Source organism: Mixophyes fleayi, chromosome 7 (assembly GCF_038048845.1).
Source record: "Mixophyes fleayi isolate aMixFle1 chromosome 7, aMixFle1.hap1, whole genome shotgun sequence".
Taxonomy (NCBI): Eukaryota; Metazoa; Chordata; class Amphibia; order Anura; family Limnodynastidae; genus Mixophyes; species Mixophyes fleayi.
In genome coordinates this window covers 119939685-120000632 of record NC_134408.1, presented here as the reverse complement: position 1 = coordinate 120000632, position 60948 = coordinate 119939685, and the positions used below count along the sequence as shown (strand labels likewise).

Sequence of the window (60948 nt, the reverse complement as noted above, 5' to 3'; positions counted from 1 at the left end):
CATGAGACACTTCCTGGGATTACTGAAACCATAGAGATGATCGAGAGGCTTTTCTCTCCTGAATGCAGGGGCATCCACAGATCCCCAAGTGTTAAGAGCATGCATTTACACAATCTAACATAGGTTTTTTTATGCATGTTATTGTAATAAAAATAAATAGTTTCACTCTTATTGAGATTTAAAACAAAACAAAGCACAAACACCATGGTCGTTCCTCTTGGGATTGCCGATTTGAAGCCTTGGATAACACCTCAAACAAACTGGCTACCCAGATTCTCAATGTACCTAGATGCCTAGTAGCTCGCCATTGGAAAACAATAGATATCCTTCCCCTGCAGCGTGTTTACAACAAAATATGGAAAAGATCTCTGTTTATTTGAACAATAAAACCCACAAATTCACCCAGATATGGAGCCTATGGTATTATTTCAATACCTAAACCCACCAAAACTCCTCTGCTACTGGACTTTAAGGGCTAGATTTACTAAGCTGCGGGTTTGAAAAAGTGGGGATGTTGCCTATAGCAACAAATCAGATTCTAGCTTTCATTTATTTAGTACCTTCTACAAAATGACAGCTATATTCTGATTGGTTGCTATAGGCAACATCCCCACTTTTTCAAACCCGCAGCTTAGTAAATATAGCCCTAAGACCTTAACTGGTAACTACCGTATGTTCAATTTAATATCCACTTGCTGTAATAAGAAAGTATTTTTTTTTTTTTAATTGCTATGCTTATGTTTTCTGGACTAGTCGGTTCTTTGGGAGTTAGCCTCAGTTACAATCGATATGGAAGCACATCCATAGAATTCTTATTTGCATTTGCTATGTGCTTATACCAGAATATATATGATCAACTTAACTACATGTTTTCTACACTCTCCAACTGAGACAAATGTAAGTTTTCAGCTGTCTTGCTGTCCAACAAAAAGTGTTCAAAAAAATGCACTGTAAATTAATGCACATCAAAAAGCAGTTATGTACTGTCTCCTTTGGTACAATGTTTGTTATTTCCACAACTATTTACATGTGATTCCTTTGCATTAGAAATGGGCAACACAGTGGCCTAGTGGTTAGCACTTCTGCCTCACAGCACTGGGGGTCATGGGTTCGATTCCCGACCATGGCCTTATCTGTGTGGAGTTTGTATGTTCATCATCACCATCACCGTTTATTTATATAGCGCCACTGATTCCGCAGCACTGTACAGAGAACTCATTCACATCAGTCCCTGCCCCATTGGAGCTTACAGTCTAAATTCCCTAATATACAGACAGACAGAGAGATAGAGGGAGAGAAAGACTAGGGTAAATTTTGATAGCAGCCAATTAAACTACCAGTATGTTTTTGGAGTGTGGGAGGAAACCAGAGCACCTGGAGGAAACCCACGCAAACACGGGGAGAACATACAAACTCCACACAGGTAAGGCCATGGTTGGGACTTGAACTCATGACCCCAGTGCTGTGAGGCAGAAGTGCTAACCACTGAGCCACCGTGCTGTCCATATGTTCTCCCTGTGTTTGCGTGGGTTTCCTCCGAGTGCTCCGGTTTCCTCCCACACTCCAAAAACATACTGGTAGGTTAATTGGCTGCTATCAAAATTGACCCTAGTCTCTCCCTCTTTGTCTGTCTGTGTCTGTGTGTATGTGTCTATATTAGGGAATTTAGACTGTAAGCTCCAATGGGGCAGGGACTGATGTGAATGAGTTCTCTGTACAGCGCTGCGGAATTAGTGGCGCTATATAAATTGATGATGATGATGATGATCTTCAATGCAGAGTTTAATAAATGAGAATGAAACTTCAGATTTGTGGATCAAATATTCTGAAGTAACTTCATTCAGTTGCTATGAGCACAGAGTATTTTTAGGGGAAGAAAATATTTAGTGCTGAGATCGAACAGCTCCTTTGTTTTTTTTACAGTAAACTAAAAAACAGGATCATTTGACGTCTTCCCCACAGAAGCTTGACAGCATGTTACTAGGAGCAGTAACAAAGGCTCCTATTATTTTACACCGTTAATTATTCATTGACTTCGGTAATAGGAGTCAATTTAAGTGCACAAGACACTGGAAATATCATAGCATATGCCACAGGCACAATCCACAAGGATGCATCGACTTCCACTGAAAAATAGAACATTTTTTTAAATTTCTATCTAATTTTATTTTAAATTTGAACCTAGTTGGACTGCAGACTGCTGGATTGTAATATTTTTATTATGTTTTCTGCTGCTACAAAGAATTTTGTTAAACAAGTAGGTGATGGCGGAAGGCTGATACCAGTCCCCAGCCTTAGTGAAGCAGACAAATACCAGCCATTGGGTCTTGTTATCAAGAAGAAACGCTGTTTTCTTTCCCGAAAGTACAAATTCATCTCAACCCCATTTACACTGAAAGATATTCTTCACGGAGACAAGGAAATTTCGGCAGGTAATTCTTATTTGCGGTTAAGTAGAATATGACCTAAAATGCAACATGGAATTGGATGCTGCAATGTTACAATGTTTTGTCTTATACCTTTATAGGTTTCTACAGATTGCAGAATTTACATTAATACAAAAACTTTAGAACCAGGGAGTGCTTTTTAAAACATACTGCACTAAAAAATGTAACACTTAATGAGGCGAGTGCAGAAAGGCACATTTATTTAAAGGAAAAATACAATTTTTAAATATTATTTTTTTTTCCTTTTCAACTGTTATTTATGCGGTTTCCAATGTATTTTAAAATGTAATGGTAAATCTAATTAACTAAGCTTGCAAGGTGGCTGCAATTTAGCATAAACAAAGGACTCAATTTCCCTCTACATCATAGAGAGCCATGACTCAATCTTCTGTGTTATTATTTTTACTAATAATATTTAGGAGCAGCAATCATTCTCTTAGAGGACTATTTTTTAACAAAATATTTAAAAGCTGTTATGTCAGGCTTGTTTTGGATTTTTGTCTATTAAAGGAGAGTAATTAAAATATACTTATTCTTTTATTGTTTAGTATTATACAGTATACATGCTGTATTTGAATTGCAAAGCTGAACAAACTGGCTATTTTCCTATGATCCACTTTGAAAGAGGAAGGTACCATAATATAGCTGGATTAAGGGAGTCGTAATCATGGTGGGTCACATAGCATTGCTGTGACTGTTTATGCTCCAGTTACTTTTCCTGTAATTGCAATGGAACTCACTAGTGCTTCTCTGCCCACCTGCACCACCACCCCTTCTATCCTCACAGCCCATGATTTTGACACCTACTTCACAGACAAAATCAACATCACTTGACAAGATATTTCCTCATGCCGAATCCCGCACATCCCACCTACCTTCCCCTACACTCTCCATTCCACCTTTGGAGATGGTGATCCACTGTGCTACAAGTGATTGATGTTGGATTACCTGGGGCTTCACAGTCTAATAGGTAAGATCCCAGAAAAAAGGAAATGGACCCACATGTCATGGCCCCCAATTTTGGCTCAATAGACAGCAGATAACTCAGAAGACAGACATGGTCAAAGACTTGCTAGAGGTCGTGACAGGAAGCACATGTGAGTAGTAATATGAGCCAACGGTCAGGGTCAAGGCAAACATGGATAATACAAGACAGGCCTGATCAGTAACTGAGAAATCAGACAGAGAAACAGATGACAGGAAATAGAATGTTCAGAAGGAAGCTGGGTCAAAAACAATAGGATACAATCACAGAGACAGACTAGAGAAACTCCGTATATCTGGATCTGAGGAGGACTATAACAAACTAGTAACAGCAAATAGAGAACTGAATCTGTTGTCTGCTAAAGCTGAAAATTCCCTTAAGGAGCTAACTTAGACCTTCTATGAAAAGGGTGACTAGGGGGCCATGTTACTAGCATCCTGACTGAGGATAAAACTGTCACAGATTAACATTCTAGAAATTAAGTCTACTTCAGGCAAATGGATCGAGATCACAAGCAGATCATAGGTAAGTTCTTAAAATTCTATAATATCGCACACAACAGTAACTCCCTCTACTCCCTCCCCTGCTGCAGAAATGGACCAGAAATTCCTAGCTTAATGCCATTTAACCTGGTTGACATCAGATGCAGTAAAGGTGTTGGGTGCAGAAATTACAGAGAAGGGAATATCAAGTACCATTAAAACCTTGAAGGACAACAAGGCAAAACCTAGCGCCCAGTTCAAATTATGCCACATATTACCACCCTCAATTCATATTATACCATACAGTAGTGCCGCCAGTTCACATTATGTCACTGCAGAGCCGTAACTAGGGTGGTGCGGGCGGTGCTGTCGCCCAGGGCGCAAGCCCGAGGGGGGCGCAGCAGCCGCCCGCTACCTTCCCCTCTGGCACAGAGTAAAAAAAAAAAGAAAACATTTTTTAAAAAAAATAAAAAAAATTGTGTCCCCTCCCCCGACTCGCGGCACCCCCCCTCCCCCCGCGACTCGTGCGGGGGGGGGGGGGGGTGCCGCGAGTCGGGGGAGTGGGGGGTCGGATGCCGCGAGAGGGGGGAGGGGCTAGTGTGGTGGCTGGCTGACGTGCACTCGCAATGTGTTGAGTGCGGCGCAGAGTGAATTCCTGCAGGCTGATGAGGTGAGTGTTTTTGATTGTCTTTATTTTTAGAGTCTTTATTCTGTTCGGGGGATAGGGACAGGTACTGGAGGGGGAGGAATAAGTAAAGAAGACTTCACAGCGGGGAATAAGTGAACATGTGTACAGGGGAGGGAGGGGAGGTGTAGCTTCTTTTAGTTATCTCCAACCTCTGGGCTCTCTGCAATGGGCACAAACCTATCCAGAGATCAACTTTGTATTGTATTGCATGGCAAAAAAAGAAATAACTAAAAACACGCAAGAGAAGACAGAAGTATCAAACAAGATATTTAGCAAATGTTGCTTAGATATACAGTCCAATGAGTTAACATTTAAATCCACTTTCCATCAAACAATTTACTGAAACATCAGCTATCGTAAAAATTTGTGCTCTACATTTCAAATAAAATGGATGCAGAGTTATTTTACTTCAAGGCAATAGCAAGACATTTGTGAGTGAACATGGCTGCTGTGGGGGGAGGGGCTGAGTGAGTGAACATGGGGGGGGCTGAGTGAGTGAACATGGCTGTGGGGGGGGGGCTGAGTGAGTGAACATTGCTGTGGGGGGGGGCTGAGTGAGTGAACATGGCTGCTGGGGGGGGCTGAGTGAGTGAAGATGGCTGCTGGGGGGGAGTGGGTTGAGTGAGTGAACATGGCTGCTGGGGGGGGGGGCTGAGTGAGTGAACATGGCTGCTGGGGGGGGGGCTGAGTGAGTGAACATGGCTGCTGGGGGGGGCTGAGTGAGTGAAGATGGCTGCTGGGGGGGAGGGGGCTGAGTGAGTGAACATGGCTGCTGGGGGGGGCTGAGTGAGTGAAGATGGCTGCTGGGGGGGAGGGGGCTGAGTGAGTGAACATGGCTGCTGGGGGGGAGGGCTGAGTGAGTGAACATGGCTGCTGGGGGGGGGGGGGCTGAGTGAGTGAACATGGCTGCTGTGAGGGGGAGCTGAGTGAGTGAACATGGCGGCTGGGGGGGGGCTGAGTGAGTGACCATGGCTGCAGGGGGGGGGAGGGGGGGGGAGTGAAAGTTTGTTAATATAGTGTGTGTGGCTGCAGTATTTTAATTAGGCGTGTGAGGGAAAGGAGGATCTTAATATAGTGTGGAAGGTGGGCTATTTAATGGTGGAGTGAAGGTGGGGGCTAATTATTTAAGGTGAGGTGACAGAATATTTAATTTAATGCTGGGGTGGTTTGGGGCTATTATTTGAACATGGGGCTGATTTTGGGGAGGAGGGCTATTTATTAAATGTAAATATGAATTATTCATTGCCGGGGATGGTTGTGGAAAATGGTTATATTTATTAAATGTAAATGCTATTTATTGCTGGGACTGTTTGGAGGGAGGGAAATAAGTTTTGATTAAATGGGTATACTGTCAATTTAATGTTGGGGCTGGTTGGAGGGAAATAGGTCTACTTATTAAATCTGAATATTATTGTTGGGAATGGGGGGAGGCCTAATTATAAAGCGTGAGTGCTATTGATTTAACAACGGGGCTGGTTGGAGTTTTCTAAATCTCATGTACCCATTTTTTTCAAAATAGGGATCCAACATCACAGGATCAAGACAAGAAGGAACGGAGCTAAAGAAACCAGCTGCTACAAGTGATGAAAGTGACCAAGACAGGTAGGAGAGAGCAGGACAGTCTGACAACTGTCCTGAATCTGATGGGACAGCCCTGAATTTGGGTGGCTGTCTCGCTTATTCAGGATTTGGTCCGACTAAAAGGACAGTTGGGAGGTATGTCCCCGCTTCACCACGTACTGCTTGTGCAGGCAGAGCTGTGTGCAACTAACAGTAGTGCACACTGTATTGCCTGTTTATTTGTGTAAAATGATAACCATGCTACATCATAGGAGCCCCCCTGCCTTAAGTGCCCCGGGCCCCCCAAAGCCTTAATCCAGCTCTGTATGTGAGGGGCCACTGTGTGTGTATTATGTGTATGTGAGGGGCCACTGTGTGTGTGAAGGGGGAGGCCCAAACCAATATCTTCCCTAGGGCCCCATGAGGTGTAAATCTGGCTCTGATAGATATATATATCATGCATTTGCAAATATGTGTAACAGAATTCTTTCAGTAAAGTTCTAGCCACACCCCCACATTAGGTTGGCCACACCCACTTGGCAAATGTCCCTCCCACTTCGAAGGGGGGCGCCGGTGGCCTGTCTCGCCCAGGGCACCGAAATGTCTAGTTACGGCACTGTGTCACTGTGGTGCCCCAGTTTATATTATGCCACACAGTAGTGCCCCAAATTCATATTATGCTACTTAGTAGTGTCCCCAGTTCATATGCCGCATTGTTGTGCCCCCAATTCATATTATGCCACATAGTTGTGCCCCCAGTTCAACTTCAAACATATGTACTAGCTGCTTTCCTAGGTGCTACTTACCTCTGGAGTCAGAAAACACATCTTTCGCTAAAGCAGCTGAAGATGGCCCATCTTCTGCTTTAAAGAGGCAGCTGCAGGGCTCTCGGGTGCCACTGGTCCATGTGCCACGACTGGCACGAGTGTCTGTGGTTGCCGACCCCTGGACTAAACTACCACTCACAAAAATAACACTAGCTAGACAGAAATAATAGCAGACAGCAAACAGTAATAATAACAACAATGCAATAATAAGGGACAAGACTACAAATAAAGGACAAGTCTGAATACAACTTTTATTTTGAAATACTGCACAATCCAACATTTGCCATAGACCAAGAAATGATGGACCTCCTGCTCACTTATCCCCATCTTGATGTATTGATGGAGGACAAAAATCACTATCAATGAGTTTGTAACCATTTTGTGAGGATACAGGGCTTAGTGCAGTGGTTCCCAAACTGTGTGTCTAGGCTCCCTGGGGTGCATTGGCGATCTACCAAGGGTGCCTCGGCCAAGGGCCAGTGGTAAGCAAGGCGGGCGACTACTTGGTAATCATTTTGGCTTAGGGCTGCCTTGAAAAAATTATGGAGGCCCTAAGGGTGTCTTGAACGGAAAAAATTTGAAATCCACTGGCCTAGTGTATCGCTCTGTGCCGCACAGCTAGCCTGTCTGGTACCCATCAAAGGTTCGAAAATCACTCAGGCAAGTATCCGAAATACAATAAATAGGTTTATTTAACAAAATGGTGGCACCAAACAGCAATAATATTATTTAAATAATAACCTACAACAAATAGCCCTACAGTCTGGCATAGACAACATACTGGGTATAATGAAAACAACTCACTAGTATCCTAGTCACATTCAGGGGCTGCTACCTCTCCATCCAAGCCTCTCCCCGTCTTTCCTTTGAGGTTACCAGCAAGGCAGCAACCCGGGTCACTGTCACTGCTTTTGGCAAACACACAACTAACAAGACTTGGAGAGGTACATTAGAACAAAGGCAGTACTCCAGGAACACAGAGTCCCTTTGGTGTCAGGGCAGAGACCTAGATTTCAACGCCAGTCTCACTTCAGCTATCACTGGATAGTGAATGCCCCCTTTGCTGTTCTGGGGAGCTGTCTTTTAAAAGCAGAAATTACCTTCTCAGGAGTTTCAGGACCTGCCTGATTGGGCCTTTTCTGTGTTCACTTTTCCACAGATAGCAGATGATTTGCCCCTGATACAATTAGGGATGAGTATTGTTCTATGGCTATGCAGCAGAGTTTGCTTAAAAAGGAAAGATCACAATCCAGAGACATTACATTTAAATACACAATGTAGTCTTCTGTAATTAAACAAAGCGCTCTGTGGACCTTTTGGATCTTAACACATGAGAAGCCTGGTGTGACGTACATTCATATAGGAATGGTGGACAATAATCCTTTTGCCTATGCTAAAACAATGGACTAGTCTACATGTATACACAAAATAAGAAAACCATGTTGCCTCACATAATAACACTTAAAAATACAATATTACCTCCACTGTATCATACAGTTATATTATGAGGTAATTCAGCATATTACCCCCTGACTGAGCCTTTCTCTGTATTATAGTTATATTCTGAGGTAATTCAACATATTGCCCCCTGACTGAGCTCTTCTCTGTATTATATTCTGAGCAAATTCAGTATATTACCCCATCCCTGAACTCGTCTCTGTATTATACAGTTATATTGAGGTAATTTATCATACCACGCTCCCTGAGTTCTCCTCTGTATTATATAGTTATATTCTGGGTTAATTCAACATATTACCCCCTGACTGAACTCTCCTCTGTATTATATTCGGAGCAAATTCAGTATATTACCCCATCCCTGAGCTCTTCTCTGTTTTATACAGTTATGTCATCATCATCATCATCATCATTTATTTATATAGCACCAACATTTTCCGTAGCGCTTTACAATTGGGGACAAACATAGTATACTAATAAAGAAACTGGGTAAAACAGACAGAGGTGAGAAGGCCCTCACAAGCCTACAATCTATGGGACAATGGGAGTTAGACACACGAGGTTAAGGGCTAGATTTACTAAGCTGCGGGTTTGAAAAAGTGGGGATGTTGCCTATAGCAACCAATCAGATTCTAGCTTTCATTTATTTAGTACCTTCTACAAAAAGACAGCTAGAATCTGATTGGTTGCTATAGGCAACATCCCCACTTTTTCAAACCCGCAGCTAAGTAAATCTAGCCCTAAGTCTTCATTTGCAGTTGGCCCAGCCAGGCCGCAAAGGTAAAAGTGACTCATAAGCTAAAGTATCCTGTCACACAACAATGTTGGTTAAGGGGTAGTTGTATAACAGATTGTAATAGGGTAATATAGTAAGGTTAAGAGGGTGGTTGAGGAATATTATAAGCTTGTCTGAAGAGGTGGGTTTTCAGAGAACGCTTGAAAGCTTGTAGACCAGAGGAGAGTCTTATTGTGCGAGGGAGAGAATTCCATAGAGTGGGTGCAGCCCGAAAAAAGTTCTGTAACCGGGAATGGGAGGATGTAATGAGTGTGGATGAGAGACGCAGATCATGTGCAGAACGGAGTTGCCGAGTTGGGAGATATTTTGAGACAAGAGAGGAGATGTATGTTGGTGCAGCTTTGTTGATGGCCTTGTAGGTTAGTAAAAGTATTTTATATTGGATTCTGTAGAAAACAGGCAACCAGTGTAGAGACATACAGGGGGGTATTCAATTGTCCGCGGAAAAACTATTACCGTTGATACGGTAATCTCTCGCTGGATTTCAGCTCGCAGCTTGAAATCCAGCGAGTAAATTACTGTATTAACGTTTTTTCCGCGCAGGATTACCGTAATAACGGTAATCCTGCGCGGACCGCAGGATTTTCGCCAATCCTGCGGACAATTGAATATGCCCCACAGAGTGATTCAACAGAGGAATAACGATTATATTCTGAGGTAATTCAGCATACCACCCTCCCTGAGATCTACTCTGTATTATACAGTTATATTCTGAGGTAATTCAATATATTATCCCCTCCCTGAGCTTTCCTCTGTATTATACAGTAATATTCTGAGGTAATTCAATATATTATCCATTCCCTGAGCTCTCCTCTGTAGTAATGAGTTATATTCTGAGTTAATTCAGTATATTGCCCCCTGACTGAGCTCTCCTCTGTATTATACAGTTATATTCTGTGGTAATTCAGTATATTACCCCCAGACTGAACTCTCATCTGTATTATACAGTTATACAGTTATATTCTGAGGTAATTAAGTATATTACCCCCTGACTGAGCTCTCCTATGTATATTCTGAGGTAATTCAGTATATTACCCCTCCCTGAGCTCTGCTCTGTATTATACAGTTATATTCTGAGGTAATTCAGTATATTACCCCTCACTGGGGAGAAATTCTGAGGGAAGTTCTCCTTCATCTGTCCCATTACACTCCTCTGTCCGTCTCTTTTACCTGTCTCTGATTTCTGCTGTTTATTCTGTCTCATTTCACTCATATTCCCTCTGCCATACCATACTTTGGCCCTCGTGGCAGCAGGCCACAGCCCTGCACCCCAATTTGTTGGGGGAGCCCAGAACCTCCCTCCCAGGTCCCCGGCTGTCACTCTCCCACTTCTGTTGTGATCAGCTCATACCAGCCGGGAGTTGCTAAGCAACCATTCCCTGTGTCTTACATCTGGGTCCAGCAATCAGTCACTGATAGGTGTGAATAACAATGCTGGAGGGGGTATTACATATAGATCCTCATTAAGGGCCTGGTCAGAAAGGGTTTTTTTTCTGGTTTTGTGCTGTTTAGAAGCACAGAAATAAAATCTCAAATATTTTGAATCAGGGGAAAAAAGAAGACATCTATAGGAAAATCAGAAAACATTTAAAGTAAAGGCACAATGCTTGTGGTCAGGCCCCTCTATATGTAGGGTCCACAGGGGCAGGCTGGGCTGGGGGGCAGGTCCCATAGTGGGCTACCTTGGGCTGGGTCACTGGGCCACCTGCATTGCTTTTCCTTTAAAATGTTCCTAATAAGCTGCTGAGTCAGGTCTTGCCCCCCGGGCTAAAATTTGCCAGCCCTCCCCTGAGGGTCCACAAGTAAATCCACTTACAAGCTTATGCAGCACATATTTTACAGGACAATATAGAAATAGTTGTGAATTACTTAATAATCTCAGAGTGCAATAAAGTAACTTTTCTTTCACTTCATTTGTTTGAAACATGGTATGGAGGCACACTCCAATTTTTTTTAAATTAAAGGCCAGTTGGCGCCTGTATCCTCCCACCAAAAACATTTCACCTGTAAATCAAAAAAGGCAACATTAAAAAGCAACCACTTTGATTCTGATTGCAATTTTTCTAGTGTAATTTAGAAAATAAAAGGAAACTATAGACGAAAACTGATGATAAAGCAGTAATTTTCACACCATTAAATACTACGCACTAACAAAATCTCATTTGTATAGGAGAAATACCCAAATTTAAATGTTGGAGCCATCACATCACCATACCCCTCAAGTCTCTCATCATAGCACTCTGCATAATCCCGATGCCTGGCATGATCAATCTTTAGACAACACTCTCCGCTCAATTTAGTACACACTGGTCCCATTTCAAGCTCTGTGGTACTGCCAGGTATTGTCCTGTTAGTTGGAGATATGCACCTCAGGTAATTATGACATAATTCCTTTATTACACAGTCAGCACATACACACAATGATTTATACTGAGGATGGTGTAAGTGCTAGGCTGTGCATGCATGGGAATGAAGGTGTAGAGAGTTGGGGATACTTAAGTTTAAAATACAGTGGGCCATATTCAATTAGGATTCGCGGCCGCTATTATGCACCTTACGGGTCCCGGTACAGCAACATCGCACCCCACAGAGGTGCGCATGGAAATCTGCGATGTTGCGGTACCGTAATGACACTTTATACGCACGGCAGCGCGTAATTGCGACCGCGAATCCTAATTGAATATGCCCCTGTATATGAACCAAGGCACAAAATGATGATATGTATAAGAGGCAACTCCAGCTGGTGTGAGTGTACTATAAATCCTGCTGTGCCACAAAAAGGCAAGCTGGGACATATAACTTCAAACCAGCTGAGGGGTTATGGGTTGTCTACTTATCTATAAACAACTGCGATCTACTCCATCAGAAAAGCATGGATTTGTCAACACGCAGCCCTCACACCTTGGACAGTATTAAAGCCGCGCAGAAAAGGCATTTTAAAAATAAAATGGCTACTCCAAGCTCGTTATTATGTAATAGAGATCTTGGGCTAGATTTACTAAAGGATGATTTGATGAAAGCGCCACTTTTCGGCTGTTTTTACGGCGGTTTTACTTAAGTCCAAACCGCCATTTAAATGGCCAGACGTGACATTTTATAAAACTACCACTTTACAAATTGCTATGCCGACTTCAGCAATGATGAACATACAAACAGTCGGAATTACTAAACTGGGGTTTGCAAAACTGCCATCCAAACAGCCAAAACAAAAGAGGTGGTTGTGATAGGCGAGATTGCTCAAACTGCATTCAGAACATAAGCAGAAGCACCATTGACATATATTTTGTAGGCAATCATTATTTATTGATTAAGGGACAAAATGATATATTACTATATTATGTGGGGTATATGAATATATAATTATATTAACTGGACAATACTATTTGATTGTTAATGGTGGTTATAATTATTTATGATGCACAATGTGGCATTACATAGTGTCCCCATAATATAACAATATAATTATTTTGCCCCCATAATATAATGAAAATTAAAATTTGCCCCCATAACTTGATTATAAATTAATTTTGCCCTTTCCTGAATAAATAATGATTGGCCACAAAATTTAGATGTAAATAGTGCTTCCTCTTATGCTCTGAATGGCAAGATAGCTCAAACAGCATATTTGAGCTATCAAGCCAATCAGAAACAGGTATTAAAAAAACCTGTTTTTGTCATGGCAGTTTTAACCAAACCGCCGACAGTTTACATGTTTGCAATCTGCCACCCATCACCAGGCATTTTGCGTTGTAGCCTCAAACTGCCCTATAGTAAATGCGGCGGTTTGGAGCACTAAACCGCCTGCTATGTGTGGCGGTTTAAAAACCACCACCAAACATGATTCTTAGTAAATCTATCCCATTGACTTGTGCCAGGACTGGACAAAGAAGAGGCAGAAAGATACTGTATGTACATATCTTTCTACAAGGTACTGTGGGCTTTACAGGACTGTTTTCCTTATCTTCCTCTTCCACATGCTGTGCTTAAATGAAATCTAATCTAATGGAATGAATCTATTGGCAAGTAACCTTTGGTTGGTTAATAGTGCAGATATCTTATAATACAGTGAGACTAGCAGTCAATGGAAGTTCATTGTAGCAGCTTCAATGACTGGTGCATTGTCTAAACCCTGGCACCTTGAAAGGCTACACCAGAGGAGTTTTGTACTACACTGAATAGGGCTAATAGGCTGCACATTTTGTTTATAGCAACTAAACTGTATTACTAAGTTGCACATTGGTGCTTATAGGCTGTATATATATATATATATATATATATATATATATATATATATATATTGCTATAGTGTAGTGATGTCATGTATTGCTGGGCTGTATAATGGCATAAGTAGTAGTATCTATTGCTATAGTGTAGTCAGCGCCATAACTAGAGCAGTGCAATGTGTGCCTACTATCACCCCCACCAAATTGGAGAGGGGTCACCAGTGATCTCTCTAGTCCAGGGTACTAAATTGTCTAGTTACGGCTATGGTTATAGCCATCATTTTGTCTGTCTTTTTCACTCTTGTCCCTCATTTACACCTTACAAGGTCCTAACATGTAACAAAAACTTTAGGACTGTTTGACATGGTCACTCAGTGTACAGAACTTATTAAAGGTTCTTTGTTTTTACCAACGGATGCCTATCATGCCCATATACACTGCAATTTTGACAGCCAAATAAGCTTACGTGTTCCAAGTGTACAAATTGGCCGCAAATCACTGGATGTGTGGGCACAAAATGACTACGAATCTCGATCAGCATCTGACTGAGAATATTCAAGTGTTAATAGAGTCTGGCTAAAGATGACCACAACTGCACAGTATGTATATCATCCTCTGACCGCATGAGGATGCTATAGAAGGCTCTACGAGAGGACATCTCTGATTATTTGAAACTAAGAGGCTCAAAAAACTGACATGGTGCATGTTATGTGTAATGTAATTAAATAGATGTTAGTAAGCTATATCTTTTGTGACCACTAGATTTTTGTATTGATGATTTCTGGAACATATCATAAGCATGATATCTGGGTATTCCAGTAGTCCTGGGGTGCACTTGACTGTTTTACAATATCTGTATATAGATGACCTTGAAGAGGATAAGGGTTAAAACCAGCCTGAAGCCAGTAGGTGCAATGGAAGTCCAACATATTACAAATTAGAGCATATAACATTTACACAGCTGTAGTAAACATAATCAGTCAGAGTATTAGAACAGTCACAGGGCCGGACCGACTTGTAGTTAATCAGCATTGGATGATTTAACAACACAACATTTTGCAGAACTTTTTACCACATGTGGGGCATTCTCAAAACTGAAGATCATTTTGTTTGTCCTCACTATGGTGCATCTACCCTGTTGTATGCCATTGTGTCATAGGCAAAAAAGGCATATTTTTCAATCATTACCAAAAGTAATGTCACCACTAAAAATACTAAAGGTTGATCCAAGTTTAGACCCTTGGGTTACATCACTAGTAACTTCACCCTCTTCTGAATACCATCCATTTACTACAACTTTCTGTCAACTATCCTTCAACCAGTATTGTATCCAGTCAACCACATGTGAACCCAATCCCAAACATTCCAACTTATTTACCAGCCATTGATGTGGAATAGTGTCAAAGGTCTTTCTCTAGATAAGTTATATCTACGGTTCCTCCTTGATCTAGTACCTTAGTAACCCATTCAAAAAACTCAATTAGATTGTTTAATATGATCTCCCCTGAATAATTCCATATTGCTTGGGATAAGTAAACAATATACAAATAATAAACAATATATTTTTTTCAGCAATGTTTCCAATCATTTCTCCACTACTGATGTCAGGTTAACTGGTTATTGCCAACCTCTTCTCTTCTTCCACTTTTGTGGATCTCTTCTACACATGATCTTTTTCCAGTCCTCTGGGACTTCTCCTTTTAATAGTGACTGGTTGAATAATTGAAATAATAGTGTAACCAGCAGCCATTTAAATTCTTTTGACATTCTTGGATGTACTTCATCTCATTATTGACTTGTCTACTTACTGTTTTAAGAGTTTCTTCAGGATCATCTCCATAAATGGACTCTTCTTTTTGTCAATATTCTTGCTACTTAAGTCTGGTCCCTTCACTTCTCTGTCTACCGTAATACTTATTCAGATTATCTGCAATACATTTTAGCTTGCTCTTTACCCTTGAAAGGTATCAGCAAACACCTCTGTCCAATGGATAACAATCACTTGATTTTGCAATTTTTACAGGTGTAAGTTCTTACCAGCTGCTGAACTATGAAGATAAGTCAGATGTATCTTTTCACAGAAGGCATGGGAATCAGATCATGAATGATGTTGGGATAAATATTTATGGGTCTGATTCTGTCGCTGTTAAAGCGTCCTTTGGGATTGTGACCAAACACGAAGTTGAAGTCCCAACTTTGCTTAAGGAACTTATTTCCAGGTAAATTATCATGCGATGTGTAGACACCCTTTTCATAGATATTGAGAATCTGAGTCCTGTCTGAGTAAACTTTGTCGTCAATATATATTACAGTTGTTTTTTAGCATCAGTATTAGCAATTAATATTTTATGTATAAAGTGCTTACATATTCCACATTAAGCTATAGCCTTTTGGAATCCTTTATCAGTTTCTCTGGATAGCTCTCTCTACTCTAAAACATCTGGTGTATAAGAATGTATGAGTTACACATGTTGCACTCCTAGAATATCCTTAGGTCTTAATGCCCAAAAGTATTCTGAAAACTATGGGCCTGATTCATTAAAGATCTTAACTTGAGAAACTTCTTATTTCAGTCTCCTGGACAAAACCATGTTACAATGCAAGGGGTGCAAATTAGTATTCTGTTTTGCACATAAGTTAAATACTGACTGTTTTTTCATGTAGCACACAAATATCAACTTTAAATTTCAGTGTACAAATAAGCTATCAAGTATTTGTGTGCTACATGAAAAACAGGCAGTATTTGACTTATGTGCAAAACAGAATACTAATTTGCACCCCTTGCATTGTAACATTGTTTTTTCCAGGAGACTGAAATAAGAAGTTTCTCAAGTTAAGATCCTTAATGAATCAGGCCCTATGTTCGTAAGTTCTTTGTGACTTCTTATCGCCCTAAATAATTTAGATTGTGTTTTCGATTGAAGGAGAGAGCCGACCTATCATCCTTGCATCAGCAGTAGTTTTTTTTAAGCTAACCAGCAACCCCAATGACACCATTGTCCAGCGATCAGCATTTAAGAGTTGGCAAATTATTTAATTCATAGACTGTCTACATAATTGTTCCTTATTGACCATTTTCACATATGAATAGTGAATGTTAAACTCAATAATTATTGAGTCTAGTAATGTGGCACAGGTTTCGGTGTAGCTCTGAAACCAGGCTGCCAGTGACATCCTCTGCTTCCAGTGCTGTGGCAGTGCTTTTTGATTCAGGTCTCAGCCAATCGATAGTCACTTACCAGCGCATTAAGAAATTTCCAGTTTTCTCTACTTGGGTTTAAAAGTAGCTGCATTTGTGCACCTACTCTGTACATAGCAAGTTACGCCCCAATCAGCCTAACTATTAAAATTGGCAACTGCAAACATTTATACCCCTGCAGACTCTACTGTTTGAGACTGCAAATTCATCCAGACGCATTTGAGCAAAAGTAGCCAAATGATGTAAAAAAAGAGCATTTGCACAAAAGATTTACCTTTTTGCACGCAAGTTAGTCTTTATATGTTTAGCAGAGAAGTGACAGGAAATATATAGTAGGATGGAATATTGTTAAAGTGACATCTGCTGGGGAAACTAAAGTAATGCAGAGATGGCTCAGTACAAATAATGAATTGCATTTACATGCACAGCATTAGCTGTGTATATCTCTATTTATGTGTTTTCAAAATTATTTTGGATTCAAGCACTGTAGTGTTTTTATGTTGATGTTATACAAATCTATGTGCCCTCCGATTTAAGGTACTTAATGGATTGTCATCATGTTAAAGAAAGTTTATATGTTTCCCTATGTTCCTCAATAGGTGCTGAATGAGAAACTCTATGAGATGAATTTGCCTCTCTCTGAAGCTTGTTCCAGCAGTTTACACAGAGCTGCATACAAACTTTGCCATAGAAAAACCATGTCCCACAAGGCATTGTACTCTGGGACGTTTATAAACAACATAATGGCAGACCTCTGCTTCTTGTGCCTACTTTTGCCAATATGTCTTCATGGTACTTTGAACTATCCTGTGGGCAGCATGGTGGCGTAGTGGTTAGCACATCTGCCTTACAGGGGGTCATGAGTTCAATTCCCGACCATGACCTTATCTGTGTGGAGTTTGTATGTTCTCCCCGTGTTTGCGTGGGTTTCCTCCGGGTGCTCCGGTTTCCTCCCACACTCCAAAAACATACTGGTAGGTTAATTGGCTGCTAACAAATTGACCCTAGTCTATGTGTGTGTGTGTGTGTGTGTTAGGGAATTTAGACTGTAAGCTCTAATGGGGCAGGGACTGATGTGAGTGAGTTCTCTATACAGCGCTGCGGAATTAGTGGCGCTATATAAATAAATGATGATGATCCTTGAAAATCAACTGTGCATAGCTTTTCTGATGTTTCTTAACATGAAAGTCATCACTTTAAAGTCCAACCTTCTACCACTTTAGAACCATCCACTTCCTAAACTAAAAGTTTCCATTTTTCTCCTAAAATAGTGATCAGTTTAGCTTCATTTATGCATTAAAGTAATCTACGAGAAGAAAGAGACATATGGGCTGTCTTTGTTACAGGCATAACTTTAAGTACCTAAATATTTTATACAAGTTAACCCGTGCATGATACTCATGCATTCTAGTCAAATCAAGCTACTTAAGGTGTTAAAAAGGTTCTTGTCATACATTTGGGCCATAGCCCAGGCCTCAACCACCAACCACTCCCCACTGTCACCCCCGGCAACCACCAACCACTCCCAACTGTCACTTCTCCTTCAAGAAATATATATATATATATATTTTAAATCTTTATAAACACTTTTAACAATTAACAAATTAAATTAACAAATTAAAAACATCTTAGTATACCAAATTTCAGCCCTTTCTGAATTTTTTTTTCCACACACACTAAGAATATAGTAGGTCAGTGTATAACTCCGCCCAGCAGGTGGCGCTGCAGCTTGGTTTTATTTTTTCCACACACACACAGACAGACTAACACACGCCACTAGACATTTATATTATAGATTATATTGCTTGAAGTGCGCCTAGAAATACACTTTTCTGCAATAGGGAAACCTAAAGTAACAAAATGCATCTAACTGAAAGTATAGGATGAGGTCCAACCTACGCACCTCAGAGGTGATGGGAAACGCAAGTCTTCGGAAAAGACAAAGGCTATCTACGTGGCCGGGAATACCCGCCAACATGCAACTTCACTCTCTATCTTATTTAAATAACCTCGTCCTGAAAAACAAAATCTAATTTGTACACATGGGTGCATAGGTAGACACACTCATGCGCCTAACCTGCACTCAGCAAGGAATGCCCCCTAGTCTGCTTAAATATTCCCATTAAATGGGGCAAGCTTCTACAACCCAGCAGGTATATTGCCCACAAATCCATGTGCTTACCTTTTTGGGTAAAAATAGACTTGTGTCGTTACAAGACACTGTACTTTTGCCCACGAACTCCCTAACTACAGGGAAGGTTGGCCAACCTCCCTGATCCTCACTATGCTTCCTGTACTACAAGAAAATGACTCTCAAGTGTTGTTATACATTTGTAATACAGTATTTTCCTCCTTTGTTTCCTCTAGATAAATGACCTCTCAGCTTGTTCTATATATAGAATATAACAATTACATTCAGTGATGTGTTTAGCAGTATGAAGATCTCTACTACAAGATAAAGGGCACTGCTCTTACAGCTTATAATTGTAGTTATTACTCAATCTTCTCCCCAGTGTTTCCTTAGGATAACTCATACTTGCCAACTCTCCCAGATTGTCCGGGAGACTCCCGCATTTTGCAAGAGTCTCCCGGACGAGTGTGGCAATCTCCCTGATAGGAAGGGGGAAAAATTTAGTTTAAACGCCGCGATTCACCCGGAATCGCGGCGTTTAGCCCCGCCCCCACTGTAAAATGACGCGATTTGCGTCATTCCGTCACGGGGGCAGGGCCAAAATGACGCAATTTCGCAGCCCCGCCCCCTGCACGCCCACGTCCCAGCCGGCATCTCCCGGAAAAGGAAAAAAAAATGTTGGCAAGTATGGGATAACTGGCTAGTGAGATTGTCCTGCACACAGAATATAATAGTAAGATTCAGGTTTAGATCTATACTGTATACACGATATTCCCTTTTTTTTTATACTGAGGTATTTACCAGGAATAAGTGCTCTATAAGAAAATTGCTGCCGCTCTCCTGTGTGTGTGTGTGTGTGTGTGTGTATGTCTGTCTGTGTCATAGTTGCCTACTCCCGGAATATTGGGAGACCTCCCGGGAAGAGTAGACTAACTTCCCGGATCCCTGCAGTGCCTCCCGAACTGCCTGCTTGTGCACATGTTAATGCACGTGTTAATGCGGGTTAGCACAGGTGCGCTAGCCAGTATGTACATATATCAGTGAGTAAATGTTCATTGCTGTTTTATATATTTATTTTATTAATTTTATTTTTTGGACATTATTAGAAGTTCAAAATGTATGTGTTAAAGTTTGAGATATTATTTTATAAAGAATATTGGGCCTATTTATCACGCCTTATCACCATGATAAAAAATGTATCGCAATGATAGTGCTTTTTTTTTTTGCTCTATTTATTCACCCAGTTCTCAGAAACGATTGGGCCACCATGCTTCTTCAAGGGAGACCTTATTATTTATCAAGCAATGTGACAGTAATTTCACCGCTGTGCTGCTTAGTCATATCCACCATTGCCATAACTTTTAAAGCATAAAAAAAATATCTTTAGTTCACCCCTCCTACACTATACAGCATCTCATGGAGTACAACCCTTACACAAACCTTCTGTGGTGGCATGCTGCACGCAGTACTTTAAAGTCCACCTGGTTTCGCAGGGCACGCCCTTTAGTAGCACAAGATATGCCCCAAGGCTTCACTTGTGGCCCACCAGCCGGCTGCTCCTGCACAGTGCAGGACGGTCACGCTGCGCACCCAGTAGAGGAAGGAGTGCACTGTGTTCACCCTCCCCTTTGTAGGCAGGAGGGCCGCACCTGCTGTCATGTTGCCCCATACTGGTATAAATTAGTGGTGGACAACAGGTGACCATTGGCCCGTCATCCGACTGCTCCCGATCTCACTTATTTTATGTTTGTTATAAAGCAGAAAATAAGACAGAACAGGAGCAGCAACTTCTGTGTCATATGACTTCCTATGCACAATGCAGGGAGGTCACGCAGCATTTCAGAGGTGGAGGAGGGAGGGCAGTGTACTCTCCCTCCTTTCTCTGCAGTCTCCCTCTGTAAGAGTAAGTTGGCAAAGTGTGAGAGGCATGTTTGGGAGGTCTGATAGGAGGTTTGAGGGCATGTAGTAAGGATTAATGGGCATGTTGGGATGTCTGAGTGGCATATGGTGGATTTTTGGAGCAAATGAGGGACATGTTTGGAGTATTTTGGGATGAGTGATATAGGATTGCCCTTTTTGGACCGTTTTTTAATTCTTGAAATTAAGGGCAATGTGTGGGCTCTTTTGAAGGTAGGAAGGGCGCACATGCGGCCCTTCAAGTATATTGGGTTGCCCATTACTGGTATAAATAAAGAGTTCTGTGCTTTCTATTTGTTTTTATATATGTTCACTCTTTGTTATTATTTGCTGCTGAACTATCTCCTGTTCTATATCTATCAGTTCATTGTGCAACCTCAATGTATACAGTTAGCTTGGAGTTACAGCTGACTAAAGAATTTGCATGAACCCTTTTCTATTTTTGGCTCAGTGCAATATCTAACAGTATTCCCATAACAGATTTGGTAAAATACCTTGGTATATGAAAATTGTTTAATGAGTTAAATAATCTCTTTCCTATCTCAGTCAAACAGTTTACTCTTCTCATTCTTAGAACTATTGACTTGGATCATTGTTTGGTTCGTCAATCGAGAGAAAATGGAAAGGAAGTACTATGTGTGGTCATGGAGAGCATTCGGACAACCCGTCAGTGTTCTTTATCTGTCCATGCTGGTATGCGGGGAGAAGCCATGAGAGTAAGTCTATAGCTCTGATTCTCTTACACTTCTTTTCTCTCTCACTTCTCATTATGGCTTTAATCACTTAGCCATTGTGACTTTCACGGCAGTCCGGGGATCATGCTATTATTCTGCATTTGATCCTGGAATGGCACAATTTTGTGCTACCTTCTGTGGCACTGGACAGAGATAGATATATTATGATAACATCATTCACATTTTATATGTCCCTGCCCCAGCGGAGATTACAGTCTAAATCCTCCACCACACACTAGGGTCAATTTCATCCAAAGATAGTGAATCTACCAGTATATTTTGGGCTGTTGGAGGAAACCCATATAGGCACAAAAATAAATAAGAATACAATGCAGGCCTTTGTTCCTGAACTATGGAGATAGACCTTGCATAATGTACATATTTGCAGGTAAATGTAACAAGTTTACGACGGGTTTGAAAAGTGGAGATGTTGCCTATAGCAACCAATCAGATTCTAGCTATCATTTTGTAGAATGTACTAAATAAGTGATAGCTAGAATCTGGTTGCTATAGGCAACATCTCCACTTTTCAAACCCGCTGGAAACTCTCAGCTTGATACATTTATCCCTTACTATCTGTGCACTCGGGAGAACTGGTTGGTTACATTTTGGTGTAAATACTAGTGATCTCACAAATTGTGAAAACGTAATGAAAAAGAGAATTTTTCCCTGTTTGTCCATTTTTCCTGTTTGTCCATTTTCCCTGTACAATGCTGATAAAATAAGAATACATTCAATCGACTTTTAGGTCAAAATGAAGCTCTACTATTGTAGTTATGAATATAAACACTACAAATGCACTCTTTTACAGATTTACGCATAATGTTCAGAACATAAGCGTATGTGCATAAGTTACACTGACGTATTTGCTTACACCCCACGATAGCATCACATTTTCCATATAAAATCTAATTAAATCTATGAACAAATTTAAATTAAATGCAATTAAATTAAATACAAACATATTTTGTTCTTCACTTTGAATCTATGGCAATCTTCTTTGCTGTAGTAGAACAAATAGAAATGGAAAGTAAGTTAAATGAATAGATGGCCACTACTTTGTATAATATAGCCAATATGCTAATGAATTAAGTAGTGTCAGCTGGAGGGATCGGTACGCAATTAGCCAATCAGAAGCGGCTAGCTAGCATTCATCGCCATCGTTGAGTATTATCACCAGCCCTCCAGCACCCGCAAGAGATACACTTCCTATGCGGTTGTGTCCATGTCTAATTGTGTCGCAGTTAAGTGAACACCCCCTTACTGTACTCAGACTTCACTTTCCAGCCTAAGCCCACCCCCATTCCAACTTTCCAGACATAAGGAGACGCAAGTCAACAAAACGCAAAAAAGTATATAGTGATGTATGAGTACATATAATTGGTGTGCATTTCAACTGCACAAAAAACAGATGTACCTCCAACTTTGAGGACCAAAATGTACTTGTGTAGACAAAGAAATGAAATGTAATTCACGTGAAATGGGTACATTGCCAGAAACTGAAAATTGTCCCGGTCCCCTGAACGGGGAAAACCATCCAATCATTAAGTGGTTAAAGAAGATGGATCACAGAAAAACAACAAATATCTTTTTTTGTCCTATTTAATAGTGCTTGCAAGTGACTTTGATTAGAAATATAATTCTGTTCTTTTAGTTATAAGCTTGTAGGCTTGATTTTTATTATATTTCAGTCGTTTACCTTCCCTCTTACTGACCTTATTATGAATTTGCATTATGCGTGCCTACACAACTATAAGCCTTCACCAGGCTGAGAAGTAGGTGGAGTAGGCCCAAATGGAAGTGAGAACACTATTTTCAAGATATCTTAAACCCTGGGATCATAGGGTTAGAAACTGGATGCATTTATAATGATAGCAATAAAATAAACTACTTTATAGGCTTCCCCTTTAATACCTCTGTCAAAACGCACCCACAGTCTAATAAAGATAGCACACCCAGCAATGTCAATGCTGTCCTTTTTGCTGAGCAGTGTCCGGGATTGCTGCAGGTCTATCTGAAAAAATGGCCTCTTTTATTTCTCCAGAAATGTGTCCTAATATTTAATGTTTTATTATTATTTCTATTCATCTTAGTTTCATATAATCGATGACCAAAATCATAAAGGACGTGACAAAGCTATTGTATTTCCAGCACACACAACCATAGCGTTTAGTATTTTCGATCTGTACATTCACCTGGATGGCCACTTTGGTAAGTTTTATTTTATTTGCTTTAAAATGACTGTGAATTACACCTATATATTTAGGATCACATTGTATGATACAACTAATGTATGTAATTTGACAGGTAAAAAGAGATATTGGAAGGTGCTGTATGATACTCTAGTGCAACAACACCCTGTGGAATGCCTGTATAGATGCACTTTCTCAATATTTTCCAATTTATATTATTTTAGGCTTATACTATGCCATCCCACATATTATTACTATTGTCCTATTTATTAGTAATATGCGATAGGTTTTCTATCGTTGCTTATGCCAGCGATAGAAAATCTCCCATCGCTTTAATTCATCAATAAAACCTTCACCAAGACAGCTGAGTGATACTGGCCTGCAGCGGTAAGCGTTAGCTCACCAATTCGCTGGTCCAGTATAAAGAGATTGCGCATGCATGACTCGGCTTGTCGGATAACGCATGCTCAGTGGAACTGAAAGCCTAAACTTCGTTTCCATTTCCGCTTTCAATAAACTGAGAAAAAAAAATTAAAAATAGGAAATAAACGTTTTAATAACATTAATTTCTGAATAAATAATTCTTGGAAGACTAGATTTGATTGGGAGAAGCCCTATGTCTGGTGAAAAAAACTGTTTTGCCAGAGGTAGGGCTTTTCTCTAATTAATATGAGAATTTAAACAGTAATAGTCAGGAGCAGAACACAGGAGAGCCGCGGGCTTGATATATAGGGGTGTCAAAATGGGCTCCATCCTTCTCTGGATGGCTGTGGTGGCATTCTGAAGTAAAATCAGTCACTAATTGGCTGTGTGTCTGTCAATAAGCATTCGGGTTTCACTGAATCACACAAATTATAGGCAATTGAATACATAGGAGGAAGAAAGGATGGGGAAGAGCCAGGATAGTTAAGTACATGGAAGAGCTGAGGGAGATGGGTAGTGCATGGATGGGGGGAAGAGGGCTGGGAAGAGCATTGGGTAGTATAAGGGGAGCGTGTTTAGTAAAAAATGGTTTGTATAAATCTCCTTCTTTTATGAAGTAAAATATTTCTAAGTATGTATATAAAACTATGCTTTGTGGCTAAATAAGTGTGTTTATGTTTTAATAATAATAATTAGAACCTTAAGTATTGTAGATGAAGGAAACAGGTTGGCCTAAAATGAGTGGACCTTACTTTTTTAAGCATGTTTGGGTGGCTTCAGAATGAAAAAGGTTGAGAACCCTTATTCTAGAGCATTGCAGGTTTTCTAGATAAAGACAAAGCAATCTTAACAAGCTGCATGCTTATTTTCCAGAGCTATGTGTTTCATCTGCTTCAAAGGGAGGGTTTGAGAAACAACCCAGTAGATCATTCTCATTAAACGCTCTACGGAACAACTTGTACCGATCAGGCATCTTATTCACTGGTAAGACATAAAATAAAGTCACTTAAACCTCTCTTGAGTGATGTGTCAGTTATAATTTATTCAGATATCAACTGGTAATGTTTTACAAAACTTATTTTAAACAAAGGCAGAAAGGAGAATCAGTACATGGTGAAATGGAGCTTTGTGACTGTTGTATGAAATTTTACAAACCTCCAATGAAAATATTGGATGTATGAGTCCTATCCATCACTTTTCAAGCCCTCCCTCTCCATGTGGCCCCAAGTCGTCTCTGTAGCGCTGTCTTATTCTACTTTGATATTTGTTTTCTCACTTTCCTCCATATATCTCTTTTTTATTTTATCCTGATTGGTCTGTTACCCCTCCACATTCTATCATTACCTGCTCTCTGTTATGTCACGTTTCATTCTGTCTCCATGTTTCTAGCCCCCCAGTTTTTCTCACTTTGTCCTCATGGGTGCTTAATTGTCCGCCAAGTGCATTGCAAAGTGCACACCCACTTCCCAGTCTTTGGAAACACCACCATAAAAGGGGTTGCACCTACATTTGCAGACACACCAGAAATGTGCATGGTAGAAAGTTAATTTCTAGTCCAGTCTACTACCACTGTAGGATCACTGTTTTCATTCATTTAAGCTTGTATGGAACCCTACTTGAATGTTTCTATCATATGACCTCTGTCCTTAATCTCCTCAAAGCTGTATATGTTCAATTCTTGAAGTCTGCCCTGATAAGCCCCCTGCACATATTATTAGTGTATACACACTGAGATAACTGACCAGAAAACATTTGTAATAGGCGCCCTAGTTTAATGCACCTAAAACTTTACAAACTTAACAAGCAGACATATTGCAGGATGAGTGCGCTGTAACAGCGACAGAGGTGGCAGAGTAAAGTTATGTTAATACTAACATAACATATAATACTAACTATCTAGTCTGATATAACAATATGTATATTAAGGTAACATAAAGTGGATTTGAATGCTTTACATTAATTAGCTTGTTTGTTTTTTGGACAGGAAAAAGAACAATGGATATCATTGCTAATTCAGACTCGTACATCGATGACATATTCTCTGATTACTATGACAAAGCTGCCAGCATGACTGACATCTCCACCACTTACATGCGGGAAGGTGCACACACTCGTGTTAACCTCCTCAATAATAACATTCCCAAGGGACCATGTGCTCTGTGTGGGATGGGCAATTCCAAACGAGAAACGGTGTATGGCTGCTTTGAGTGTTCTTTCAATGGACAAAAATATGTAAGGCTCCATGCTGTACCGTGCTTTGACCTCTGGCATAAAAGACTGAAGTAAGAGTTGCACATGACACATTTGTGCCTCTTGGTTATATCTCAGGAGTAACTGTGCCACAGTCCTCATCACATATGTGCAAGACGGACTCCGTCATAAATGTCCCAACTGTGCAAGTTGTTCCAACATCACGCTAGGTAATGGCTAATATTTCAGACGGCCAATAAACTGACAGTGTCAAACGTATTTATAAATCACACAAAAATAGTAATACGCATATCAATCTATAGATGCAAAGCAACTAAAATGCTTAAAATGTAAAGAAATTTACTTTAAACACGCTGACCACTATTGCTGTATAAAAGGAATTTGCTCTGATTATTGATACACAGGAATGTGTCACACAGCGGTGGATCGTAAGCAGCAAATATACCCACTACATTGAGATAATTGTAACTAATGGCCATATCCAGAATCCAAGTTGCAGATAACATTTCATGTATGTAATTCACATAATGAACCTGATTTAGGGCTAGATTTACTAAACTGTGGGTTTGAAAAAGTGGAGATGTTGCCTATAGCAACCAATAAGATTCTAGTTGTCATTTATTTAGTACATTCTACAAAATGACAGCTAGAATCTGATATGTTGCTATAGGCAACACCCAATTTTTAAAACCTCTTGTTTAGTAAATATACCCCTTAAGAGTTAAAAATAAAATGACGAGTTTTGTGTACATACGAAAAATACATCCATACACTTTTATGTTATGTTTTTGCAGCTGTATTTTGATTAGGAAATGTGAAACTTTAAATCTAGTGTATTGATACATCTGGAGCAAAAAATGAGGCCGCCATCATCAGTCCTATAAGACATGCAAAGATACACCTCCTAAAAGTCATATCTTAAAGTAAATCAAAGTAGGATATATCACTAAGCTACTTGGTTGGCTTGTGTCTTCTTACTATACTGATCTTACCCATGAAGACCTCTGACCTGCCTCTCCAAGCACAAGTGGGTTCAAGTACGAGATTACTCAGATCAAATTACATTTTTCACGTGGCACAAATGGACTTATGTCCAACTCTAAATCAGACCCACTATATACTTTCATATTCAATTGTTTCCATATTTTCTTACCCTAATGTATGTGCCTTCTTTGGATGCCTCCTATTGTCGGTGGTATGACAGTGATGTACACTGACACTATCTAGTAATTCTGTATATAAAACTTGTGGCCAATTACATTCCTACGATATCTATGTACTGCTGCTGAAGTGCACTGCATAGGCATAACTGTGATAGTGATTTGTGCATGTGGATTTCTGTTAAAACCAAGCATAATGTTAACATGTTTTATTGGGGGGTGGGGGGAGCTTTGTTACTTTATAAATTACTCTATATTACTCTAAAGCAAAAATCTTCAGCTAATTCCAAGTGGCAAAGCAATGAGATCTATCACTTAAAACCCCCTCAATTATGCACTCTGTGATCCCCTGTAAAGGAAGTCTAGAATTGCCCCATTTGTTTCTTATGCTCATTGACGTTGTTTAAAAAATTAATGCTAAGACTGAAATGGTAATACCCCATTTCACTCCAACAGCCTTGATACCTAGATACTTAGGCTGTGATATTAATATTTTTGGTGTGAATTATTTTGGTGCTGTTTTGAAATTTTTATTTCCATTAAATAGACATTTAAGAATAAATGAAGTGATTCTGTTAATCTTCAGGTGTTATAGCTGCAGCTTTACAATTGGGAACATGTATATATGTGTAGGGTAAACTTGACTAAATACAATGTGCAATAAGTCTATAAAGAGTAGCGAAATGCATTTATTACTATCTAGACATTAACAAGCAAAATATTTGCAAATAAAATACCACAAAACAGAAACCCTAGCTAGTTCTCCAATGCATTAATACCTGTCTCTATTTTTGGAAAGAGGCTGAAAGGGAGCATCTAATACAAGCTTTCAATGGATAGAGCTACAGATCCAAACTTAAGCCGTTGAGAGGACGTGAAACAGTAACAGTAGGAACAATAAACTGCTTCATGGCAGAGGCCTGATGCAAGAAGTGTGTTCTTGCATATATGTATGTAAAATTTCTTTAATGATGAATGCAGAATTAGCCCTGCTCATGTGTACAGTATGTAAGTATTTACAGTGAGGGAAAAACACATTGGGCTAGATTTACTAAGCTGCGGGTTTGAAAAAGTGGGGATGTTGCCTATAACAACCAATCAGATTCTAGCTGTCATTTATTTAGTACCTTCTACAAAATGATAGCTAGAATCTGATTGGTTGCTATAGGCAACATCCCCACTTTTTAAAACCCGCAGCTTAGTAAATCTAGCCCATTGTTTCTTGGCTTTTAAAAAATATATGTGCCGTGCTCAGTACTACCGATGTAAACATTCAGGTTAGGATTGTGGAAAGGAAAAGCTGCCTCTGCATCCAAATGGCAATGACTCTGCTTTTTGTAAGATAGACTTTAATAAAAACTTACACAGACATCTTCCACATCAGAATCTCACTGGACATCATTACTTGTCATAGACAAACTGGCCTGTCCCTGACTTTGACGGTCTTGTTCCTTGTCTGTTGGTCCTGCCTGTGTCATCTGCTGCCTAGCTGAGCAAACTTGGGTCTCACTGCAAAATCCATCACATCCTTGCAGTGATCCCAGTGCACCCATTTAGGTGCTAAGCCTCAGGCAAGTCAGCTACTTTAGCATAGTGGATCCATATCCACAGTCAACAACCGAAACCGCAGTTTGTGACAGTGGCCTTTCTGTATGTTCCTCGTATTGAATGAGTAGTTGGCATTGTTTTCTCCAGGATCCTATAGTTTTGAACTAATGAAGAATGCATCTTATCACATACAAGCAATAAAAATATTTATCTTGCGCCAGCACTACCTAGAAAAAAAATCCCCCAGCAACACTGTTGTGAGCCAGTAAAAAAATCTGCCTTTCTACTTGTACATAAAAATGCAGAATTCCGTTACACACATTTGCAAATGCTTGATAAGCCAACCGCTACTTCACGGCTGTTAATAGGGTGATCCTACCTCTAAACAATGAGAGTCCCTATATACTGGGTCATACATTCATGGGTTTTTAAATTGAGAGCTAACTTACCAAGAAGTACCCCAAAAGCCTCCTAATGGCAAGAGAGGACCAGCAGTCTTCATCAGCTACTGACACCAGAAATTGTTTAAGCAACTACCATTCCTGTATTGATGTTTGAGAGGCATATTCTGGTATCAGTAGCTGATGGGGAGTGCTGGTGTTCCATTGTCACTTGGAGGCTTTTGAGGTACCTGGCAAGTTAGCTCTCAATTTAAAATCACATGAATGTATGACCCAGTGTGTGTGCGCATATGTATATATATATATATATATATATACACACAAGTTAACCCGTGCATGATACTCATGCATTCTAGTCAAATAGAGCTACTTAAGGTGTTAAAAAGGTTCTTGTCATGCATTTGGGCCTAGCCCAGGCCTCCTCAGGGGAAGAGCGTTACTTCCCGACGCAAGCGCCCTTTTTAACGTGGTTTTGTCCACATGTCACCACCTCATCATTTTTCTCCATCACCTCATCCTTCATCTTCATCGCCACATCCTTAATCAAGCTACTTAAGGTGTTAAAAAATCCCCACTGTCACCCCCGGCAACCACCAACCACTCCCAACTGTCACTTCTCCTTCAAGAAATATATAGGTCAGTGTATAACTCTGCCCAGCAGGTGGCGCTGCAGCTTGTTTTGTTTTTTTCCTCACACACGCCACTAGGCATTTATATAGTAGATATATATATATATATATATATATATATATATATATATATATATATATAGTGTAACTTAAGCCAATTGACTCAGACTTCCTGCAGTTTGAGGACTGCAGAGAAAATTTGATCAGTAGCGCAGTGGGCTGCAGTCAGTATATGGATATGGGCAGCACGGTGGCTTAGTGGTTAGCACTTCTCCCTCACAGCACTGGGGTCATGAGTTCAATTCCCAAACAGGGCCTTATGTGTGTGGAGTTTGTATGTTCTCCCTGTGTTTGTTTGGGTTTTTTCTGGGTGCTCCAGTTTCCTCCCACACTCCAAAAACATACTTGTAGATTAAATAAGCCCTAGTGTGTTTGTGTGCGTCTGACTGATGTAAATGAATAATAATCTCTCTGTTCAGCCCTGCGTAATTGGTGGCACTTTACAAATAAACAAAATTAATAATGGTAATATGGACTGTTCACACTCTGGTTAATACTAATGAATATTTGTATCTGCCCAGAAGTTAGCTAACTTGATCAGTGAATACAAAAAGGTGATTTTTGAAGAAACTACATGTGTAACATATATATTGTCTGTTCAGATATCTGTGTAACATGTAGCTCTGTGTAGGTGACAGGTCCACTTTAATTTTTTTTTTTTTTTATGGAATAGATTTTGTGTATGATAAATACACATGCAGGCACATATAAATGTGCTATAGCAATTACAAAAATTTCAGTGGCTATGGCTCATTAATGTATAGTCAATTTGTTTATTATTTAATGCACCTCTTTGGATAAAATCCTAGTGGCCAAATGGTTATACGGATTATTTTTTCAACTGTGCAAGATGTACAATATTAGACAGTAACAGCGCATAATAAAACAATAACATTATCTACAATTACTAAAAACTAATTATGTAAGCATGAGAGCATGTACAATTTCTCAGAAAAACTGCTGAAAAATGCAAGAAAATGTGTTACCCTGATATTTTCAATTATCATTTCTATAATAGTTTAGCTTTCTTATGTTAAAATACTCAAAATAACAAGACATTAAAAACATGTTATTAAGACTCATTTTATTAAGTTTCATTTATCCCCTTCACAGCAGGACATAAAATAATTAAGAGGTGACATTTTGTTTTTGTAATGAAAGATCATGTACTAAAGCTGGGTACACACTACAGAATTTTCCACCAACTTTTTAAACCGATCGATTGTCCGATCGTCCAATCTAATCTAAATGAGACACAATGGAATCAAGTTTCAAGGTAAACCCACCAAATATTTCTGTGCTGCATTAAAAAGCAGCCAGTATTCATCTTATGTGCAAAATAATAAACTAATTTGCACTCCTTGCATTGTAACATGGTTTGTCCAGGATCCAATTTACTCCTATTTTGCCTTACTCTACTTAATGACTCAGACCCATAGAGTGCATTCCTCATAGGGATCAATAGATTACTTCTTAGGGGTCTAAGTAGCGCTCACCTCCTAGTGAACTTAGTGCAGGGAAACAGACCACATGTGGATGTCAAACCACCTGTAAGAATGAGTGATGAACATGACACTAGGGGGTAGGTTTATCAAAGCTCCTAAAAAGCAAAAGTGGAGGTGTTGCCCATAGCAACCAATCAGATTCCAGCTCTCATTTATCTAGTACATTCTAGAAAATGATAGCTAGAATCTCATTCTTTGCTTCCATTTTAGAAGCTTTTATAAATCTAACCCTAAGTATCTCATTTACTAAAGTGAATGTCATTTTATGCATCATTTTTCATTTTTTACATTTAGTTCATATAACTTTTTTTTTTACTGCTCAGTATAATTACTTAACTGATGCATATTGCATGTTTAATCCATGTTGCATTATAACAGATACAATAATTTTCTTGGTCATTTAAATACGTTGTACATACACAGCGGTCATGGGGCACTGACCTCATTTCTATCATAACTATAGTACACTGAGCACTTTAAATGCGGTAGAAATTAGATCATTACACCGTTACCGTAGTCCATTAAAACCCTTTTCAAAATCATAGTGTGAAGAAGCCACTATTAAGGGTATTGATCAGACTAAAATTTAGAATAAAGAAAAGATTTGTGGCAATTACAACATCACTGTGAACAAATAGGGAAATAATTTACTATAATTCATCATGCCTAAAGACGTTGTATTCATTCGTGGATATGAAGCCGTCGTCGTTGTGGTCATTTTTCTGAAAGATGTCAGCTAAAATCAAGCCGTGCATCGAGGGGTCCCTCTGCTTCCCGTCCCTCTTAAACTCTTCTGTTAAATAATGGCTCATCTGCGTAAAGAAAGAAATGAAACAGAAACGTAACCAGATCGGTGCGTCAAACTAAACGTGAATGGACCATGAAAAACTGTATATGACATACAATATCAAAAACAAACATACCATTTACTTTGGACAGAAAACAGCATTATGTACTCCATGGTGTCCTAAATATTAAAGGCTTTAGGTTTTTAATGACACCATACAAAAAAATGTTTCTAAGTAATTTTAATAAAATATTGTGGTTCTTGAAAAAGCAGATTATTTTACTTTCCTCCTTTGTTTTCTTATTGCAGCTGTTTAATGATTTTAAACAGTAAGAGATGTTGCATTTTATGCTTAATTGAATAGAGTGAGATCCAGGTGTCTTAGAAGTATGAATTAATATGATTTCATACCTCATGTCATAGCTGATTCATTGCATAGGCTCTGACAGGTTGCACCCCTAATCTAGTGAGGCTCTCACAGGTTGCACCCCTAATCTAGTGAGTTGGAAACACCTAAAATGATGTTTGTAGAGCATAGCAGGGTCATGCGGTATGTCATGTTATCACACCACCGACCAACCGCTGCAGATCTTATACCATATCAATGTCTACATATTGTGAGTCATTTTCTTTAAATCGCCTTACTTTAAAGTGGAAGTCTGCTTAAGTATCATTTGAGGTACTGGGCAGTTGGTGTAAAGATACGTGGCAACAGTGTCGGACTGGGACATAAAGGGCCCACCGGGGGAGGGCAGTGGTAGGGGCCCACTACAATGATGTGTGGCCAACTGCAAGAGGGGACAGACTGCCGACAGTGCTCACCTGACAAGCTGGCAAACTCGCTGAGATTGATGCTGTAATGAAAATGGCACAGAAATATCCAATGTATGTTTAGTGGCTGCTGCCGACAAAATACTCAGCCGGATAACTCCGCCCCACCAATGAAGAGGGCGGGGCTATCAGGCACAGGGCCCCCGGTGAATAGTCCGGTCCCCCGGCAGGCCAGTCCGACACTGCGTGGCAATGATGATTAATGTGCAGTACTATTTAGCTGCTTCTAAATGGAAGTCTGTTCTCAAAGAAATCTCACAAAGAGGCCAGAGGAGGGAGCGAACAGGAATACAGTTGTTGTCATTTGCTACTACTGCTCCAGCTTCAGATGATTGGACACACCGGTATCATCACAAATAAGCTGCTTTTGACACTCATCAGTTTGGAAGAGGGTCCATGTACTGAGAATCATTAATTAACATTTGCAAATGTGTGCAACTGAGGTTTCTGCATTTTCATGTACAAATAGAAATAGCAACACCTTTGCTCGTTATAGCAGTGTGCTTGTCAGTGGTATAAAGGTAAATGTACACTGTACTAAGGATAGTTCCATGAATATGTAGGCCATATATTGTACAGGTCCCAGATATCTGGTGATGTCAAATCTCTTTACAGTATAAATTATTATGTACATAGGGGATAATGCACCCTATGCTATTAAACATATGGATATGAGAAACTGCAGGCCAAGGTGACTTGTCATAAAGAATAATGGACTGACTAATGTGACAGAGAAGGATATAACATACTGCTTTAATTTGAAAAGCAAAAACGTACACATTTACACACACACTGAAACATACAGTAACACATACATTAATACTAATAATGACATTCACACTGACGTTAACACAGGAGCGGTGACCTTGATTTGACACTGACAGACCAAAACAGACACCGTCATAGTGACAGAGAGAGGCTTACATTAATATTCACACTGCCACACTAAGATTGTCATAAACAGACCGGCACTGAAATTTTTATTAACACATTAACACAGACTGACATTTATATTGAAACTGCTGCTGACACAGGCAAACTGACAACGGCACCACTGGCTGATTTTGATGTTAAAACTGAGACACTGACAATAAACCATGAAGATGGACCTTAACATTATCATTGGCATCGTTGACACAGACAGACCGACCTCGACGATGACACTGACACTAATACGAACAGATGTTTTACTAACTCGGTAACACTGACACAGAGAGACGGACATGGAAATTCACACTGACATACTGAGATTGACACAAACTGAAAAACATTACTAACATTGCATTTAGGTGCAACATTTCCACTGAACCACAGCAACTATTCAGCAATAGAGGAAGTCAGACAATGTAAGCAAGTGTCTGATTGGTTGTTATGGTTACTTTAGTGCAAAATTTGCACCTGAATATAGTGTTAGGTAATAAACTCTGTTGGCATTTAAATGACACATTAACACTGGCATTGACACACTGACACAGAAAGTCTGACAACAGGGCTCATGTACAAATGTTTCATGTAGGTGCAAAATTTGCACTTACCCCAATTAACAACTAGCTTTTATTTGTCTAGTGCAACGGGGACAACAAAACCAAGTGGTAGATTAGTTGTGGAGGTTTATTGCAAATTCAGTACCAGTAAGTGAGTACTACTGACACACCAATCACTCATACTCTGTACCACCTACCCTGACATAACATATATAAATTCTGGTTAGGGTGGAAATTCTGTTAAGTAAATATCCTTAGACAAGCTTAGAGATTATCCTTAGAAAAAAACATTACTTTCAATAGAGCAATTTTGTTACATCCTGTAAAATGTTGACTTCACAGAGAGGGGATCTTTCAGTAGAAAGGTACTTATGGGTCTATTTACTAAAATACGGCTATAAGACTGATATTTTATTGCCAAAATCTATCATCAACATCTCACTGAAGCAGCTGAGTGATACTGGCCCTGAGTGGTAAGGGTTAACATTTCTCTTGGCTTGGCCAGTCTCAGGAGATATGGGAGTACTTGTCATGGCTAGCAAAGTGGAACTTTGGGCTTTCAGTTCCACTTAGTTTAAAAATAAATAAATCTTTGTAAGAAAAAATATTAAGATATGTAAAAAAAATCATTTAAATATATTAACCAGTGAAAAATGTCTATAAATTTTTGTTAAATGGACTGTAGTTATAGCCTTCGAGACCCAGTAAATCTTACTGCCAGGAAGAAAATACTTACTGCTTTTTGCCCTTTAATAAATAGACCAGTTAATGCCTAGGAAAGCTGACTTTTTCTAACTTTTCACTAAAAGGCTTTTCACTGTTTTATAAATAGCTTGTGGAAGGTAAGTATTTCATGCAAAGTGAAATGAAAATATAACACTGATTATTCAGAGCTTTCTCTGAATAATCACCTCTCCTGAGGTGTTTTTTTCATGCCTGTGATCGGCAAATTAGATTGTAAGCTCAACTGAGGCAGACTTATGTTTCTAAATAAAATGATCTGACTGTAAAGCACTGTAGACTATATTGTCTCTCTCTATATATAAAGAATCATAATATTAGCATAAAACATTTTTGAATATGTTATTTTACATATAAATAATAATAAATATTGAATTACCTCTTCTCTGGAGAGTTGTCTATCATTGTCCAAATCTATTTGTTGAAATGCTTCAATGCTGCGTGGCCCTTTACTCACTCCGTATAGCTCAATTTCAAAGATCAGGGTGGCATTGGGTGGAATTTTGTCTTGTGAAGGAAAATTGAAATGTTTTTATTAAAATTAATTTATTGCAAAGGCATAACCACAATTAGATGCTTTGAAGGTTTTCCCACACAAAATTTGTGTGGGAAAAAAAAGGTGCTTACAAAACAAAATAATTATATATATATATATATATATATATATATATATATATATATATATATATATATATATATATATATTTATTGATTACAAACCTGCTGTAAAAAGATATTGATTGAATAAATTAATTAATTATTCTCAAGGAATTTCAAAGCAGCTGGAGTAACAGTTTGCCCACTAGAATTACTTAATTTAATAGCACAGAACTGTTGAACCACTGGCTCTCTAAACCAGTGGTGGGCCACAGGCGGGCTCCCAGCCAGCTGCTCTTAATCTTATTTTCTGCTTTGTTGTTAATCAAAGAATAAGGGGCCTATTTACTATTAATCGCACCTTTGTCCTATTAACTATCATCTGTCATTGCATTGATGACAGATGAATTAATTAACGGGACAATTTACTATTAAAGTCATGTCGGACAGCACATCCAATAGGAGGCTGTCCCAGCAATGACTTTTTACTACAAACAACTTTGTGTTCTAACCTGGAGTCCTTACTGAGTATGCGTGACCTAGGGTCGCGCATGAGCAGAGGTCATGCGCAGGGGAGAGCAGGAAGGCTATCGGTGAGGGATCCTGAAGATCCCCTTCCTGCTATGCTCTTCCCATAGGATTGAATGGCTTGCTCCATCTTCAGATAGTGTTAGCCATCGGGGTCAAGCTACGAAAAGCTAAGCTATAAATTGATAAGTTTGGACAACCCTGCAGTCCTCATTGAGTATTATGGGGACTGCTGGACTGTGTGGTAATTTGCTTAATGCAGGTAAAATCTCTGACTTTTGTTAAATGGTCACTTTACTTAAAAATGATTAAACCATGTGGAAAACGCTGTTTCCACATGGTTCAGAGCTTGATAAAAAGGCCCCTAAGACTGAAAAGGAACAGCCAAATTCCACGTCACATGACCTTCTCTGCACAATGCAGGGAAATCACGCTGCATGCAATCCCACTGCATGCAGAAGAGGAAGGGGGAGTGCAATATGCTCTCTCTCCTTCCTCTGGCAACTCCAGCTGTAAAAGTAAGTAGAAAAGGTGTGACAAGGCATGTGTGGGAAGGTCTGATGGGCATGTGCTGAGAGGTCACATGGGCATGTACGGGGAGGTCACTTGGGCATTTGGGGGTTGCTTTGAAGAGCATTTTTGGAAGAATGAGGGGCATGTGGGGAGGCCAGAGTAACATGCTAGGGGAATGTGGGGAAGTCTGGGTGTTATGTGGGGGAGTTTTGGAGTAGACGTGGGATCTGAGGGCTTGTGGGGGTCTCGGTGCATGTGGGTGCGTTTTATAGTAAATGTGGGTATGAGGGCATGTTTGATCTCTTTTGCAGCAGAAGGTCTGAGTGGCATGTGGTAAAATGTTAGCGCAAGTAAGGGCATTTCGGGATGTGGGTGTGTCCAATTCGTTTCCATCTTGTTTTTCCATTCTTGAAATTATGGGTAATGTGCAGCCTTTTTGGAGCACATCACATGTGGACTTTGAAGTATATCAGGTTGAAGGAAAGAAAGGTGCACTTCCACTCTGTCCTCCATATTTGACTCTGGGTGGAGGGGCATCTGTTGGGGGTGTGGCCTAGAGAGGCAGTAGGGGCAGAATGAAGGAGCGTGGTTTGTTAATGTTGAGCTGCTGCCTACCATTCCCCTTTTCCCAAAATTCACTTTCACATCTCACAGAGCTCTGTATTTTATAACTTAATACTACTTATGGCACCACTCCAAAACAACTCAGCACTTGTGGTACATAGAGGCCCATAGAGCTAGTACATACAGCCCTTTACATTTAAATGTAATGCCCCCTTACGGCGATGTACTTATTGGAAACTGTAGAACCGCCTGTTGCACATTGCCTGCACTACGTTTGCCAGAAGGTACCTTAACTTCTCAGAGGTTAAAAGACGAAAATTAAAAAATACATGCAAATACATGACTACATCATTAACTGCTGCTTCCTCCCATCTGCATGCGTGATATACAACAATACATACAATCATTGTGTTACCATATGGAGCAGCAGAAGATATGTGGGTGTTGTTTGACACACCTGCCATTAAGAGTTGCAAATATCAAAGGCTAAAAATATGTTTTACTGTCATGTTAGACAGAGAGCCAGAATTGCCTAAACACATATGTCAGTTGTTTTCATGCTGTGTCTTAGCAGTAAGTAGAGCAGTTTCAGACTGTAGACCATGAGAGAGGCAACGTTTAGAAGCCGGAGAGAGTAACACACACAGTGTTAGAGCAGCAGGACTGCAGACGCCCTACATAACATAGTAAACAAACATGGAGAGACACTTACACATTTACATGCATTTCCTTTTACAAGGTTAGCCAGCCAGCTCTCCCAGCATGCAGTGCTACTTTTGAGAGTAGGATAAAGGTGAATACTGTAGAGGAAGAACAGGCATATTTTCAAGCATGCCATGAACTGATACACAAAATACACATGCTAAAGTAACATGGGTGATGTACAGTACTAATATAGAGAATATTTGGAGGTTGTCTAGGACACATGAAGTATTTATCACTGTAAGTGAATTTAATTTCATAGTTTTACAAATCAAGCCCTTGAAGAGAAAATACATAATTACATTACATTAATTATTTTTCCATGATCGTAATGGGGGTCATTTAGAGTTGGCTGTACTTTTTTTTGTGTACGATATGAATTTACGGGCAGCACGATGGCTTAGTGGTTAGTACTTCTGCCTCACAGCACTGGGGTCATGAGTTCAATTCCTGACCATGGCCTTATCTGTGTGGAGTTTGTATGTTCTCCCCGTGTTTGCGTGGGTTTCCTCCGGGTGCTCCGGTTTCCTCCCACACTCCAAAAACATACTGATAGGTTAATTGGCTGCTATTAAAATTGCCCTTAGTCTCTCTCAGTCTTTGTGTGTATGTTAGAGGATTTAGATTGTAAGCTCCAATGGGGCAGGGACTAATGTGAATGAGTTCTCTGTACAGTGCTGCGGAATTAGTGGCTCTATATAAATAAATAGATGATGATGATGATGATGAATTTCTGTATTGCACCAAAAATGCTTGCATATTAGGTTTTCAGTCTATCACTGACTTTTGAAACAAGGGCGGGCAAGGACACGCAAGCAGAGGCAGATTACACTAACAGCGTGACCACTTAACTGCAACACAATTACAGGTGGATGCATGCACATATACACATTAATATTATAAAATTAATTTATTTCACTTTTTGCTTATATTTAATTGCATTTTATATTGAAACTGTGACTTTCATATTTATTAATAACATTGTCAAGACACTATTCTCCCTTTTGTATACGACACTTAATTTTGTTATTAGATTGTGCAAAAATAGGATAATGGAACTATGGCACTGACTAGTAACATTGTCAAGCCACATTTCCACAGTACCTTTACAGTATCATGGTGTGTACACATACATACTTGTAATAACTGACGTACTCCTGCCACAAGTGCTACTGTTTCTGAGCTGGATACTTTTGACCTTGAGATGCATCCAATTCGCATAAAAAAATATAAACATGTTTTTAATGTACATCTTTTAGAGCGATCAACTCGGCATTAGCCCATTGTGCTTACCCTAAGAATGCATCATAGCGCCCCAATGTACTCTGAAAAGATGTAATTTATCAACATGAGTGGGTGATGCCACTGCTTGTCAAAGTAAAATTACGTTTTCCCATAGGGCAGTGCCTCCAGTGGACAAACTATCATGTAACATAGTAAAATGCTTTCTTGGTTTTACTAAACAGTAAGTTTTGAAACACATCTCCCAGCTGTGGCATTACCTCTATCTTGCTTAGAAAGCTCTACAAAATGTACATTGTCAATATTACATGATAACCCACGCTCATAATTACCCTATGTGAAGCAGTTAAGTAACAGTCCCTCTACTGGCACTTTTATCATCATCACCATTTATTTATATAGCGCCACTAATTCCACAGCGCTGTACAGAGAACTCACTCACATCAGTCCCTGCCCCATTGGAGCTTAAAGTCTAAATTCGCTAGCACACACACACAGAATGAGAGAGACAGACAGACTAGGGTCAATTTTTGTTAGCAGCCAATTAACCTACCAGTATGCTTTTTTGGAGTGTGGTAGGAAACCGGAGCACCGGAGGAAACCCACGCAAACACGGGGAGAACATACAAACTCCTCACAGATAAGGCCATAGTCGGGAATTGAACTTATGACCCCAGTGCTGTAAGGCAGAAGTGCTAACCTCTACGCCACAGTAATGTTTTATAATCACTGCTGATCCCTACTGTATATACAGAATTAGAGGACTCAATGTTCAGAGGACTGGTGCAGTTCAGAACATTGATACAGCTACACGTGGTTGCTGTCTTCCATGCACATTTCCTGTCAGTGATTATTTAGGGAACGGTGGATGTACATATTTTCATAATAAAACAATAATAATACAAATAAAAACAACATCATACAAACAACAGTTCTGCTATTTTCTCATATGGTTTGCTGCATCAGAAACAACAAAAAAATACTTTCTGTTTTAAATAAGGTAAATAGATGATTAGATTTACCATAGCCTTTATCTCCATAGGCTAATGAGGGAGGAATGATCACTTTCCTTTTCTCTCCGGGGCACATGTCCATCAAGGCTATATCAAGCCCCTTGATCACTTGTCCAACTCCAACAACAAACCACTTGGGATGGCCATCGCTTTCAGAACGACTGCATGCAGGATAACAAAGATCAGTAGAGAGAGGGCAGAGAAATAATAACATAGCCTATGTGACTGCAAATAAGGATTAGGAAAGAATAACCATACTAAAAAGTATTATATATTGTATACTCCAAAAATTCAGATTCACGTAATGATTCAGTTTTCTTGGTCTACATTAAGGTCTTACTCTGGACCATAAAATGCGTGTGTTTTCATCCTCAGTGGATTAACCTCTTCTATATGTTTTATGATAAGTTATTGTTTTAATTACAGGCACTAATTTATGTAACATTAGGGAGTAGGGGGTTTTCATTACCTTTTTATATACTGTTCCTCAAAAGTTTGGACTATTGGATAGTGCATAACCTCCGAAGAAACCTGATGGTTCTGTACCTGAACTCCTTTCTTCATCTTAGATCACCATAACAGTTAATTGTATGGAAGCATATGTTGTGTATATATTTACATACGTGATGTTCCAGAAATGCTTATTTCCTGAGATGCTAAGCATTAGAAATCACTGGCCCATTTAATGAAGACACCTTCTCTGTACGAGGATTTACAGCAGAGGTGCCCAAACTTAGTCCTAAAGAGCTACCAACAGTTCATGTTCTTGTTCTTTAATCATGTACAGGCGAGTTAATCTATTTACCTGAGTCAGCAATTATCCCACTTGTTTGTAAGACAGAAACCCTGAAAAAAATTACCTGTTGGTAGCCATTGAGGACACCTGATTTACAAGATTTTTTCGAATATGGTCATCAATCTCGGCTAAGATTGATGAAATAATAAAATACATTTTAAAAAATTAAATGTATTATTTATATAACTCAATAATGTTTTTTGAATAATGTGTAAAACATTCTAACAATCAGGTATTAAAAGGATGCAAACATAGGGAGAGAGGGATGAATAAAAGGGGAATAGGGGAATATTTGAGGGGAAATACAATACATTATTGAATGACACAATAACCTAATGGAGGAGACAAAGAAATGTGTTATTTATCGAACATGTAGGGTCCTTATACCCAAATGAATGTATAGTGTTCCTTGAATTATTTTTGACGGGGGACATGTAAAGAGTTTGCAAGTTATTGCACTTGTAAGTCTGCATTACAATTATTATCAAGTTGAACACAGCTTGAAATTAGGATAGTCCTAATGTCACGTAGCAAAGTTCATACAATTTGGAAAACTAATGAAAATACAAAATTTAGATCTATGGGGCATTTCATGTCCTCAAATTAACACATTAAATAAACCTGAAACATGTACATACTTTTACTAATTTTTTCATGTTTTGATCGCAACCCCATTAAATTAAACTAATGAAAAAATGATACATTAAAAAATATTGCAAAACCATATATAGTAAGAACAAAGTCATTATGTCCACTGGTTCTGCTGTCAAAGAGCTGCATGCAGCTTTTGACAGGGGAATCGCTCTGTTGAGGGGAACAGCATTCCCCACTCAATGTTACTCTGACTAAACATTTTCTCTCTTTCATCTGTGGGTGGAGCCAAATAATTCACTTGAGCCCCGTCCCCACATGCCCACCTCCCCTAGGATCGCCTGGAGGTCAACTTGCCAGAGTTGGCAAGTATGGCATACGCCTGCACAATTTACCTTCAGATCTGTGATCTTCATCTCATAACCATCTGCTAAAAATACATTGTTCCATTGTTGATTGTGATTTTTATAAAACCAAATCAACAGATGCAATGTGTTTTGATATGATAAAACAAGATCGTGGCAGCGTACACACGCTTGCAATATCTGATCGTGAAATCTGCATTATAATTGCATTGGTGTGTATGAATTTTATTTATAAATAGGAAGCAGTCTTAGGGCTAGATTTACTAAGCTGCGGGTTTGAAAAAGTGGGGATGTTGCCTATAGCAACCAATCAGATTCTAGCTTTCATTTATTTAGTGCCTTCTACAAAATGACAGCTAGAATCTGATTGGTTGCTATAGGCAACATCCCCACTTTTTCAAACCCGCAGCTTAGTAAATCTAGCCCTTAAAGTCCTTTTTACTGCATAACTGATATTATTATGAGCCAATACATTTCAGATTTTAAACTCTAACGAGCCGTACTCTCTATCATCTCTACCAATTTTTAAATACCTGCTCGTAAACACCACTTTATAAGTAAATGACAATAGTAAGAAACACAAAAGACTGCATTCATTATCTTAAATTTAATTTAATCAAAGGAACAAATGAATCTGTACTGTTAAAACATGAATGTTTGAACATTTTACCATTTTTGTTGCTGTTTGCCACTTACCTGCAAAAAAATTTGGAGAGATCCTTGGCTAAGTACCCATCATAATGTGCATTTACCAAATCCCCTCTTTTGCTCTTCTGTGTGCAAACACTTGGGAGGTGTAGCACTTCTATTTTCACTTTTTCTTCTCCACTTTCTGCATTTTCACACTGAATGTGCACAGTGAGGAGGCTAAAAGCCTGCAGAAAGAATATAAACTTAGGACAGGAAGGCATTGTTACCTTGTGTCTCTCTCTCTGCCAGGAAACAAAAGTAGCCCAAACCCTTGATCTTTTCACTCCCGTTACTATACACGTGGCACTACTCTGCAGAAACAAAAAAAACCACACCAACTAACTGTGTCTTCCAAGGCAGAAAGCTGGGTCAGCTTCTATCCCTGAAGTATGTAAAATGCCATTTGATTGGCTCTCTGAATAACGTAGCTCAGCCTCTCATCCAATAATGCCTTTTTTTTTTCTTCCTGGAAGAAAAAGTGAAGATGCAGAACTGCAGCTACAGACTTCAAGCACTGACTCAAGTTACAGACCTGAGGCATCTGCCTTTCTTCCCAGGTGGAATGCAGTATCATTAACCCCTTTCCTGCCAAACTGATTTAAAGACACTCATGTTTAACAAAGATGTTGAACAGAAAGCTGTGTAAGCTTCTAGTCACTGTGCTCATAAAAGAGTGGAATTAGCTTTCTTTTATTGGTGACATAGCTGTGGCTCTCAATGTTTATGAAAGATGATCTAATTTGCTAGTTCACCATCTAAATCACTGCAACACAGCAGTAATGAAAGGACATGGGGGTATATTTACTAAACGGCAGGTTTGAAAAAGTGGAGATGTTGCCTATAGCAACCAATCAGATTCTAGCTGTCATTTTGTAGAGTGCACTAAATAAACGACGGCTAGAATCTGATTGGTTGCTATAGGCAACATCTTCAGTTTTTCAAACCTGCAGTTTAGTAAATCTAGCCCTTGGATTTTTTTTAAACACTAGACTAGATAGAACTAGCTTAGAGGAATTGTGGCTCCCGACTTTTCTTTAACCACAACTAGCTGCATGCTTTGTTATAACATACTGACCCTTGTAGTTTGACACCCATGGGCAGTATAGTGTGGTAGCTCGCTGTGCTCTGCATGTCCATCTAGGGGCTTTATTATTATAAACCTGCGTGGACATCAGAGGAATAGTAAACACTGATACATTTTACCCATACTTCCTAAAGATTGGCAATCATGCCTTGGCCATACCTAGAACGCATCTATGTAACTTGTCCCTTTCTCAAGAGACCCTCCCCTAACTGTGGATGACAGCACGTTATCCCATTGTTTAATCTAGAAACCCCTTTGGTCTAAACAACTACAGGCCTATCTCCATTCTCCAAGTACTATCAAAACATTGTGAATACCCAGCTGAAATCCTTCACAGATAATATTAACCTTCTAAACCCAAAGCAATCTAGTTTCAGAACTGAACATAGTACAATTAAGATCGCTGGCCAAGGGGACTGATGAAAAGATAACTGGCAGCGAAGCACAAGAGAACAAAAAGTTTTTCTGCACTGTTTTTCTAGACCTAAGTAAGGCCTTCATCACTCTCAATGACAGCCTTCTTCGTTCTAACAGGCACGGACAGAACAAGCCAGAAAGTGAACTTTGTCCCTCGAATCTGTTAAAACAAGGTGTCACACAGAGACCCGTCCTGCATTCACTCCTATTTTACATTGATATCAACAATCAGGCATGAATGAGACGACAATACATTTGTTTGCAGGTGACACGGTGACCTACCTAAGCTGCAGTGACTGCCTGTAGCGACTTGTCAGCTGACTTCAACATATCGGACATTGCAGTAAGTTCTTGGCCACGCGTTCTGCAATTTCAGCCCAGTTTGGCCAGTATTTTTGCTCCGTATCCATTGCTATGCATTATTTTTTCCCATGTGCAGCTGTGATTGTAGCCTTAGTGCTCTGTATATGTACAACCAATTTCTGTTGTGCTATTTCTCCAAGGATTTCTCTATTTAAATTTATAATGTAACTCGAGAAATCACTAGTATGGACGAGCCCTAACAGAGGGGTCCGGGAGATTAGACTCCTTTATTGTGATAGTTGTGCACATTACATTATATTTTGGATGTAATGAGTGCTTATAACTCATCCAGCTCATGCCTTCAGCCTACAAACTTTTCTGCTATGCATACCAGTGCTGCTTACAAAGTGGCAGACAAGACTGCATGAGCTCAGCTTTAGGCAAAGTCCTAGCATTCCTATAGCATACAGATGCTGGTGGGAAGACCAGCACTTGTATATGGCCATCTTGCAGCTGTCAGCTACCCATTGCCACCTACAGTACCCCACCAGCATTGAACTACTGAAGACAAAACCCATGGGAGCCAGATGTAAGTACCAACCCTAAAATAAAGCCTTACTAGTATATGTCAAACCTATCTGATTGTAGATAAGTGATCATGACTGTCATCAGGAAGGAATCATTGTTCCCATGTACTGTATTGTCAGTACATAAATTGAATGACACTGCAAGAAGTCTTTCATAACCTAAAATGGACAGATTAGAACAATAGCTTTCAGTCTGCTACAATGCATATGCATTAAGAGGGAAACCAGTATGCTAGCACTTGATTAAAATTATATTTTTTCACACAATAAAAACGAAGAATTCAAAATTAAGAACATTTGGTATTCGTATCATATTTTGTCCAACATATGTACGCATATTTCACCTGAAATATACACATAAATAAAACTAAAATCATGATCTTTTGTTCTACTTAAATACAAAAACATAGTTCCAGTTTGGCAGACCATTCAATTCATCTCAGAAAGTACAACATTTTGTGGAACACAAGAAATTAAAACATAAACTTTTTGGTATGGTTTAGCCAAGTGACAAAAACTGCTCTTTTAAGTTATGTATGAAGCTCTGAATAAATGCAATATACCAGTCGTCCAGTCACCATGCCTTGTGGTTATGATCACAACTTCGAGCTGTGAAAACTATTTTGAAACACTTATGATACCTATGGCGAAAGGCTTATGGTAAGCCGCGTGTAAATACTGTCATTGATGCATTCTATTATCAGAGGAAGTTTTTGGCTGCACAACTCTTCACTTATCTAACAAGTTGTTTGCCAAGGGAAGCAAATTAAATTGCACGATTGTCAACTCTTAAACTGGCCACATGCTAGAAATGCTGATACTGCTACATGTGTAACCTGAAAATCTGCACCATCCCCTTAAATAAACACATCAAAATTGATTTGATCAGTGTGACATATGCCAATGAATTTGGTTAATGAGAACTATCAGCTGTGTGTGTCATTCAATCAAGCCAAGGGCTGAATGGTGGAATCGTGTCTAATTTAACCACCCAAATGTGTTGTTAAATATGAATGTGATCCTGCTAGCTGGTGATCAAGTCAAGTTTTGGGATTGGCCTGAGTGTGTTAAGCATTCTAATACCTAATGTAAACATTTTTACTAGTAACATAGCTCCCAAAATTTCAAAAGACCAATGAGCGACATTTGAAGAGTCACTCCAACTAAAATGTTTAATCTTACCTATTCTACTCCTCTTTTTAGACTACCCAATTAAAAAAAATCAGACAATATCCATACTTACCTTGCAAGTAATGTTTCACTGAATGCTAATACCAAAAACTCTGCACTTTGGCTGCACCCTGACTCATAGCACACTCACTTGTCAGACATCACTCACCTTGAAAGTGTTCGATAATTGAAACAGTTAAAATATGCTTATCTAGAAATAACCATAGTTACCAAGATGCAGCATGAGACTGGTACTACATTGTTGTAACTGTAAAAGGATCCTGCATAAGGCTGTGTACACACTACAGGTTTTTCAGATGATTATCAGGCCAAACACCCGTGAACCAACCGGTTGGCCAGGTATTGCAGTAGTGTGTATACTTAGACGATGACAGTCGATCGAAAGCACCAGTTGTTGGTTCATTTGGTTGGTTGGTAAAAAAAATAATCTCACTCCAATCATGTTCCGACCAGTGAGTATGCACTCATGATCACAATCTCAATAGAATTTACAGAGTCATGATATTTTCAGCCGATGCCAGAAATGAGCATCATCTGCTGTCCCGGTGATTAAATGTAGAGTGCTGTAGGTGGAATAATACACCCGTTCGTTCTGAGACTGAATATTTTGTTTCAGAGTAACAAAATTTATAATGATATTGTGTAAAATTCAAAGTTTATTTTGGTGGTTAACGAATGACTGAATTAACATTTCTCTGACATTCTCTAAACGACTATAGGACCAGATGAAGAGCACAGATCTGAAGGTAAATCATAAATAGTGGGTACGCATGAATCGCCCAGCCCATCGAACCTTCAGTCGTAGGTACAATAGTTAAAGATAACAGATAAGGCCGTGGTTGGGAATTGAACTCATGACTTCAGTGCTGTGAGGCAGAAGTGCTAACCACTTAGCCACCGTGCTGCCCAATGTATCCACATTATCCTAACATACTGTATATTAGACACAAGATTGCACCAAAGGGATGGATGAGCCCCCTGGGTCGGTCCCATACTGGGCTACCTTGGGCTGGGTCAGTGGGCTATCTGCATTTATTTTCTTTTAAAATGTTCCTAATAGGTTGCTGAATGAGTCCCGCCCCCCCTGGCTAAAATTTGACAGCCAGACCCTGCTGGACACCACCGGTGCAATCTTAAGAATTTGTTGGTTTTATAAACTCATTGTCTCCTATGTGTTCTGCTACATGATTTTTCATGTGATGATCTCCTTCAATTGTAAAATGTCCTTGAAATTTCCCTCATATAACTTTACAATACATCACCAACCATAGATTTAAATATGATAAATGATTATTCATTCAGGTCTAGCCTCAGTATCATCTCAATAGACAATGTGATAAATTCTGTAGATGATACAAGATACATTGAGTGAAAGCAATATATTTTTAAGTTTGAAATAATTTGAGATGTAAAACAAACGTTACAGAAGCAATTTTTCTTACTCCCATACTTCTAAATGGCTCTATAATAATGTGCAACAGACAAAGCAGTACGTTTTATAGGTATTATAAAACTTCTTGTAAATAGCAAGGGTAGGAATATAATTCCAATAAAAAGGCATTTGAAAAAGATCCCCTGAAAACTGCAGATGTTCATAAGGAGTCAAAATAAATCCAATGTAAAAAACCAATGTCATCAAATGTAAAAAATTTTTTAGTTGCTTTGTATAATTTCTAAAGATTTCAGTAAACCAATAGTACAATAAGAGTACAAAACGACTGTTGTTGTGAACAGTTCGTAGAGATTCATTATCATTGACTGACGAGTTCCCAGCGTAAAATAAAGTAGGTTCTCAGATATGCAAAGCAGCCGGGGTTAGGGCAGGGTGCGTGGGTCAGGACAGGAGCCAGGGTCAGGATAGGGAGCAGAACAGGGCAGAAACTGGGATCAGAGCAGAGGCTAGAGCTAGAATCAGGGCAGGAGCCGGGATCAGAGCAGGGTGCGGGGGTCAGGGCAGGAGCCGGGGTCAGAATAGGGATCAGAGCAGGGGCCGGGATCAGGTCAGGAGACAGGATTAAGGCAGGAGTCGGGGTCTGGATAGGGAGCAGAACAGGGGCCAGGATCAGAGCAGGAGCCGGGATCAGGGCAGGGTGCAGGGATCAGGGCAGGAGCCGGGGTCAGGAAAGGGAGCAGAACAGGGGCCAGGAATCACGGCAGGAGACAGGATGAGGACAGGGGCCAGGCCAGGATCAGGGCAGTAGCCAGGATCAGAGCAGGGGCCAGGATAGGGATCAGAGCAGAGGCCAGGGATCAGAGCAGGGGCCAGTATAGGGATCAGAGCAGGGGCCAGGGATCAGAGCAGGGGCAGCCAGGATAGGGATCAGAGCAGGGGCCAGGGATCAGAGCAGGGGCCAGCCAGGATAGGGATCAGAGCAGGGGCCAGCCAGGATAGGGATCAGAGCAGGGGCCGGGGTTAATGCAGAAGTCGGGGTCAGGACAGAGGTTGGCATTGGGGCAGGGGTCGGGGTGAAGTATGGAGCACATAAGCACAGCACTGTGTACACGTCCGACCAGGTAACCCCTCTGCCCAGCGGCCATGTACAGCGCCGAGCACCCGGTATAACATGACCTCCTCTAACCAGGAAGTGAATGAGGTGTTACGGGGTCACTGCAGAGTGAACGGGAAGCGGTGTGACAGCGGCAGCGCTCTGCTGTCTGGATGGGGGGAGACAGCGCAGTGTCCGGTATGTACGCTGCAGCATCCCCCGGCCCCATCATGAGCAACCGGCCGGCCCCACAGACCGAGGCCCCCGGAGTCTAGTCCGCCCTTCTCCCATCAGCCCTTGCACAGACAGCCGGCGCTAGGGAGAGAGGATGAGCACACTGACACTGCACTGAGCACAGCTATGGAAGGAGTTCTCTACAAATGGACCAATTACATCACAGGTCTGGAGTCTGCTAACATGAAATGTGTGTGTGTATGTTATATATATATATATATATATATGTGTGTGTGTGTATATATGTAGTACAGTGTGTGTGTATATGTAGTACATATAGTACAGTGTGTGTGTATATGTAGTACATATAGTACAGTGTGTGTGTATATGTAGTACAGTGTGTGTATATGTAGTACATACAGTACAGTGTGTGTATATGTAGTACAGTGTGTGTATATGTAGTACATATAGTACAGTGTGTGTGTGTATATGTAGTACAGTGTGTGTATATGTAGTACATATAGTACAGTGTGTGTGTGTGTATATGTAGTACAGTGTGTGTATATGTAGTACATATAGTACAGTGTGTGTGTATATGTAGTACATATAGTACAGTGTGTGTATATGTAGTACAGTGTGTGTATATGTAGTACATATGTAGTACAGTGTGTGTGTGTATATGTAGTACATATAGTACAGTGTGTGTGTATATGTAGTACATATAGTACAGTGTGTGTGTATATGTAGTACAGTGTGTGTATATGTAGTACATATAGTAAAGTGTGTGTGTGTGTGTGTATATGTAGTACAGTGTGTGTATATGTAGTACATATAGTACAGTGTGTGTGTGTATATGTAGTACAGTGTGTGTATATGTAGTACATATAGTACAGTGTGTGTGTATATGTAGTACATATAGTACAGTGTGTGTATATGTAGTACATATGTAGTACAGTGTGTGTGTATATGTAGTACATATAGTAGTGTGTGTGTATATGTAGTACAGTGTGTGTATATGTAGTACATATAGTAAAGTGTGTGTGTATATGTAGTACAGTGTGTGTATATGTAGTACATATAGTACAGTGTGTGTGTATATGTAGTACATATAGTACAGTGTGTGTATATGTAGTACATATAGTACAGTGTGTGTGTATATGTAGTACATATAGTACAGTGTGTGTGTGTATATGTAGTACAGTGTGTGTATATGTAGTACATATAGTACAGTGTGTGTGTATATGTAGTACATATAGTACAGTGTGTATATGTAGTACATATAGTACAGTGTGTGTGTGTATATGTAGTACATATAGTACAGTGTGTGTATATGTAGTACATATAGTACAGTGTGTGTGTATGTGTGTGTATATATATATATATATATATATATATATATATATATATATATATAGTGCATGGTCTGTCTGATGTGTATGCACTAAGGTACTTTATAAGGGTGGCAAAGTACTGTATACTGCATAATAATAATACTGCATCTGATCATTGTAAATAGTACACATCAGGTGTTTTATGATATGCAGGAAGTATATGCAGGTACTGCATGATGAGGAAGTGTATGTGTGTATGTATATATATATATATATATATATATATATATATATATATATAAAAATAGAAAAAGGAAGCGCCAAACATAGTGTATTATCACCAATTGGTTAAATGTGGAAGTAATTATTCCAAATTAGCCCCGTACCAGATAGCAGATGATAGATTGCACATCTCTGTGATATTCCACTGGGATTTAAAGCTGACCTCCGAGTTTGATTCACATACTAGGGCTCAAAAGGAAATAGCAACACAATAGTGTAGTATATTCATGACAAGTGCATAATTTTCATAAAAGATAATAAAATTTAATAAACATGGCACATTCCAAAAAGACAAATATATATATATATATATTCTCTATCGGTTACCTTTATAATCTATGAAGATAATGTAGGTGTCAATTGTACTTACAGTGCATGATGAAGAAGTGTATTTCTATGAAAATACTCAATACAGATGGATTGTAAACCATACAGGCCGTTTATTACAGCCATACAAGTTGTAGATTAGATTCTTTTCTTCTATCTTCTTGTCCTTTCTCATATATAGTCAAGAGGTGCATTCTTGTATTTTATTTCTTATGATTTAGGTTTGTCCAGTATATTTGTTATTTCAGTAGTTTGCTGTTAAACTACATTTTATGTAAAGTGTAATTGCCTACTGTATGCGGTTTGGTAACCAGAGCATCCCAATCCTCTTTAAAAGTTGGATAACATATGCAATAATAATAATATTTTTATTTATATAGTGCTTATGTCCCAAGAGGACTCAAATGACATTTGTAGATTAGAAAACACATAATACAAAATAAACATACAGTATTAACAGAGTAGAGAAAAGAGAGCTAAGCATTGTCATTTTTTTTTTTAACAACAGAGGGGCATTAATGATATTCTTGTGTACACGGGTACGTCTTTAGTCTGTTTTTGTAGATTTCTAGAATAGGTGCCCATTTCATTCCCCTCACATTTTCTGCCTCTTTCATAGATTTTTTTTTGGGAATACACCTGTTGGCTTTTCAGCTCCTAAATTCCACATAATTAAATCCACCTCTCTGTATAGTTTTAATGCATTGTAATTTTGGCTTTGTATAGTAACAGTGTTATTTCCAGATTATACATGGAGGTGTGATGAAGAGTATATGCTTATATATCTCTAAACAAAGATGTGAATCTGTGTGGCTTACCTTTCTGTTGTTACCCATTTGCATTCCAATGACACCTTCTAAAATGTACTGAGCTGCCTTGTTTACGGATACTGTAATATGCTCTCTAACAATCGTCCTTCTAAATTCAATTTAAATAATCAATGACCCCACCAACTAGTCTTGTGCTAGATCCTTCGGTTTAGTAACCCTCAGTAAAGCAAAAAGAATCCCACAAACTAATATATATTACACTAACCAGCCAGAATATTCTTCATCAGCCACCAATTCCACAGCGCTGTACAGAGAATATTTGTCATTCACATCAGTCCTTGCCCACTGGAGATTGCAGTATAAATTCGCTAACATAGGGTTAATTTTGTCAGCAGCCACTTTATCTGCTAGTAGGGTTTTTGGAGTGTGTAAAGAAACCCACACAAACATGGGGAGAATATACAACTTCACACAGTTAAGTCCCTGGTCAGGAATCGAACTTATGACCCCAGTGCTGTGAGGCAAAAGTATTAACCACTTAGCCACTGTGCTGGCCGTGACAAGTGACGTGAATAACATTGATTATTTTGTTGCAATGGCACCTGTTACGGGGTGGGATATATTAGGCAACAAGTGAACAGTCAGTTCTTGAAGTTGATATGCTGGAAGCTAAAAAATGTGCAGGCGCAAGGATCTGAGCGACTTTGACAAGGGACAAATTGTGATGGCTAGAAGCCTGGGTCAGAGTATCTCCAAAACGTCAGGTCTTTTGGGGTGTTCTGGTATGTAGTGGTTAGTGCCTACCAAAAATGGTCCAAGGAAGGACAACCGGCAACAGATTCATGGGTGCCAAGTCTCATCAATGCCCGTGGGGAGCTATAGTTAGCTTGCAGGTCCAATCCCACAGAAGAATCCCTACTGTAGCATAAATTGCTGAAAAACTTAATGCTATGATAGAAAGTTGTGAGAACACACAGTGCATTGCAGCTTGCAGCATAGCCACAGATCGGTCAGAGTGCCCATGCTGACCAATGTCCACTTCTGAAAGCACCTACAATGGACATGAGAGCACCAGAACTGGACCATGTAGCAATGGAAGAATATTGTCTGGTCTGCTGATCCACATTTTCTTTTACATCATGTGGACGGTTGGGTGCATGCGAGTCGTTTACCTGGGGAAGAGGTGGCAAAAGGATGCACTATGGGATGAAGGCAAGTCAGTTTGATGCTCCGGGGAATGTTCTGGCATTCATGTGGATGTTGTAGACCAACTACACCCCTTCATGACGACGGTACTCTCTGATGGCAGAGGTTCTTTCAGCAGGATAATGCACCCTGCCACACTGCAAAAATTGTTCAGAAATGGTTTGAGGAGTATGACAGAGTTCAAGATGTTCACTTGGCCTCCAGATTCCCCAGATTTCAATTCGTTTGAGCATCTGTGGGATGTGCTGGAAAAACAAGCTCGAGCCATGGAGGCCCCACCTTGCAACTTACAGAACTTAAATAATCTGCTGCTAACGTCTTGGGTCCAGATCCCACAGGACACCTTCAGAGGTCTTGTGAAGTCCATGCCTCGATGGGTCAGAGATGTTTTGGTGGCATGAGTGTAGCTGGGGTTTATGACTTGAAGTATAACTAAACTCAAACTTTGAAATGTTAAAATGTAGTCAGCACCCATGAATGCTTTTACTCTATACATGCAATGGCACAGTGCTGAGGGAATTTACTTTTTTGAAAACTGACATTTTTGCATCTTTTAGTCTGTTGTTATGCATACTGGCATGATTACTGTGACACAATTGGTCTTTGCAGATAGTAACTTTTTGTATGGAACCTGTGATACTCTCAGTAATGTCTGTGATTAATTACATAAAGGCTAATGTTTCGCAGAACACAATATTAGAGAACTTTATGGTGTGAGCACTGCCCGTATTTGAATGTGTTCTTTTTGTGCTGGAACTTCACAAGGCTTTTTAGCTTCACAAAATCGGTCGATTTTTACACCACCTTGGGTCTGGCGATAATCGGTACTCGGCATTATTTTGTTCTATCAAACTGTAGTGCACAGCTAATCCAATTTAATAAAAAAAATAAATAGATAAATTATGAGACTCTCAAACATAATTATAAAATACGTAATTGAGGATCAGGCAAGCAGAAGGATTCTGCCATGCTGCCTCTAATGTTTGGAACCTCCTGTCCTGGCTCACTCGATTCTCCCTCAACTTTCAGTCCTTCAAACGCTCACTCAAAACTTAGCTTTTCAAGCTCGCCTATCCTACCACCTCCTAACCATTCTATCCACCACCTCCTCTTCCTCGCCTGCCATCTCAATTTTGTCCCAGTTGGTCCTACTGTCTCTCACCACCCCTCCCTCTAGAATGTAAGCTCTTGCAGGCTGGGTCCTCTCTACCTATTGTCTCACGTCTATCTACTTACTGACTCCCTCCTACGTCCTGTTATGTCTTTTGCTGCACTCTGTGTGAGTCCCCATAGTATTACTCACACTCATCTGTGCTACTTTATATCTATTACCTTATCCGTTACTTGATACTGTATCCGGCGCTACAGAATCTGTGGCGCCTTTATAAATAATATAAGAAGGGGCATCCAAATGTTATAGTCAGCAGGGCGTGATTTTTGACATCTTTGGCTTTGCATATTTTCATTTTAGTTACAGTTCAAAAACCTGTTTAAATATTGTGGCACTTGGGAATGTAAATTTAGGCATGCACCTATTTATGCAGTGTCTTTCCTCTGCAGATTTTAAAAATAAAAAATAAGGATTCATTCATTCATTCATCCCTCTTATATCACATAAAAACACAATAATCAGATTAACAACTTGTAGAACATGTGTAAATGTCATCTGATATACACACAGAAAAACATAAGCTGAAATAATAAAGCATTATATGTTATCACTGGTACTGTGTATGGCTTCCCCAATTTGCAGTGTGTACAGTACATTTCTTTTAAGTAATATCTGTTCTTCCTAAACAATAGACAGCGTGTATTGCTTCCTTCAGGACATATTTGGAGAGGAATGTGTGTGTGTGAATATAGATATATAATCTTATTTCAGTCTCCTGGACAAAACCATGTTACAATGCAAGGGGTGCAAATTAGTATTCTGTTTTGCACATAAGTTAAATACTGACTGTTTTTTTTTTTTATGTAGCACACAAATACTTGATAGCTTATTTGTACACTGACATTTAAAGTTGATATTTGTGTGCTACATGAAAAAACAGTCAGTATTTAACTTATGTGCAAAACAGAATACTCATTTGCACCCCCTGCATTGTAACATAGTTTTGTCCAGGAGACTTAAATAAGAAGTTTCTTAAGTTAAGATCCTTAATGAATCAGGCCCAGTATGTGAAACTTCATTTAGTAAAGTGAAACTTCACTTTAAGGCAGTGTCACAACGTACCATGCAGTTTTTATACTCGTCCATAACAGGCTTCGCAAATGGGGATCTGGCTGCTTGAATGTTTTCATTTTCAAACATTTTCTGTGTACATTGCATTTTCTTTTTGGACAGTGTGTTCAATACATCCATTTGTACAGCACAATCTCAGTTTATGTTTATTAAAGAAGGGGGCAGAATGGAATTTACAATATTTTACTTTTCTTCTCAGCAAACAACTCTGTCTAGAAAGCCAGTTTATTCTCCCAGTATGTGGGAAAACTGAATTTGAAGCTTCTGTTGCACTTTGCTGTTCTAAATAAGCTCATTTCAATATTTGTAAATTGCATTACCGTGGCTGGGTGGAATATTATAGATGTACAGTTTAGCAGTTTTATTCTTTGATGGGGTATCTGTGAAACATTTGAATAAAATGGTTAGAATTTTCCAGTGTTGGAAGCTAGGATAAGCTCTTCTGTGATAATATTATAATTGGATTTACTAGGCTGTTTGCAGAGTAGATCATTTCCATAATTAGATTTTCTGTGAGACTCTGGTCAGGTACACGGTACAGTAATGCACTGTAAACTTAAAGTGGACTTACACACGAGGGATGCTGCCTTTTTATAGCCTGAATCGGCCTGTTCATTTACTAGGAAACATCCCTGAGGAATGAAGGACTTCGTTCAGTAATGACACAAATTTGTAGTGAATTGGTCTGTTGTGTTCTGGTGAATATTGATTGAGCCTACAAAATTGGTGCCCCACAGTATAGAGGTGAAAGTTATACTTTCATCACTTCACAAATTTTATATTTTTGCACATTATTAATCAGAACTTTGTCTGGGTACCAACTGGTGTTTCAATAACACATGTTCCACTGAATGTAGGGGTTAATGAGTGCTTGCACTACTCCAGCAGCCTCAATCTGTTTAACTTGCTTTGAATGGGGAAAAAGGGGAGCAGGCAACATCTTAAAAAATACAACATAAATGCAACAGTTCTGAAGGTGAGTGTGAGCATGAGTATGTGTGGGACAATGACATCCAATGTCGGCCCTTTTTACATGCATTGCACTAGTTGTTAGATAATGCTGTATTTTGGATCCTTGATCTACTGAACTTAAACAGCAGAGTTATTGTTTCACATGCATAAACCTACTTCTGTGTCTGCCATTTTCCTGGAGACCAACTTTGTCTGAGAAGCAATCGCTCTCCTACTACACAAAATGGTGCCTACGCAGAAGACAAAACTTCAGGAAGCAGAGGGAGATTTTCAGTGATCTGCTTGTTACCTGTGATCTCCTGAAGCTTCGGGGAGCAGACACAGGGAATAAGTTATATAATTTTGGTGGGTGTATGAAACTTTTAGTACCGTGGTACTAGACAGTTTGATATACCGCTTTATCGTCACTTTCTGTTGCCAATATATTACTACGGAGCAATATACTGTTCCCTACTCTGGGTAAAAGGCCTAACTCAAAACTAGTTATTTTGTAACATTTACAAACCATTATATTGCAACGTTCCAAAGTAGGTAGAAGTAGACTTTAAAAATAAAAATGCATGATTAAAAGTCCATGTAAACGGCTGCTACTTATATGAAGTGGAAATGATGAACTAGTAATATAGTGACTAATTTATCACTTAGGCTGTGCTAACTACAAGTTCCCATAATGATCTTTCTGAAAGTGAACAGTACTGTGTTACATATGCTGAGTGAGCAGAAAATTCTATAGTGTTCAATTCTCTGGTTCTTTAGTCTCTGTTTGTAATGAAAATGGGTAAAAGACAAGATCTCTGCTGCAGTATGCATTGTGGGCGACAGAGCAGTGGTTCAACAATGTACTATAGCACCCCTTGCAAGAGTGCCTGGATACCTGGGTTTGGGGGAAGCTGTATTAAGCTATTTCCATAGGTTGTCTGTGAAGGGACTCCAGACAGCCTAGTACAGCGGCTCTCCAAACCTTCACATATATAACTTTGTTATAGCTTGTAACACTTGTTTGCACATGCCTTCTGATATGATATTGCAGACAAGTGTCTTTTTTTGTTTAAATGTATTGTTTCAACTTCTTACTCAGATATTGAAGATTAGAGGGCTGCCCATTCTGCCTCTGAATTGTATCAGATTGCCTATCACTGGCCTAGTGAAACAAACTTTTACTAAATCTAAGCCATTCTCTAAAATTAGTTAAATGAACATAGCTGACAACCACAAAAATATAAAATATTACAAACCAGGTTCCTTTATAACATAATTTCTTATATTTTTATTTTTTTTAAAGGGGTTTGGGGCATCTAGAATCGCCCACCGTTCATCATAGCAATATGGTTGTGGCTCTTTCTCTGGAACACCCGCCATTACCTGGTAACCAGCACTAAACCATGCTGCTTTCAATGCTAATGAAAGCTTCAAATCCAAAACCGCTACCTGCAACACCAGATAAATGCCTGCAGCACCTGTTAAATCTGATTCCACATTAAACTCTGCATTCCCACCATTAGCAGCGTGAATCCCCAGCAGAGGTCAAACCTCTTTTCTCACCAGCATTGTGAAATGTAAGGACCTGCTGTGATGATTATCACACTAGGACAGGGCAGTATGAAAACAGAGGAGGTTGTCCTAAAATGGTCAACCACTTTAGGTTTAGTACCACCTTAAAGGACTCATACCCTCTAGCATTTGTTGCATGTGTTTTTAATGCTAGTAACACATGTAAATGACTGATGCTGGAAACCATTGTTTCTAGTGTAACTGTACCCACTTCCACGGTTACTATCCTTGCAGTAGCATTGCAGTTTTTGTTTCACTTCTCAGAACACGTCTTGTTTAATTTTGAGCTCTTACTGCAGGTAATTGCACTGTGGAACTCTACAGTGAGCTCCTAAATGCAAGCAAAAACACAAACGTTTGTTGGTTTTTATTAGCAGTAAAAACGTAAAACGCTAACACCGTGCCTTTTGGGTATGTGGTCTTAAGGAGAAGTTCTCTTTTACATAAGTGTGGCCTATCTAACCTACACACCAAATATCGTAAAGTTAGCATGTAGTCTAGGGATTTATATCTATACTATGTGATCTCAAAGTCCTAGTGTGTGCACTTGTAAAATTATTTTATGTAAATGTCAAACTACGAAACTAAAGGAGAAGATCCAAGAAACAAGAATGAATGGACAAGAATAAGATTGTTGAACATCAATAATTTTTCCCTCGTTCTAGAAAGTGTTGAAAGAATTTAGTATGGGATGCATGAGTCACACGTTTCATTTAAATACATATCTAAAAGACTGACTTTGTGGATCCCAATCAAGAAATTACAATGTGTAAAATGAAAATGGCTGCATGAAATAGGCTTTAAAAAATGAGTCTTCTAGCCTATCGTTAGATTAGGTAAACCATTCAAAATCTGTGACCTAGCACATGTATATTCAAGGTTAATTGGCAACCTCAGAAAAATAAATATTTAGGTGTCCACCAAACTAAACACTTCAATAAATTATTTGCAGCTAATTTCCCCCCCTGGATTAGTTTGAATACCTGGAACTCTCACTTTATTTCTTGGGGTGGCAGATTCGCTGCAGTAAAAATGAATCTACTCCCCAGGCTGCTCCACTTGTTCCAGGTGTTACAAGTCTGCGTCCCTTCCACCACTGATGCCCAGGCCAGTATCTCCTAATTAGTTTGATCTGGGAGACGGCCAAGGTTCCATCAGATGACTCTATTTCGGCACTCTAAGAATGGGGGCCTCGGTCTCTCCTGCCTCCACAAATATTATTTGTCAGCACATCTCACCCAAGCTGTTCTTGTGCATGCCAACCCTCATACCAGGTTATGGGTTGATTTTGAAGCTGATCTATTCCCCATGGTATTTCCCCCCCCCCCGTTGCCCTGTAAAGGTCCAAAGATCTGCACCATCTTCCCTATTTTCCCTATTGTGTCCAAGCCTTCAGATTGGTTGATAACCCGTAAAGAGTGATTCCCCTTTGACTCAACCTGTTATCAACCCTAAGGTCTTCTCTGACTGTGCTAAACACAACTTTAAATTCCTTTCAGATATCATTCACTCGATTCTTCCCTGAGTTTCCTAAGCTACGTGATTTCCTCCACCAACCACCTCCTACCAATACCTTTAAATCTGTCACCTCTTTAGTAGCCAAATTAATCTGCACACTCACTACCAGTCCTCCCCGCTAGAGACATTCTGTGTTCACAGGTCCTCATCCAGAGCCCTCATTTCTACCTTCTACTTACTGTTGCTACAATGTAACTTAGTGCCTAAAGAAACTCATGAGCTGTGTTGGGAGGCTGACATGGGGGAGTTCCTTGATCTAGAAGAATGGTCTGATATCTGTGAAGCAGTAGCCAAATCCTCCATATGTACTTGGATTAAAGAAAATTCATATAAACTTCTCTTTTGATAGTATTTGGTCCCCTCCAGGCTGAAGGAAATATTCCTAGCATCTTCAGAACGTTGCTGGCGGAACTATGGCCGTTGTGGTACCCTGTCACATGTTTGGAGTTGCCCTAAAATTGAACCATATTGGCGTGAAGTGTCAGAACTTATTTATAAGGTCACTCACTTGCAAATCCCCTTGCATCCCTTCTACAATCTCCTGCCTCATTTACCATATGGAATCCATACATTAATCTGGAAACTCGCTGGCCATATTTTTACTGCAGCTAGAGGTCTAGTTGCCCAAAATTGGAAATATCCTGAACCTCCTATAATCCCAACCCTTATAAATTATGTTCGGCAGATGTATAAATTAGAACATATTACCAGCATAATACATGATCGTCGCAATTAATTCTTGTCTGTTTGGCAAACTTGGACTGATTACTTTAATTCTTGAGATCCTTTTTTCATATATTCACTATTGTAAATGTATTTAGAGAACTCAGCATCTACATTCATTCATTCCTCCTAAACCACCTCCCCCGGGTGGGGTACGATAGTGTGACGATTATATTAGCGACAACAGTTATAATGACATGAACATGGCTCTAAATAGTAACATGGTGGAAATCAGACTTCTTTGATAAGTGACATAGAAGAATTCCGACCAAGGGACTTACAGACACTTCAAATGGCCACAGTTACATTGGTGCTTTTATAAGGGGGCAATGCGAGGACCTGTATAATGTACAAGCCTTCGTAGGTCGGAATTCTTCTGTCAGTTTTCAAAGAAGTCTGATTTTCGCCATGTCACTAAATAGAGCAGTCAAAATTATTTTTTGTCAGTGTTTCAAGAAGTCTGATTTCCTACATGTCGGTAATTCCAGCAGTCGCCAAGTTCAGGTCGTTATCAATGTTGTCGGAATGTAGTCATTCGGAATAATGGCTACCACCGTCCCCACCCCCCTTCCTCTACACTTCTCCCTCTCCATCCCCTTACTAATGTCCCCTTGTTCTCCTGTGTCCCCTTTTCCTCTTACACCCCCCCCCCCCGACCTCCTCTCCCTCAGTGCAGCATAGCTCTACCTCTTTAAAATACGATTTAATAATAAAATAAAATATATAAATGTGTTGGTCACTTGTCTCATTTTACAAGTTTTTTACAT

The 60948-nt window shown here is 39.6% G+C and overlaps 3 protein-coding genes across 3 annotated transcripts in view; 2 read left to right on the top strand and 1 right to left on the bottom strand.

Moving 5' to 3' along the window:
• Positions 1-1774: 1774 nt before the first annotated feature.
• Positions 1775-27634, top strand: PJVK (pejvakin). Its single transcript, XM_075180559.1, has 6 exons — positions 1775-2432; positions 15487-15682; positions 21285-21426; positions 23538-23655; positions 24933-25043; positions 26044-27634. The coding sequence occupies exons 1-6, from the start codon at positions 2222-2224 to the stop codon at positions 26343-26345; spliced, it is 1080 nt and encodes a 359-aa protein (XP_075036660.1). The 5' UTR covers positions 1775-2221; the 3' UTR covers positions 26346-27634.
• Positions 27635-31133: 3499 nt separating this feature from the next.
• FKBP7 (FKBP prolyl isomerase 7) lies at positions 31134-43406 on the bottom strand. Its single transcript, XM_075178650.1, has 4 exons — positions 43024-43406; positions 40585-40736; positions 35796-35923; positions 31134-32385 (listed from the first exon to the last, which is right to left on the bottom strand). The coding sequence occupies exons 1-4, from the start codon at positions 43236-43238 to the stop codon at positions 32224-32226; spliced, it is 657 nt and encodes a 218-aa protein (XP_075034751.1). The 5' UTR covers positions 43239-43406; the 3' UTR covers positions 31134-32223.
• Positions 43407-49186: 5780 nt separating this feature from the next.
• The window catches only part of PLEKHA3 (pleckstrin homology domain containing A3), a 27840-nt gene continuing 16078 nt past the window's right edge, over positions 49187-60948 (top strand). Inside the window, exon 1 of the mRNA XM_075180541.1 lies at positions 49187-49485. Coding sequence (XP_075036642.1) covers positions 49446-49485 — 40 coding nt within the window. The 5' untranslated portion in view covers positions 49187-49445. The remainder of the gene's footprint in view (positions 49486-60948) is intronic.

What these genes read in the sequence shown, in the direction of transcription:
- PJVK (XM_075180559.1), top strand. Translation starts at nt 2,222, where the DNA reads ATGTTTTCTGCTGCTACAAAGAATTTTGTTAAACAAGTAGGTGATGGC. An exon ending in CTTAAGGAACTTATTTCCAG is followed by an intron (nt 15,683 to 21,284) that starts GTAAATTATCAT and finishes TCTCATTCTTAG; the next exon opens with AACTATTGACTTGGATCATT. An exon ending in ATCAGGCATCTTATTCACTG is followed by an intron (nt 25,044 to 26,043) that starts GTAAGACATAAA and finishes TTTTTTGGACAG; the next exon opens with GAAAAAGAACAATGGATATC.
- FKBP7 (XM_075178650.1), bottom strand. Translation starts at nt 43,238, where the DNA reads ATGCCTTCCTGTCCTAAGTTTATATTCTTTCTGCAGGCTTTTAGCCTC. An exon ending in CTCTCCAAATTTTTTTGCAG is followed by an intron (nt 40,737 to 43,023) that starts GTAAGTGGCAAA and finishes TCCTGCATGCAG; the next exon opens with TCGTTCTGAAAGCGATGGCC. An exon ending in CTATGGAGATAAAGGCTATG is followed by an intron (nt 35,924 to 40,584) that starts GTAAATCTAATC and finishes TTCCTTCACAAG; the next exon opens with ACAAAATTCCACCCAATGCC.